The sequence below is a fragment of the Tamandua tetradactyla genome, chromosome 17, assembly GCF_023851605.1.
Source record: "Tamandua tetradactyla isolate mTamTet1 chromosome 17, mTamTet1.pri, whole genome shotgun sequence".
NCBI classification, from domain to species: Eukaryota; Metazoa; Chordata; class Mammalia; order Pilosa; family Myrmecophagidae; genus Tamandua; species Tamandua tetradactyla.
In genome coordinates, this window is record NC_135343.1 from 71,635,822 (window position 1) to 71,707,910 (window position 72,089).

The window sequence follows — 72,089 nt, forward strand, 5'->3', positions numbered from 1 at the left end:
GCAACCGCTTGCAATCTGAGACTAAAAGTGGACCATTCTGAGTTCCCAGTGGAAACATGTTAATGAATAGGGTACGTCTAATCCAAAGAAGCATGAACACTAACCTCAGCTAATTCAAACCAGGACTGCCAAATAAGGTCGGTGGACTCCTTTATCAAAAGATGAGAACAGCTGAAATTTCCATTCCCTCCATTGGTTGCCAAGACTATATATATATACACACACTGATACATACATATGCATATTATGGGGGTTTATGTGTGTGAGCATGCAAGCCAAGTGTAGGAAGAGATGAATGAGATTCAGGAGGAATGACGGAAGCTGATATGTGTTTCCTTTAAAACAAAATTGCATGTGTGTTTATTTTATCTGCCATGTATAGTGAAATAGAGCAAAGGTTAGAATTTTGAAGTTAAAAGACAGAGGTTTTAATCTCAACTCGATCATTCCTAGTCATGCATTCACTGGTAAGTTGCTTAAAAGTTCTTATTTCAATTTGCTTTTTTTTGTAAGTTGGATTTATTAATGATAACATCACACACCATTTTTAAGGATTAAATATACCTAGTCCAATGTTTGCCCCACAATAGATATGCACTCGAGTTCAACTACTGTCGCTAGCAATTTTATTTGATGGTAGGCAAATACATTTCATAATTTACTTCAAAATGTTCTCATTACTATGCTTTTATATTGGTGAAAATTCACATATTAGAAAGCACAGGTAGCAAATGTTTATTTCCATATTATCAAAGAGTGTATTAACAAACCACCTGATACACATATACTCCACATTATTTTCTATTCTTCCTGTAAACCTCAACAATGTGATAACTTCTTTTCCATTTAATTGAGAAAAGTCAACATCCTTGAAGACAGTTTGGGGATAGGAAGCCTCCATCCCATAATCTAACCTTCCATTTGGTTTCATCTAGCCTATATAGCTAAGGGATCAGTAAACAGGTTGTATTTCTCTTTTGACATTCCAAGAAGTAAACTCAGCTAAATTAAGGTATTTTTTTTCGGGGGGGGGGGTGATGTTTTTAATAAGCATTTATTGCATGCCTGTGATGTAAATTTCTATCCCGCAGTGGCCTTGTTCCTCCAGGTGTTTGTTTTTGTACACAACCTGTTGTACAAAGCACCTGTTTTTGCAGCTGATGCAAATATGTCCTTGTCTCTTGGCATGCCATTTGATACCATTAGCCAAGTGGGGCATTTAGTTGAACAAACAGGACCACCATTATCATGCTGGCATTTGTGATTTTAGCAAAGAAAACATTCTGAAAAAATTCTCCCGAATGATTCAATGATTTGATTTAATAGTAAGCTTCATTTCATTGAAACAAGATATAATTGCCTAAATAATACAATTTAGAAATATATAGCATGTGTTGAGCATTATAAAATGCTTTTTATATGCAGTCATTTTCTTTTCTAACCCCACGCAATTCTATCTTTTTGTTCGGCAAGGGAGGGAAAAGTCAAATCTTGCTTCACACTGGCTATCCTAAACTTCAATGGTCATATAGTTTACTGCCTTCATTTCTTTTCCCAAAAAATAAGTTATACATTTCTTTATTTTAAAGACATTAGGATTGGATTTTCTAATCCCACCATACATATTTTTCACTTCCTCCCTCCCGACCCTCTGAAAGCCTCCAAAAACTTAATTTAAAAAAGAAGGATTAGTTGTCTTAGTTGACAAAGGAAGTATTTTGGCTAAAGATTTATCTGAGGCTGGACCAATCTCAATTTTAATATCACTGATTGAATTACCCAATAAAGTGCAAATTCTGAAACATCAAACTCCTCCTATGTCTGAAAATACAATAAAAAGTATACACCAATTCTACCTCTACACTAAAAGACAGGCAAGGCCACAACCTTATTCAATTTTACTAGTGTTCACGATATCAGGTATTGGATATGTAGATATATATTTACACACATCATTGGTGAAGCACAAATGAAGATTAATATCTCTAGTGAAGAAAGAACAATTTGAACATGGATTAGATTTCAATTTAGAAACTCGTGGCAAAGTATCTGTCTTTCTTATAGCCATGAGTAATTAAGTTTATTTATTATTCTGCAACTGTGTTTGGATTGCAAGAGTCTTATGTTTTATACTGCAAACCCAGGCTTAGAAAATCTATTTTGATTTGACAATAATTATTTTTAATAGCATATACCTTTATATTAAGTGATTAGGCTTGAAAATGGAAACTAACAACAAAAAAAGCAACCCAGTAGCCCAAAATGTTGTTATGTGATTTTCCTTATTGTAAGAAGTAATACAGGACAGAGAAGTTTAGTGCAAGGCCTAAATACTTTTGGTAGAATGTACCTGTGTGGGTGGGTGGGAATTTTTAGAATTAAATGAGATAGCACACAGTGTCTAGGGCTGTTGACAAGGAAGGAAGGAGAGAGAAGAGATGAGGCTGGAAAGGAGGCAGATTCTGGGACAGGCAAGGTCACTGAGGCCATATAGGGAACTTGGTCTCTGTGGAGCACAGTGAAACCATTGCAGGATTTTTGGAAGAGAAGTGACATGATCCGATAAGACTAGTTTCTTTGCGATGTTGAGTATAAGTCGGAAGGGAGAAAAACCAAGGAGATCAGTTAGGAGGCTACAAGGAGTGGAGAAGCAGTGAAGGCATGTGATGAGAGGTAGTTATGTGGTAGACCCTGTGAATTGATTAGCTTATGTGGGATGAAGGAGAAGGAAAAGTTGTTTCTTGGCTTACTCAACTTGGTCAATCCTGATACCAGTCGCAAAGATAGGCAACATCAAAATAGCATCAACTTAGGATGACCTGCAGTGACTCACAAGCTCAATCTAATTGTGTTGAGTTTAGAGTAAGGAGGTTTTGTGAGACATCCAAGCAGAGATGCAGCATGAGACAGATGGGGGAACCGACATGGGGTGAGTTTAACTCACTCAAGGAACATGATGAATTTAGAACATGAGGCTGGTTCTCTCTAACTTCAAAGCCTGAGTCTCTCTGTGAATGAGATAATACCTTTCACCTTTTGGTATTATCATGAAAGGAGAATTGTACTTGAAACTCAAGATTCTTTGATTTGAATCCAGGTTTGTTTTTTCCACTTGCAAAACTCGTTAGGGGTTCTAAAGCAAGCCACAGCTTTTACATCCTGTTTCCTTACTTGTGATTTGGGACTATGTTATTTGTCCTACTTGCTTCCATGCCTTTACCATGGAAGAAGCGGAAAACCGTGGGCCTGGGTTCAAGAACTGGCTTTTCTCCTCACTAGCTTTGTGACCTCTGGTAAGTGACTTAAACTCTCAGAATCTGCTTTTTCGCATCTGTAAAACATAGATAACAATAATTATGACGAATGAATACCTGTATGGTTGTGAGGTCAATTTATATAATGACTAAGGAAGTGATTTAAAAACTCTGGCATGAAATATAATCATCATAGTATAATTTTTTACTTATTTTTTCATGGCTAAGGAAAATGATGAATGATTCATAATTTTTTAAATTTAGGCCCTCCAATGGACAGTAACCAAGATTTGGAAGTCAAATGGTGGGGATATGGTCATTCTATTTAGAGTAATGCAAAAGACTTTCCTAGACTAAACCCATGAAGACATGAAGACATAACTTTTGCTTCATTCGTATAATTCTTTAATAGGATAAATTGTTAGATTTTTAACAGTAACATCATGTATTTATAACATATAAATATATCCTAATATATAAATAGCGTGGTTTTAAAAAAAGACAGATTTTCTAGGTGAGATTGTGTTGATATGAGGTATTTTTATCCTGTTTGCTTTTTTATTTTGATATATACAGATTTGAAATCTAGGTAAATGAAATTATTATGATATATGTACATATACACTCCTTTTAATATATTGCACCGAGAAGTACTTTTTAGTTTGAGTTTACTTCAAATTTCAGAAGGTTTACTGCTTAGCTATTACCCTATTTCTTTCATTTTTTCCTCAGTTTTCAATTACATGAGGGTTTTCATCTTGTGTAAGGCAATTGGAATGAAATGTTAGAGGACTTGCTGTATATCTCCAGATGAGTGAGTATGCCTTGAAATTAATCAGAAAACAGTAATCTATTTATAGCTAACGGCAGTTAATCATGGGTGCTACAGCATTTGGGAGAAGTAGCATTACAGTTTTATTTCCTTGTTTCTTTGTTTGTGTTTCCCCCTCTCCTCCTTTACATAGCTCACCAAAGCCACCTTCTCTCCTTCTTATTAGTTTATTAAAATTTACATCAGAAGTTTTTTGTGCTTTGTTTATTTTTTTGTCTATGTTACTCACCCCTAAAGTGGTAATAACGTTCTTATTACCAGGGCATTAATTGTCAGTGACATTGGAGACTCAGTATAAGGCACTGTTTAAAAGTGTTGGCTTTGGAATCAGGTAGCATTATCTCCACCAATTACTAGCTGTGTGATCTGAGCAGGTAAATTTACCTGCCTGTCAGAAATAGCACTTATTTCCACACGCCCTAGCAGCCTTGCAAATGATGGCTTTGTAAGCTTGTCCTAGACACAGGATATTAAAGTAAGTGCTAAGTGCTGCAACAGTTCAACCTGCAAACCACATGGGTTAACAAAGCAGAATTTATTTCTCACTCATGTAAAGTGCAATGGGTGGATTAGGCTGTGCTCGAGAGGCATTCAGGGAGCCACGGTGACAGACACTCTGCCATCTTCAACAGGCCCTGTCACCACCTGCTGCCAGCCAGAAGACAAGAGAGAGAGAGGAAGATCGTTTGAGAGAGTTTTTTAAGACAGGGCTGAAAGTGTCATATACCACTTTCATTCACTTCTCATTGGCCATTAGTCCATTGACTGTTTAGGATACTGCAAGGAAGACTGGGAAAGCTAGTTTAGCTGTGTACTCAAGAGAAAATGAAATAGATTTGTTGAACAACCATCAGTCTTTGCCTTAGTGGGTTTTCCAGTTTGCTGGCTGCTGGAATGCAATATAAAAGGAATGGAATGGCTTTTAAAACAGGGAATTTAATAAGCTGCTGGTTTACAGTTCTAAGGCCAAGAAAATGTCCCAATTAAAGCAAGTCTATAAATGTCCAAATTAAGACACTAACGAGAGGTTACCATCACTCAAGAAAGTCTGATGAAATTTAGGGTTTCTCTCTCAAGTGGAAAGGCACATAGAGCACTTGGTGGACATGGCGATGTCTGCTAGCTTCCTCTCTAGGCCTCTGGTTTCATGAAGTACCCCAGGGGTGTTCTCCTTCTTCATCTCCAAAGGCCGCTGGCTGGTGGACTCTGGTTCTCTCGTCATTCTGAAGCTTTCTCCAAAATGTTTCCTCTTTTAAAGGATCCCAGCAAACCAATCAAGACCCACCTGGAATGGGTAGAGTTGCATCTCCATCTAATCAAGTTTAATACCCACAATTGATCGAGTCACATCTCCTTGGAGATAATCTAATCAAATTTCCAATCTATAGTACTAAATAAGGACCAGAAGAAACGGGTGCTCTTACAAGATTGATTAAGATTAAAACATGGCTTTTCTAGGGTACATAAATCCTTTGAAATGGTCGCAGTGGGTGACATGAGAAAAATAGATATAAGATATTTGCCTCAAATTATAGTCTCTCAGAAGATGCAAGGATGCATATGAGGCCATCGAAGAATACTATATGCCAAGTGTTATGGCATAGATTCTAGGTACTAGGGGAGATGTGAGCAAAGAGATTTTGGTGACAGATTAATTAGGGAAGAGCTTTCTGGAGAAGGTAGGATTTGATGTCTGATGGGAAGTTTGAGTTTGTCCTTAGACCAGTTAGACTTAGACATGTGGAGAGAAGGGGAGGGTGTTTAGATTCATTTGCTAGGACAAGATAAAACTTAATCTAATGATTTCATTACTTTATTATATGTGTACATTATGTAGATAAGGAGGTGAGAAAACAATAAAACACTAGTAGTCAGGCAATTATTTTCCTAAGCTGGTCTAAGAAAGTGCAATCTAAGTCCTTCACCTCTACTAGAGATACAGTCCCATGGCGAGCATTGCTTCACGAGCTCAAATCAGTGTCCACAAAACATAGACACTGAAACTCTAATCCGGTCACCTCCTAAAGATATCATGAATTGAGCAGACTGATCTTTCAAAGATGTGTGACCCTATAAGGGTACGCTACCACTTATCTGACATCTCCACTTGGGTGTCTGATGGACCTCTCTATTTTAACATGCTCAAAAACAGAACCCTTGATTTTCCCCAACACCCAAACCTGTTCCTCATCTAGTAAAAAACACTGCCAGGCACCCAATGGCTCCAGTCAAAAACCTGGATTCCTTTCTTTCTCTCATGCTTGACATGCAATTAATCATTGAGTTCTTCCAATTGTACCTCAAAATGCATTCTGGATCCAATTATATGTCACCTTCCTTATATAACTAAAAATGTAGTCTGTGACATCAGTAGGTATTCCTGGATCCATTCTTTTCCTGGGGCACACAAAAAAATTCATTTTAAAACTTATATTAGAACATTTTATTCCCCTGTTCAAAAATGCTTCAATGGTTTCCTATAAGGTTCAAAATAAAATCCAGCGTTCTTACCTACAAAGGACTGGTAGCCTATGCCATTTTCCCTCTTGATCAATTTGGTCCTTGTACATATAAAGCTGGTTCCCTCCTTGGGGCTTTTGCACTTGTGGTTTTTCCTGAATGGAACTGTCTTCCCCCAGACATTTACAGTGCTTACTTCCTCATTTCATTTAAAGCATCACCTCCTGAAATAGGCCACCTATCACCGTCTGTCTAAAACACCCCAAATGATACTCTCTAAACCTCACAGTTCTTTACATCACTTGATAAACATTATCTCTGCATGAACTATTTTACTTGTCTATTTTTATCTACCCCAATAGTCCATGAAGGTAGAGACTTTGCCCGTCTCATTCATCTCTGCATGCTCAGCACTGAGAACAGTGTCTGGCATAGAGCAGATTCTCAATAAGCATTTCTTCAGTAAATAAATAAATGAATGAAGTACTTTTGGAGGAATGCTGAATGATTTTAGTCCAACATTTGAAGACTAGATTGTATCACTAATCTCTTTCTAGAACCACATCTAAGACTTGTGAAAAGTTTTATGGCCTCAGAAATGCTTAAATGTACACAAAGAAATAAGGCAATCTTGGCGATGTGAGCATAGTTCAGTGGTAGAATTCTCTCCTGCCATGTGGGAGACCCAGGTTCAATTCCTGGCCCATGCACTTCCCCCCAAAACAAACCAACAAAAGCAAACAAAAATTCAACAAATGGTGGTACAATAAAGGGATACTTACGTAGAAAAATAATGAAATGTGACCTCCACCATTCAGCATACAAAAAAAAGAAAACAGACATAAGCCAATCAATCTTAAGTATTGTAAGAATATCCTATATAGAATATCCTACATCCTATACAGAAGAGCCTCTGTTGACTTTTGTCATGCCAGGCATTCCGTGGTTCAGAGAGCACTGCACAGGGAGTCAGGAGGCCTGTGTTATTGGCCCAGCTTTGCCTCCAGCTGTATCTTCATTACCAAGTCTCCTTTCTTCATGCTTAAAATGAGGGACACTGATACTCATGAACTTTTCGAAGATTCCTATCAAACCTATAAAATGTCTTTTAAAAAGACACAGATGTAACATACTATAAAAGTAGCTAATGAATTGTTTATCAGTCAGCATTCAATAAAAGAAGGAAAATCACTCAAAGGTATATAAATACATAATAAGGGATTTGTTATGGGGATTTCACCTAAAGCAGTTATGGGAGCTGACTAGCAGTCTCTGTAAGCCTCTTGCCTTTGTAGTCGGTGCCAGACTTTGAAGTCCACAGGGCAGGCAGATGGGAAGGGAAAATGGGTGGAAAGTAGGAGAGAACAAGGACAAGCTGGGACTCATGAGTGTGAGCTAGAACACACATGGATGGACTGAAACCCCTGTCGTTCTCATTGCTTCTGAGCTTGAAGACATGGACGTCCTGTGGAACAGTTGGCACTTCCTGGCAGGGAGCTAAATGCATACCAGACCCAGGAGTTGGAGAAACTAAAGGAAGATTGGGGTGGGGGGGCGGTGGAGCAGTTTCAGGTTCATTGCTGCCCCATGCCGATAAGGTGAGTCAGTAGATAAAAAGCATTGTGTGTGAGCCTCCAAGTGGCTTCTGCTTCATTTCCACCCTCCAGATTTTGCACCAGGTGGTCTCTTGTGATCCACCCTAACCTGACATTTATAGGAGAGGGAACTCTGGGAATTCAGCCTAGCCAAACTGATGCTGGAAAAAGCCTCCACAAAGCAGATCTGTGCTTTTATGAAATGATAGTTTTAAAACTATTTGTGGGGGGAGGGAAGAGAGAGAGAGAGAAGGAAAAGGAGGAAGGAAGGAGGAAAGGAAGGAAGGAAGAGAGAGAAAGAAAGCAGTGAAAATTTTCTTTTATTTATCTTCATATATAAGATCATGACTAATTTTTTTTAAATATTGAAAATAAACAAAAACCTCTAGAAGTACAAAAAGGGATAAACTAGCGGTTTTATACCATTTAGTTATGTTTTCATTAAAAAAGGAAAAAATTTAGTGCCCAGCCATCGGCCTGTTACAAAAATGAGTAATGAAATTTCAGTTGCTGTTTACAATTTTAAAAAGAGGTTTAGAACTTGGATAGGAAGGAAAAGTCTCTCCCTTTCCATGGGTCTTTGAGTTTTGGTGATCTCTTTGGACCTATGAATGTTGTAATAATGAAACGCATGCATGGGTAGAGAGAAGTGGGCATAATTCCATCTTCTCTTCATTCTTTGGAAAGATGCCAGAGGGTCACAGTATATTGGATCCAGAAGAGGCCAAGAGATTATCTATTCCAACCTCTCCATTTTATTGATGACATATCTGAGGCCTGGTTAAGTTACATACCTTGTCCAAGGTTGCAGTCTCGGATGTTTGCTTCTCTGGGACTAGAACTCGGAAATCTTGACTACTATATGAGTCAGGGTTCTCCAGAGAAACAGAACCAGTAGAATGTTTCTGTGTGTATGCATAAAAAGAGATTTATTTTAAGGAATTGAATCAAGTTATTGTGGGGATGGCAAGTCTGAAATTTGTAGGGCAGGCCGACACTGGAAACCCAGACAGGAGTTGGCGTTGCAATCTTGAAGCAGAATTTTCCTCCTCCTGGAAATCTCAGTTGTTGCCCTTAAGTTGTTGAACTGATTGGAAGAGGTCCCATCCACGTTATCGAGGACACTCTCCCTTATTTAGAGCCAATTGATTGTAGATGCTCATCTACAAAATACTTACACAGCAATCTCCAGACTAGTGTTTGACCAAACAGCTGGGCACTAGAGCCTGGCAGAACTGATACACGCAACTAACTGTCATAACTACCCGTCCGGTATTCTTCATATTCTTTCAGTCCTATCCTCCGGGAACATAAGATGGGTTGTATCCTCTGCTAGAAAATGGGATGAAGCTGGCTATACCTTACATATGTAAAGATCCAGCAACTTAAAGGGTCCATGGCAAAGGAAACATTGACTATGGGAGATAGTTGGCAACAATCCCTTAGCCAGGCTTTCCACTTGCCGGGTCCTGCTTGTCAGGTTTGAGACAGTAGCTGACTGAGAAATCAGAGAAACTGAGTCCGAGTTTAAAATTTTATTGTCCCTGGGCGAGGTTCCCGGGTCCGGGTGCTCAGGGTGCAGGCCGGGGAAGTCGTGCCCCCCTAGGAGCGGCGGGGTTAGATATAGGCTAGCCAGTGGGGGTGCTGACGATGCCCACAGGCCCTCCTGCGGTAGGAGTTTTGCGTGTTTAGGGCCGGGGGCATAGCTACGGGCCGTGTGCAGTGAGCATAACTACGGGCCGTGTGCACTGGGGTCCGTTGTTTGTCAGGGCAGATCCTGATTGGCTGAGTTTGCACAGCTGTGTGCCTGGATGTTCATGGGTTTTAGTTCGGGTGGGGGCCTTCCAGCCAGAGGCTACCAGCCTTACACTGCTGAGCCGTAGAACTAGGTGCTCCTGGAAATTTCAAGAGAGATGAGTGATGAGGTGACCCTGTGAAGAGGACCAGGAATCACCCGTTTGTGTTATCTGTACCAGACTTATGGAAGACAGATTCTACCTGCGTCCATGGAATTTTGGTCCTAAATTGTAAGTTAAAAGAGGGTGGTGGGTTTTCTGGGGACAGATTCAGACTTACCAGTTAGTAGCATCTATCAGCAAAATAAAACTGTTCTGTGTATACTGCAGCAAGTCAAGACTCCTTCAACAAATAGTTAATATGGAAAGGTTTTCTAATTTTAATTCATAAAGAGAATCTCCACAGAGTAAGTGCTGATTAGTTTGTCCAAGTGTGATATTTTAGTTTTATTGCTATCTAACATGATTACTGACTTGACTTTTATAACTGTGGTCTTTTCCAATTACCTCAGTACGTAAGTACATAAGCTAAAACATTAGCTGAAATTCACAGATTATAAAATGGCATGGAGGGCGGTGCAACAGTGGCTCAGCAGGCAGAAGTCTTGCCTGCCATGTCGGAGAACTGGATTCAATTCCTGGAGCTTGCCCATGCCAAAAGAAGAAAAGCATGGAATGGGTGGAAATTGCTTGGGCTGGGCCGGCTTCAGAGGCCAGGCCTCCCATTCCAACCCGAAGCTCTGAAAGTCTGCCCAGCCGAGGGAGGTGGACTTCCAGCACGGGGGAAACACACTGTCATCGCGTCCTCTGCCTCCAGCGTGGGATTTGGGAGTGCTGAGCTGATCTAGTTACTGATCTGAACTGTCATAAAGAGTTTTAGAAAGCGCTGAGCATGCCAGAAATTTCAGAAAATGCAAAGGGACACCATTTTTCAAAAGGTATTCCCCTTATAAGCAAATTCTTGAGCAGAAAATAGCCAGTTAATTGAGGCGGAAATAAAAACATCAGACTGATAAAGGCAGGGTTTACTTTTTCTATTACTTGTGTTCTGCAAGTGGTCGTTTCCTAGAGTCTTGCTGATGTAGAAAACCAAACCAAACCAAACCCAAACAACTGCTTACAAACCTGTCCATTGGCACAGGATGGAAACAGCTCACGATTAACTTCGTGCTGCCTTTTCATTTCGGATGTTGGGCACCTTTTTGATGACTCACATCTATTTACTCAATCCCAGTTATAACCAAGAGTATACCTTGAAAGGTTATGCCACTGTTACTGGGCTCTGTTGAAGATTCTAGTTCTAGGCAGGGGTATCTATGAGATTGCCCTCCCCTGGGTCACATGCCCTCTCCTAGTTCAGGTAAGCACAGTTCACCTTAATTAACTGATGACTAACGGCAAGAGAGGGCCATGTGTGCAGTTATATAGGCTGAGCATTGTACAGCTTCTGGCACTGCTATTCCCATGTGCTGGAAGGAAGAGCTGGTTCCCAAAAGCAAAATAAGAGTTGGGAGATGAAAACAACAGGTATAGAGTCATCGTTTGTCAGGAAGGTTGTGGAAGGTTTCTAAAGTGGGGTGGTTTATTTAGATGGTCTTTCAGCCTTAAAAGATTCTTCTAGGTGTGGTTCTTTGGTCTTATGCTAGTGTTGAACATGGCATAAGATCATTTTTTTTTCATTTGTTTGTTTACAAATGAGGTTGAAGGTAGAAATATAAATCTTCATGTGTTAAGACCAATCTAAGGTCCTCAGCAATTCCTTTATCCTATTTTCGCATTACAAAAGACTTTCCAAATTACTACCCTTATCTCTTCCACCTTTGGCTCCTGTAGATCTTTGATTCTTTTTCATTCATTTGGAGATGACACAATTACGTTACACAATTAAAAAGGCTAACTGTCCTTCCAGGCAACACTCAATTTATTCTATTTTTGCACAAATATAAATAAATCTCTATACATTTATACATTTGAAATATCTCAGATTGTTTTTCTATGGTTTAAACTGTGCTGTCAAGTAGCTTTACTGCAGTTTAGTTATTTTCTATCTCTGGGCTGATACTACTTTTTAGTACCTCTTAAATTCCTGCTAAGTAGGACATCAAAGAAGTAGGACACGATGGTGAGCTAGCAGAGACGGACATGCTCTCCAGTCTCACACAGGAGCTGGGCAATATTTCCCCCTACAACACTCAGCAGCCCCATTTTACAATCAAGCCCAACTCCTGCCTTGAACATAGGCCAAAAAATATATAGTTCTACAAAATCATTTGATGGTTTTTCTTTCTTGCTTTTCAATTTTGTTAGTAAGAGGTTGAAATATTGTCAGATATGTAATTATGGCATTATATGTTTTGGAACCAAAAAACTACTTTTTTCCCCTAAGAGATTTATTGAGATAAAATTTGCAAACCATAAAATTCAATAAAACATCCGGTGATTTTTTTTTTCTTTTGTAAATTTTCAGAATTGTTCAACCAACATCACAATCCAGGTCAACAGTTTCTTAATTCCTGCCAATTAAGAAATGCAATGACTTGGAATGTCTTCATTGTGCCACATGACAGAGTTCAAATATCAAAACATAAGATACTAAAAACCCTCTTCTTCAATTAAATTCTATCCCAGGGCTCAAACAATTTTAATATACTTTATATATATATATATATAATTTTAATATGTCCTGCAAAGACCTAGCAGCCCTTCAGATTGATCTGTTATTCTCAGGATTCGTATCAAATTCTTGCAGCTTCATTCTTTTCCACTTAAGCTTGGCCTGCCTCTGAAAGAAACATCTATGGTGACATTCGAAGACCCCAGAACAATATTCTCTGTACACTAACACATGCAGAGCTCATACAGTGTCTATCAGACACCCTAGAGTTCCTATTTAAGACCTTTGCCCAGGGTACATAAATAAAAGGAACTGTCAGGCAACCGGCATTTTGCCTCTTAATCCAAGCAAGGTTGTAGCCAATTTACAGATCAAAGGAAGAGAAGAAAGAAAACAGGCTAGGGTTCCCTTTTGAACTACCCAACTCTGAGCAATACCGACTTCTCCTGAAGATCACTGACTTTCTGTGAAAGGATTTAAAAGAGAAAATTAAAACGAACTAGGCAATCCTTTAGCATGGCACAGTTTGATTCCCCCTGGTCTTAGGTATATTGTACCCTTATCATCGACAAGCATTTTCATCCATGTTGAACTGCACTGGGTCATTTAAAAACAGATTGGAAAAAATAAAAACCGTACTCTAGGGTCCATTTGTTTGTACTGAAAAGTTAACTGGTTGTCTATCATTTATCTATCTATCTACCTACCTACTATCTACTTATCTCTTTATCTATATCTAACCTATGTATATTTTTATTTATCCATACATACATACTTATATACATATATACTCCAGATATGGGTTTGCCTTCCTGCATGCAATGTTTCTTCTGCCACAACTACCACCCTTGAACTTACGGAATGCCTTATCCACTGTCATGGCATTCCACACAGCATTGCTTCTGATCAAGGCACATGCTCATGGGATTCTCTGGTCTTAACATGTTCCCCATCATCCTGAGGCAGCTGGATTGATAGAATGGTGGAATAGCCTTTTGAAGGTTCAATTGTGGTACCAACTAGATGGCAATATCTTGTAGGGTTGGGGCAATGTTCTCCAACATTGTATTGTATGCTCTTTATCAGCATCTACTCTATGGTGCTATTTCTCCCACAGTCAGGACTCATGGACCCAGGAATCAAGGGGTGGAAATGGGCGTGGCACCACTCACAATTACCCCTAGAGATGCACTTGGAGAATTTTTCCTTCCTGTCCATACACCCTTGAGTTCTGCTGGTCTACAGGTTTTAGTTCCAGAAGGAAAAGTACTTCCACCAGGAGACACAACAACTATTCCATTGAAATGGAAGTTAAGACTGCACATGGTCACTTTGGGCTTCTCATACTCCCATATATACATCCATTAACATGCAAGCATACACATACATGTGAAATACTATTAGCACAAAAAGAAAGATATGGTAATTGCAAAATTTAGGACAGTGGGGAGGCAGGGAGAAGAAATAGAGAGATCACAATATTAGATGCAATGATATAATTAATTATTGAGATGTAGGGTTTTTAAAATTTTTGTTGTAGCATCATACAAGCAGCTCAAACTTCCTTATTTTAACCATTTTCAAGTATACAAAACAGTAGTATTCATTACATTCACAATACTGTGCTCTACCATCACCAATATCCATAACCCCCAATTTTTCATCACCTCAACCAGACACCTATTAAGCATTAACTCTCCCCTCAACCCCCATCCCTACTGGCCTATAATCTACTATCAGTCTCTATGAAAGTTGCATCTTCCAGGTATTTCATATATACAAGACCACACAACATTTGTTTTCTTATGTCTGGCTTGTTCCACTCTACGTAATGTCTTCAAAGTTCGTCCATGTTGTAGCATGTGTCAGAATTTCATTCTTTTTCACAGCTTAATAATATTCCATTGTGTGCATAATGCCACATTTTGTTTTTCTGTTGATGGACACTTGGGTTGCTTCCACCTTTTAGCTATTGTGAAAAAATGTGGATATGAACACTGATGAACAAACAACTGTTGATGTACCCATTTTTAGTTCTTCTGGATATATACTGAGAAGTGGGATTTCCAGGTCATATGGTAATTCCATTTTCAACTTTCTGTGCAATTGCCAAACTGATTTCCACCGTGACTACGCCCTTTTACAATACCACCAGCAGTGTACAGGGTTCCTATTTCTCTCCATCCACCCCAACTCCTATATTCTGTTGTTTTTTATCATAGCTGTCCTCGTGGATGTGAAGTATTACTTCACTGTGGTTTTTATTTGAATTCCCTTGATGACCAGTGACATTGAGCATCTTTTCACATACCTCTTTCCATTTGTGTATTTCCTTTGGAGAAACATCTTTTCAAGTCCTTTGCCCATTTTTAAAAATTGGGTTACATGTCTTTAGTTGTTGAGTTATAACAGTTCCTTACATGTTCTGGTTTAAACCTCTATCAGATACATGGTTAGCAGCCTTCCATTCTGTAGGTTGTCTTTTCACTTTCCTGATGATGCCCTTTGATGTACAAAAGGTTTTAGTTTTGATGAAGTCCATTTCATCTATTTTTTCTTTGGTTGTTCATGCTTTTGGCTCATATCTAACAAGGATATATGGCTTTTTTATTAATCATTTTACTATAATGCTTCATACTCTAGCTGTATGTTTTATATAGAGTTATATACATATATTTATCTGCCCATATATATCTGCTACTGCTATTACTATTTTTTGAAAATGAATAATACTTTGTGACCAGCTAGAGTTTATCCAAGGAATGCATGACAGTTTATTATTAAGTCAACTATTTATGTAAATCACTACATAAATTCTTAAAGGGTAGAAACGTGATTCTCAGTTGATGCCAAAATAATTGATCAAATTCTACATTTCTGATAAAAATATGTAGGAAATTTCTTTAAAACTTTATGAGGACTGTCTATCAGAAAATTATAGGAAACATAGTATTGAAAGGGAAAAATGAATCATTTTTACTAGTGCCTATAATAAGAAAAGTTTCTACTATTATTGCTTTAATGGAAGGCATAATAAAAAAAAGAAAAATAAATGAGGTATAATAATTTTGGAAAAAGGAAAAACTGGCATCATTTGCTGATAGTATATTATCTATCTAGAAATCAGTAAGAAAAAAAGAAATAATTCAGCGTGTTAGCTAGATCTAAAATATATATAAAAATTAATTGTTTTTCTATGCTGTTAATGAAAAATTTTAAATATGATAGAAAGCACACCACATTCACACAGAAAGATGAGAAATACATATAAAAACCTGAAAAACTTTGTTGAAAGACCAACATGAAGGTGACTAAATTTAGAGATATAGTATGCTTTTATTTATTAAGTTTTTTATTTGTTCATTCAACAAATATTGGTTAAGCCCTGAGTATTTACCACGTTCTTTTCTATATGCTTCAGATAGAGCAGAAACAAAATTCCTGCAATCAGGTGAATGACAAACATTAAACAAAGAATTGAAAATAAATAGTAGGTCATGTGATGAGACATGTTAAGGAAGAAAAATAAGACAGGGAGAAAGAATTAGTAGAGCTGGAGAGGTAGAATGGGTGGTGCTTTTTAAATAGGATGGTCACAAAAATTCTCATTGTAGAAGTCATATTTTAGCAGAAACTTGCAAAAGTCTGACAGGAAGAGGAAGGAACAACCTCCAGAGCCTTGGGCGGGCAGTACAACTGGTGTGCTGGAGAGATGAAGTGTGATGAACTGAGGAGGAATGAATTTTAGTAAATGGAGCAGATGAGGACAGGGCCCGGTTAAGTTAGGGCCCCATAGGCTGATGTAAGGATTTGGCTTTCATTTCGAGAGGAATGGAAAGACATAGAAGCATATGAGTAGAGGAGTGACGTGACCTAACTTGTGTTTTCCGAGAACCACTCTGGCCACAAGGTTGAGAAATGACTCAACAAAAGCAGCCAATGGTGGAAGCAGTGAAGCTAGTTAGAAAACCATTGAAATAATCCAGGGTGAAATGCAAACTTGCTGAGAAGTTGTCAGAGGGCCAAAAGAAGTTCCTGATGATATGGATTTTGGTTATGCAAAAAAGAGAGTAAGAGTTAGGGATGAATCCTTAGCAAACCGATAGTGAAGTTGCCGGTTACTGATGACAAGACTAAGGGAGGGGAGAGGAAGGTTTGGCAAATTGTCTAAAAATGGCAAATCTTTCTAAAATAATATTTAAATGCAGTGAACCACCAACTCTAACTGCAATGGAATCTTTTCATCGAATCTATTAAGTGACACTAATTTAGCTGGAAAATAAAATAAGTTAGGTTACTATCTCACAGCACATGTATGTGAATTAAAGAGGCGATTGTAAAAACAAAAGTAAAATCAAATATGAAAAAAATCTTGCTTTAGAGACAAATTTATTAAGCAAGATTGAGAAGAGATTAAGAAAAATGAATTCAGTAAAGTTTAAAAACATGTATCAGAGTGGAAGAAATTATTTGCAATACATATAAAATGTAAAAGACTAGGATTCTTCAGAGAAACAGAACTGATTAAATTTTTCTATAAGACATTTATGATGAAGAATTAGCTCATGGACCACGTGGGATAGCAAGTCCAAATTCTGTAGGGCAGGCCGCAAGCTGAATGTTGTGGCCTGCCCTGCAATTGAAAGTTGATTCTGAAGTCTGGCAAATCTGTACACCCCAGGGAAGCTGCCTGACTGAACTTAAGACAGAAATTTTTCTTTCTGATTTCTGAAACCCTTAGATCTGACTTTTAACACTTCCTTCTGATTGAATAAAGAGACTCTCCATATTGCTGAGGCCAATCTCCTTTGATTGTAAATGCAATAGCTATAGATGCAATCAACTGATTGTAGATGAAAATCAATCTAAGAAATACCCCTACAGTATCAAGTGCAGTGCTTGCTTGACCAAACAAATGGACATCATAATCTAGCCAAGTTGACCCATGAAATTAACTATCATGAAGACTAATATCCATAACATATGAATAGCACATACACATCAACATATAACACAAGCGGGCTCATTCATACAACATATTTTCATATAGCCTAAAAATATGAAAAAGTAATTCACCAAAAAAAGAGAAATTCTAGGGCGGGCCGCGGTGGCTCAGCGGGCAAAGTGCTTGCCTGCTATGCCGGAGGACCTCGGTTCGATTCCCGGCCCCAGCCCATGTAACGAAAACGGAGAAACAAAATACAATAAAAAACAAGAAAATGTTTAAAAGATGTTTCCCTTTCTTCCTCTCTTCCTTCCTTCTATCCTTCCTTCCTTCTCTCTGTCTTTCCTTTAAAAAAAAAAAAGAGAAATTCTAATAATAAAGAAACATGAAAAAAGTCATTTTTTTTAATTTTACTTTTTAATTGTTTGTTTGGTTTTTGTTTTGTTTTGGTGAGGATGTAGCGATCAAATTTACAAAATAAAGAATGGATATTATTTGGTGTTGGCAATAGCATGGAAAAATAGACCATTTGATAGATGTTCTGGTGATTGATTAATATGAAACAGCTCTTTTTGTTAGTATTTATCAATATTTAAAATGTACTTATCCTTGGCCAAGTAATTCCATTTATAGGAAATATATTCTTAAGACATACTCAAGTATATTCATTAATATTCCATGTTTTAGTTAGTAAGCTGCCAGAATGCGATACACCAGAACAGGGACAGCTTTTAAAAAGGGGAATTTGATAAGCTACAAGTTCACAGTTCTAAGGCTATGAAAATGTCCAAATTAAGGTACCAGCAAGAGGTTACCTTCACTGAACAAAGACCGATGACATTCAGGGTTTCTCTCTTAGCTGGACAGGTACATGACAACGTTTACTAGCTTTCTCTCCAGGCTTCTTCAAAAGCTTCCCTGAGGTTCTGTCTATTCTGTTGGCTCTGTCGATTCTGATGGCTCTGAAACTTTTTCCAAAATGGTTACCTCTTAAAGGTTTTCAGTAAACAACCCACCTCGAATAGGTAGAGACACATCTCCATGGAAATCACCTAATCAAAAGCTACCACCCACAGGTTGGTGGATCACATCGCCATGGAAACAATCCAAAAAGATTCCACCCAGCAATAATGAGGGTTAAAGCACTTGGCTTTTCTGGGGTACATAATAGCTTCAAACTGTCTCCTTCCTGTATAAGGATGTATAAGGAAAAAATAGAAAACAAAGTCCCATCTATAGGGAAAATTGTAGTTTAAAAAACATAGGAGGAGAGCATTCAGTGGTAGAAGGCTTGCCTGCCATATGGGAGACCTTGGTTTGATTCCCTGCCCATGTACCAGAAACAAACAAACAAACAAACAAAACACTGAAAGCAACAACATAGGGGCTATATGGAACAAGCTTCATAACTTTTTATTAAGTAAAAAAGAACAAGTTGCAGAATACTTTGTTTAGTAGTTTCTATTTATGTAAAATGAATCCAAACTATATATACCTAAGTATACATAGGTTTACATATATATTTGCAAATGTATAGATAAAACTCTTTAAACACCAAAAAGATAGTGCAATTATCTCTTGAAAGAAGACAAGAAATTTCTACTGGAGTGGTGGGCACTGGGGGGCCGCCACTGTTTTTGTTGGCAATAATGGAAATACATATAGTTGTAATTAAAAGTACTAGTGGATCAAGATATATATATCAAAATGTTAATTGCTACATTGAAATAAACCTCTAAAATAATACAACAGTAAATAACCTAGATGCCATCAAATACTAAAATAATCAAATGCATTATGGTGTATACCTTTCGTATAATGTTATGCAACTATTTTTTTAAAGTGACAAAATGATACTTAGAAAGTTATTTATGATATATTTGTTATATGAAAATGGATATTGGAGAATTATGTATATTGTATAATTCATTTATTAAATTAAAATCCATATGAATAAATAAAAAAATAAATTTAGTGCCTTCAATTTACATAATTATTTCTTTAAATCTTGCTTTGAAAAGCTTAAATTTGCAACTTGGTGGTTATATTATTTAGTAAACCCTTTTAGCTTAATAACAGTGCTTCATTCTTATATGAAAGTTTAATATACTATGTGACCTTATGTTCTGTGAGTTATTCATGCCTGAGGAATTCCTAGGAACCATTTGGCATTACCACTAGCAAAATTACAAATCAGCAGAAGAAGAATGAAATTTAAAAATTTTAGGAAATAAGCTTGGTTCTATTATTTTATAGTAATTGGGTCAGTAGATCAATGATAACTAACAGTGTGTGCATTTGCAGGGCTGAGCACATATATGCAGAGGAAAAAGGGAAATGTGTAAGTGGGAAATCCTTGTTGAAACTTTAATTTGTGTGAAAAAAATCATGTTGTTTAGGAAAATAAACAACAGAATTGAAAGATATAATCATTTAAAATTGTGAAACTTAGAGCACAGAAATAATTTTAAGATGCAGTGACAGCCTTTTAAAGGAATATTCTTGCTTATCTTTCACAAAATAAACATTTAATGAATACCTATCATGTGCATATAAAGTCTGCAAATTCAATTTTATGTGCTTAGAGGAAAAATGACACATGGTGCATATCATAAAGGTGAAAACTGATGCATTTGACCGTATCACAATTTTTAAAAATCTGTACAACAAGCACAAACATACAATAAAGTTTAAAGACAAGGGCTAGAATGGAAGAAGATATTCACATTGTATGTATCAGTCAAAAGATTTATTTTGAGAATTGTAAGTAACTATTAAAAATAAAAAAATAGAAAAATGAATAAAACAGTCAAAAGACATAGATAATTCACAGGGGAGAAATCTAGAAGACAAAAACACGAATAGATGTTCAACATTCATAACAATCAATTTTTTTCAGAATTTGACAAACCAAGGGAAAAACTACACAAGGATATAGAATACTAAAGCAATGCATTCAAAATGTTCAATCATATACATATAAATGTTATAGTCTATATACAGGATATAGCAGCTATATTCATTTGTCTCTTAGGCAAATACTTAGCCATAAAAGAGACTTCAGTGCAGAACTTCTCAGCAGTGTTCAGTAATGGCTGAGAGATCTGCTGAGATAGCGTCTCGTTAGTCATTCAGGAAGTTAGGCAACACCTGGGGTTGTCAGAGCCCAAACCCATGGGCAAGCTCAGCCAGTTATCCAGTGTGCCATACAATTATTTATGATTTCCATGTATTCCAAAAGGCAAAAATTGTTGGGAAGTATTGCTTTAATAACTTTTAAAAAGCCGACTTTTTTTTATGATTATATTTCATGATCATAAAATTAGAATTCAACAGAAAATTTATGGTAAAAGTGAAAGAAAAACAGAAACAAAGCAAAACACACTCCATTTCTAAAACAAATAAAAACCACCACCAACCACGAAACTTAACTGCTTGGAAATTAAGAAACACCTTTCAAAATAGCCTATGCATTAAAGAAGTACTAAGAACTGAACAGGCAAAGCATCTGAAAAAAGACTACTTCATATAGACACTTTGTGAATCCATCCCAAGCTCAACTCGGGGAAAGTTACCTAGTCCTAGGAGCTTTTATTACACAGCAGCTGTTCCTCCAATCCTTAAAGACGGGTTGGTTAGTCAGGAATCAATTCAGGGGGAATCGCTAAGTGCCAAGCACAATATATGAAACAGACTCACAAGAAAGCTCATCATCTTAAAATTTCACATTCACCAGGAAGAGAAAAGATTCTGAACACTTTCAGTAATTTAGGGAAAAAAAGAATCAAAATATTCCTCAAAAGCAACACTAAATTGAGGACTTCCTTTAAATGATGAAACACTGATTCACACCCCCCCCGCCCATAATTTGATGATTAACTTAACAATCAATCAATTGAAAAGGCAGTTTAAAGATTACTTTTTAGAAATTCAAGGGCTCAGAGTTTATCTCCCCTGTATCCTTTCTTAGCAAGCTACTAGAAGATTCTTTCCAAGCTAAAAAAAATATTTAGTAAAACAAAGAAAACAAAGGATCTAAGAAACTGTGGCTCTGAACAGGAAGTATTGGAGAGAAATCACTGGACTGCAACAGATGTAGACAGCAACTAGCCCAGCTCCTATCAGGAGAAAGGGGCCCAGGAGAAGATCTCCAGGATAATTTCATCATTATAGATTAGATGACATGATAGATATGATGGAACATCTACTAAGAAAAAAGTGGATTAATGGAAACGTACAAATGAAAAAGATCCAACTATCAACCGAAGGTAAAGACAAATATCTAAATTGGACTGGGTTCTACCATGGATGATACTTACATCATGGTAAGGGGTGTGAAATTCGTTTGCTGATTTAACTAAAAACTAAAATTTAACTAAAAATTTTGTTTATTGGTTGAACTAAAAGTGGGGATTAACTATGTTGAAGGGATAAAGAAGGGTGTGTTGAGGGTTATGTAAGTAAAATCCTTATCACTGTTTGAACTCGATAAAAAAGTTCTTAAAAAAAGAACAAACCTAAACTAGCACAATAAATGCAATGTTTAAAATAAGGGTACAATAAAAAATAATTTAAAAAATCGAAACAGTAGGAAAAAACCTGGACGCAACCACCAGAGTAAGTAGCTCAATGGTTCCGTGATTGATAATGTAGATTAGTTCTCTGAGCTAGAAAGCGCATGGGCAGCACATTCCTCTTCCCTTTTGGTATTATTTGGTTTTCTAAACTTAGAAGACTTATTTCATGGAATATTATTACATAAAAAAGGTAATTCACTAATTTATATTTTGTTTCTCCCCTCAAAGCATTTGAGATAATAATTGAACTAACTTGTAAAATGTGTTACCTTAGGCTTTTGATTCCCAACAATTGTATTGTCGACCCCCGATGACATTTTGCAAATTTCAGATGAAATTTAAAATTTTTGCAATGATTGAGGGAGTGCTATTGTCATTCAGTGTGTGTTTGGGAAGGGGAGAGGGAACTAGGTAAGAAAGATGTTCAGCAATGTTTCAACTTTCAAATGTTCCATCAGACATTGATGCTGGTGTGAAACTTGCATATATGTACTGTATATAAATACACCAATCATTTCGCATGATTCTAATGTATTCTGAATTTACTCGAAATGTATCTACCATGTACATCAAGGAATGCAAATATTTTGCTGTTCATTACTTTAGGAAACTTACACCCACTGACAGCACAACCTCCTGTATAGATGAACTGCAAATCTAAGCACAAATGTTAATCTGTTGAAGGTGCAGGACCTGACTTTTATATTTTCTGGTGCAGTTTTGTCTGTAAGAATGTGTATTTCAAACTACTGTTTATTTATTATGAAAGGACTTAAGAGTTGGACTGTAATCTTTCCTCCAGCATCAGGATGCTTAAGGAAAATTTCTTCCTTAGTGGACATTTTGCAATATCAACTCAAGGAATGTGTTCACTTGAGATAAATGAGTGGGTCAGGCTGGGGTTGCATACTACTGATTACTTGTCTAAGAATGTTTCTAAGCTTGCCGTTCCTGGTTGTCACGATTGCTTGTTATGCAACCAGTAGTTTATTGCCAGCTGTATTACGTAATGGAAGTTGGGCACTCGCCTCTCCAGGTGCTACACAATTAACAAGATATTTAAGATGCCCTAGGGACCTGGGCTGAGGTGAAGTGCAGTTGTGTCCGCACCCATTGCTCAATATCAGCATACTTATTGGATGGTGAGTGAGACATTGGATAACATGTCTGGATGTTTGACGGCTGCATAACACTTTTTTGTGTGCAGACTGTTGAGTCCCCCACTCTATTTTCTTTTCTAAAGCTAAGCATAGTTGGTGTTGGATAAACCTATGGTGCCATATGGAAATTTAATTGCAATCCAACCTGAAATCCACTAAGGCTGTCTTTCAGGGCATTATATTAGATCTTCTGAAAGTATGTATTAGTATTGGAATAGTGACATAAGCATAAAAAAATATTTGTCATAAAAGGAATATTGAATCTGGAGGGTTGAAATTCACAGCTGTAGGCCACTAGGCATTAATTCCCATGTTGTTTCTTCTAATTTGAAAGATTAGATGAAATAAGCTATGCATAATGAATAGATGTTTTAGGTCTGTGGCATAAAAATATTTAGGTCTAATTTTCAGCCTATGAATTTGGGTCCCAAAGAGTATGGATTACAATTTTATACAGTGAGATTTAAAAACTCAAATTGATATCATCTTTGGGCTTTCACATATAGACTTCTCTTTAAGATAATGAGATTTCAAGATGATAATAGGAATATTAAGTTTATCTGGCTAGAGGGAAGAATTTTAATACATATATAAGGAAGAAGAAGGAAAAGAAGGGGACAGGGAGATAAAAAGTAGAAGCATTATATGGGCTTTTTGGAAAGCCCCACAAAAGGAAATAATTCAAACTGGAGAAAGACTCCTTTTCCTATCGCTCTCTCCATTTCCTCATTTTTATGTCTGGAAAGAGGATTATTGTGATATTGTGGCCTTGAGGATGGGTACAGTGTGCCAGCAGTGTGCCAGCAGAGAGATAAAAGCAGCCCGAGTAACTGATGAATTTTTGAACTTCCTGCCAGCCCTGTAGTGTCAGCCTTGAATTTATTTTGCATGAGAAGAGAAAAAAAAACCAAAAAAAATGTATTTGCTTAAGCCATTGTTATTTTGGATTTTCCGTTATGCACAGCTTAACTGGATCCTAATTATTCTATCATTTTCCTCCCTTCCTCTATCCAGTCTCCCTCTCTTTCTTCCTTCCTGCCTTTCCTTTCCTTATAAAAAACATAAACTCACTTACTAATTACATGGAATAAGTAAAAGGGATAAAATCAGAAATTACTAAGATCCTAGGAAAAAGGCTGTAAACGAAAAACAACATGGTTAGTTAAAAAAAAAAAAGTATTTGCTACCAAAGGGAATAAAATCTAGGATTAAGAAGTATATTCATAAGTGTGTGAAATCGTAATGTGTGTCAAGCATTTTTGGTGATGGTTGATCTAATATAGCTTGAGTTCCCACCGATTGTTTTGATTAACCTCATATTTCCAGCATCTGCTTCTATTAATTTTTATTAATTAAGATGAAATTTATATTTCCATTCTACATAAAAAGAAACCTTTCATTGGCATGTACTTGTTTGGTGATTTTTAAACCTTATTGACCTCCTTACCGCTCTTCCTGATGGAGTTTTCATGTACTAGGAAGGAAGCTGGTAAGTCCAGTTTCACTGCTTTAAAAACATTTTAAGCCATGAGGATAAATGATAATAATATTTAAACAATACTGAAAGTTAAGAAATGAAATGAAAAACTTTCCAGCTTAATCCCAGAACTGTGATTCCACTCCCCATGATAGCCAAATTCATTGATTTTTATTTGTTTTAAAGTTGTTAGTAATTACCATATTTCAAAATAATACATCTGTGTTCCTGATTCTTGACTTGTCAACTTGAGATAGTATTTATTTTCTCTCCACTGTAATAGTTGAAGAATTTTGCCTTAAAATTTATTCTTTTGCAAGCACTATTTTTTTTTTTTTTTTTGCCTTATGATTTGTGCTCTTGGAGCTTTTAGTTTAAGTCCTTCCCCTTCCCTAACTCACAATGGTATTCTCTGATATTTTCTTCTATTAATTTTATAAGTTTATGCTTTATGTTTAGTTAGTTCACTTGGGACTGGCATTATGTTGGATATCTTGGATGGAGTTAAAGTATTCTTTTTCTGTATATACTTTTCCATTAACATCTGCTGAATAGTTACTTTTCTCCTATTATTGTTATATTGCCATTTAAATAATATATTTATTAGGTTTATTATTATATTAATAAATATCATGTATTTATTAATCATATATAAAGGTATACGTAAGTACATGCTTATGGGTTTGCTCCTGAGGCAATAGACTCTGCTTTACTGGTCTCTTCTCTTCCATTGGTCTAACTGTCTGTCTTTGTGCCAGAACCATGCTTTTATTATATCTTTTGTTACCCTGGCTTCATATTACGTCTTAATAGTTGGAAAGAGGAAGATCACTTCTTTGTTCTTTTTCAAAGTTGAATGAGCCATTTTGCCATATAAATCTAAGAATAATTTTATTAGTACTAAAATATTCCAGCTGAAATTTTTATTAGGATTTACAATGATTTTATATGCAAATGATGGTATCTGACATCTTGTCATTATGTCTAACAGCGTGGAATAGATTTTCCTCTATATCATCTAATAGACCTTAAAATGTTTCCCTATAGAACTTTGGACCTTGTCATTTTAAAATTGAATTCCTAGGTACTTTATAATTTTGTGGGAGTTATCACTGAGATCGTATTTTTCTACTTTTTATAGAACAATTGATTTTTAGCAATTGATGTATTATCTGATGACTTGCTGAAATCTCTTATTTCTAAAAGTTTAATTTCCTTCCATTCCATAAAATGATAAACTTATCTGTTCTCTTCCTCTGTTTCCACTTATTATTTCTTATTTTTTCTTACAACATTGGCTAAGCCCACCTATTCTAAACCTTATTGGTAATGGCAAGAAAATATTTAAATTCAAAGGATATTAAAAGATATGTGTCTAAAATTTCTTCATTAATTGTGATAGTTATTGTAGGTGATGGTATGGAATATTTATAGGATTAAAGAAGTTTTGTCCTAGTGATAATTGGTAAGATTTCTTGTTTTAAATCACAATAAGAGTTTAATTTTCTTCATGGTTAGTTACATACTTAATAGATAGTCTCTATTGTTGTCCCAAAATGAAATGATGGAAATATCAGTCTTTTACTGCCCTCGACTTCATCTACTTTCCTTTTAGCTCTATCATATTTAAGCTACTTTTTTATTGTAAAAGTGGAAAGAGCACTGAAGCAGAAGTCAGTCTATCTAGATTCTAGGCTTGGGGTCACCAGCCTTGCTAGATGACAAGATCCAAGTCAGCTAATGGTCCCTGAACTTTTTTTGTGTCTCTGCCATCTTTGAAAACCCAATGAAATCTGTAGATCTTCATCCAAAATTGGGACTATGTGCAAAGAGAAATATTGTACGGTATTTCAGACAATTATACAAGTCTTGAAGCAATCCATGTACCTCTATCCTACCCTGCCAGAGATTCTTGCTTAATCTATTCTAGGAAAAAAATTCCAGTATAAACCTGGAGTTCTCTAATTGTGGTTCCTGGGCCAGCAGTGGCAGCTTCACTCTGGAACTTGTAGGAAGGCAGGATCTTGGCTTCACTCCAAGCCTACTGAATCTGAATTGCCTGCTGTGCCTCAAAGCCATGATTCTGTTGCTCCCTGAAGCTGGGCATCTAGAATGCTCAAAAAAGTCTAAATCTAGATGATTTTCAACATCCCTTAGGCTTTGAGAATTTTGCAATGGCCATTATATTTATTTACGATCTGTATGATATTTTATTGAAGACCTGTTATGAACGAACTTTGTGGGAAATACAAAAAAATTTAAGTTGTGCTTCCTGCCTTTGCCTAAAAAATTTATTTGGGTCAACAGGACACACTTGGAAGTTAAATATAGCTTAGGTGCAGTATGGTGAAACATAATGATTCAACTCTAAATGAGTGACTTGCGCTATCACTATGTATTACTTTATACTACAATAGGAGGGCAAGATCATGTCATGGAGTGGGTTGAACTTGAGCCAGGCTTGAAAGGAAAGGCACCAGGTTTGGGAAGTTAAATGAATAGGGTCAGGACAGGAGGGAAGAGGATGGAATGCCAAGCTCCCCAGGATAGTGAATTCCCCACAGGTGGATTAGGGGACTGATATTAGAAAATGATGTCATAGTGAGAGAAATAGACACCAAGATTGGAACCAGGCTGTAGCAAGCATTCAATATATATATATATATTTTTTTTTTCTTTCATACTTCAAGTAATTTTTGTATAACTATAAATATCTCTATTTTATTTTTGCTTCCAAAATATAGGTTTGTTGCTAAAACTCATGCAATACAGAACTATATAAATCGAAGATAAAATTCTGTATGAATCAATCAGAAGGTAAGGTTTCATACGCACCCATTCCCTAGAGACAAACTGTGTGACAGCCTGGTTTATATACAAAAACTAGTGAAGCTGGGGTATCCTTTTGGTCAGCATTTTCAAATGTGCCTTTTGAAGCTTTGGAATTTCTTTATCTCAGAGGTTCTTTGACCGCGAGCTCTACACATGAACACAGCCGCATCGCACCCTCCTTTGCCTCCTAGTAAGAGGGGTGCTGTTTTACCTATTTGGATTGTATTGTGCTTTTCTGAAGTATTTTGTTTGAACGCCGCGTTTCCCAGGTTCTCCCCCTAATCTTATAATCTGCCCTCAACACAGCAGCCTGTGCCGCTCTCACGTCCAAGCCTGCCCAGTGTCTTTCGTCTCACTCGCAGCTCCGTAATGGCCCATGGCTTGGGCCCCCACACGCTTTGATCTGGTCCCCTACGCCCCTCTCTCCCTTCCTTATTCCAGCCCGGCATTTCCGGCTGCCTTGCCCGGCCGCAACCCCCTGACTCCAGGTTTGGCCCTGCACTTTGGTGTTCCTCCTGCCTGGACCTGCCAGCTTTCCAGCCTTGGTTAACTGCCATCATATCAGGGAGGCATCCAGGATAGCTTCAGCGGGACAAGCTCTCCCGGATTTTCGGGAATGCGGGACTCTCATCTCTAAAGCCCTGAGGGAAACCTGTGCCCTGATCCTGGGGGATTTTTCTCTATCATACTGATATGCAAACTGTATTTTAACTTGTTTACTTATTACCTGTCTCCCTCCACCAGAATTATAAGCTCTGTGATAGAACCGTTTATTTATTTCATCTACTATTGCATGCCTAGAATTTAGAACAGAACCTGGCACAAATATAAATATTTGTTGAATGAATGATTTAAAAGAATCAAAGGATTTTCAAAAAAGTTTAAAAAAAACTGTTATAGGCAATGACAAGCTATTAAAATTTGGGGGTCTTTTTAAACGTATGAGAGGTCGTCTTTCTAATATATCTTTGTGTAGGGTGTTATGGATAGAGAGATTTACAAAGCCCATTCTGTCCTTCAATTTGGCCACACTCTTCCTTTCTTTCTCTCACTTTTAATTTAATTTAATTTTAAACATTAAATAAATGCATTTGTGTGTGTGCGAAAAAGAGAAACAGGAAATGGAGATTTAAAGATATGGAGAGTCGCCTGCTGTGCACCAGAAGTGGGGGAGCCTTCTGTAGGGAATTTTGTGTGGCTTATGGACAAGATCATGCCACCTCAGAATGCTGGAAGGTCACATCCCACGACACAAGGTGCTTTAGTTTGTTAAGCTGCCGGAATGCAATATACTGGAAATGGAAGGGCTTTAAAAATGGAATTTATTAAGTTGCAAGTTTGCAGTTTTAAGGCCATGAAAATGTCCAAATTAAAGCACTATAGGAAAGATACCTTAACTCCAAGGAAAGGTCTGATGAAGTTTGGGGTTTCTCTCTCAGCTTGGAGGGCAATGGTGACATCTGCTAGCTTTCTCTCCTTATTTCATAAGGTTTCATGGGGGCGTTTTCCATCTGCATCTTCAAAGGTCTCTGGCTGTGTGGGCTCTGTTGGCTCTGGTTGTTCTAAAACTTTTTCCAAAATGGTTCCCTCTTAAAGGGCTCCGGTTAACGACCCCACCTTGAATGGGTGGAGATGCATCTCCATGGAAACCATCTAATCAAAAGTTACCACCCACGATTGTAGGGGTCACATCTCCTTGGAAACAATCAGAAAGATCCCACCTAGCAATATAGAATGAGAACAGAAGGGGTACACAACAGATTCAAACCATCACACAAGCTCCCGGAGCAGAGGGCCGTAGGAAAATGCAATTACAAGATACCTAATGAGAAAATACCCCTACATTGCTGTATGGGGTTGCACATAACAAGCCACTTTGAAATATCTATTTCTTTCTTTCTCTCTTTCTTTCATTCATTCCCTCTCTCTCTTTTCTCCTATGAGTCTTTTCTTCCTAACTTTAACTCATCTCCATTTTTCTGCTACCCTATACATGAAATAAAAAAAAATCTTAGAAAACAGTTTGCGCATTTTTATAAAAATAACCTTTGTTTTTGATGCTGATGTTCTCGTTAATCTTCCTAACTTGTTAACAGAAATGATAGTAGGAGACAGATTAATCATGCCAGGGTAATTAGCTTGATGAATTCAGATGGAATAAATCCTCCACTTACATTTCCCCATTCCTTCCCCCACAGCAGGGAGAGCTCTGCTGAAAAGACACATTTAAATTGTGAAGTATCTACATTTAAAAAGAAACCCTGCTTTTAAAAGAAATGTGGAGATGCATATGTAACTGCCACTATGCAAACCATCTTATCTGGAGGGTCTGAAGTCAGGGTATTCTGTGAAATGAAAGAGGTCTTCATCCTTCCTTTCATTTACAAGCTCCCTCACTTTCATAGCCCAGGAGGAGAGAGTGTGTATTGCGTGTATTTAATGAGCACTTGCTCACTCAGCCATGCAGAGCAGAGGAGGAAAGAGTTTCCTTTCTAAATCAAACATCGATTATTAAAAAAAACGTGACATGGAAGTCTTGAAATGAGAAGGTTTGTCATCTTCATTATTTCTTACTGCCAAAAGGAACCCATTGCCCTTTCTCCAACTTAATAGCATTTCACTAGCAGCCACAATAGTAAAACATGTGTGGCTGAGACATAAGAAAAAACCAGGAGTGGATACAGCTGGTTGTATTTATGTCAGGTTTTGAGAATAATCAATATGCCCTTGCTTTATTATTTATGTCTGGCCTAGCACATGCACACCTAAGACTTAATATGTTTCTTAGCTTGTTTTATTCCTTGAGCTCCTGGAACTATGTGCAAATGCCTTCCTAAAGAAGAGACAAGGTTTTCAAAATGCTCAGTGCTATTAAGCAAATCACCAAAGCTTAGACAGATGGAAAACTGTCTTCTGGAACCAGTTTCTTTTTCCTTCTTAATGTAATTTTCCATTCCTCGTTCGGTTATTTGGCAGTCATGTTAACATTGAATTAATTTCCCACACCAAGAATTGCGCCCCCTAATACACCAAGCCCCTTGGTAGGAAATGATTGTTCACTCTCTTTGGTGAGAAGTATGTGGAGAAATTATTAACTCTGTCATCTACTTACTCCACCCCCACCCCTAGTGGCCATGAGGCCTCCAATGAGGTGAAACTGTTCCTGTTACCCACAGAGGGGACCGATGTCTCCCAGAGAGATTTCAAAGGGGTGGTTTGCTTCATCGTCTCCCATGCGTCTTAGTAACAAAAGTTGACACCCATATCTGGTGGAGGCTGCTCCCTGGTGGTGGGGGCTCCCCTCAGTGATCTTACCTCCCTCCCTTCCCATAGTGTTGCTTCCCATGCACTGAGCCCTCCCTGGACGGTGATGTTTGCTTTTGGATTCTGGTCTCTCTTTTGGTGGCCAGCATAGCTTCTAGCACCTTCTCCTGTCCATGGCTCAAACCAGCTGAGTCAGGCAGCTCAGTGTTACTGTGTCAGTGGACAAAATGATAAAGGAAGCAAGAATTTATCCCTGATTTTTTGGCTTTGGAGAATGGACAAATGGTGCTGACCCAAACCATGCTTGGGTGAAGTCGAGAATAGCAGATGTGGGAGTGAATCATTTGGCCCATGCCTTCTTCAGCCTTTTAAAAAAATTACATTTTTTTTAAAGCTCTCTTTCTAACCACTTTCATTTTTGCAATTCAGAAATATTAATTGCAATCGCAATGTTGTGCTTCCATCACCCCCATCCTTTGCCAAGTCTTTTCCATCACCCCACACAGAAACCCTGTACCCTTAAGCAATGACTTCCCATCCCCCCACCTTTGGTAACCTGTATTCTACTTTCTGCACAGGTTTCTCTAGCTCTAAGGTTAGAGAGTAGAACACCACTCTGAAGAAGGCAGGGGTGTGGTTGAGTTTTATAGTTGGGGTAGGGGCGATGGGAAAGCGCCAGCAGACATCTGGGAATGCAGGGAATGGAGGACAGGAACAAGGTTGATAATATGGAATAGCTACTGTCTGAAGTTGTCCCCCCACCTCCAGCCTTTTGTTTTTCTCTGAAGTTCCCACAGATGCAAAGTTAGTTTCAAGGTCATTAGGACAGGAGCTGGTAAGAGCATGGCCGACAGCTCAGTCAAGAGGAAGAAAAATAATCAGGTCACATTCTTTTCATCCCTCCATGATGGACATGGGTTTTGTTTCCATCTTTGTCTATGGTGAAAAATGCTGCTATGGTGTACAAGTACCTGTCTTCAGTTCTTTATTTTACATACCTAAAAGTGGGATTGCTGGATCCTTGGCTATTCTGTTTAAGTTTCTGGGTAACCTCCAGACTGTTTTCCCCAGTGACTACACCATTTTATATTCCCGCCAATAATGTACGAGGGTTTCTATTTTTCTGCATCCTTGCCAGCATTTCTTTTCTTTTCTTTCTTTCTTTTTTTTAATAGCCTTCTCACTGTGATTTTGATTTGCATTTCAAGTCAAGATGCAAGTCATTTTGTATTGGCTAATGACTGAGTATCTTTTCATGTACTCATTGGTCATTTGTGTATCTTCTTTGGAAAACTGTTCAAGTCCTTTGCCTGTTTTTTTTTGTTATTGTAATTTTATTGAGATATATTCATACACTATACAATCCATATCAAGTATGCAGTCAATGCTCACAGTATCATCAACTTAGCCCATTTTTTAATTGGATTTGTTTACCTTTTTGTTGTTTATATATCTAGATATTAAACCCTTCCTTGTCAGAAATATCACTAGCAAGTATTTTCTCCCATTCTGTAGGTGTTCTTTTCACTTCTTTGACCATGTCTTTTGATGCACAAAAGGTTTTAATTTTGATGAATGCCAGGGTCTGAACTTGGTTTCAGCCTAGGTGATTGCTGAAGATAATAATACCAATGAGAGCTATTTTTTATTGAGCAATTGCTAACTATTCATCCCTCTTCTAGAAACATCACATATAGTATCTCATTTAATCTTCACAACAACAACCCTAGGAGGTAGGCACTTTTATTACATTTGTTTTACAGAGGATGAAACAAAGGCCAGAGAGGTCAAGCAACTTGTTGAAGACCACCCAAATGTCAGTGGCATGGGTGGGATTTGATACCAGGCAGCCTGGTTCTAGGGCTTGCTACTGAGTCACTACACCAGTAGGAGTTAGCATTGGGCTCAGGACACAATGAATTCCATTTCCAGGGGAGTCTCCACAGTTCAGATGCTTTTGCTCAAGTCTTGTGGAATTACAACACCTGCATCCCAGCCCTTCTATGAAACCTGCGTGGATGGAGTCATGCAAAGAAATCCCCTGTAGTATTTCTTCTCCCTTTATGACTGGCTTCTGATTTTCTGCTGCATCTTTCTTTCTTCCTATGGGAAATCAATAACTGTTTCTGATATCTATCCTGTGTTCTTCTTTATGGACATTGAGAAAAAATATTTCAGGGAATTTGTTGTTTCTCTATAAGTTTCTATCCTGAAAAACTATACTTTTCACATTAAAACTGGGATACACTTTTATTTGCCCATGGCATTTCTGGGCATTTTAGTATTGCCTTATAATTTTCCTTATTTTGTGAATCACATATTTATTTCTATTTCTACTCTAGGAAGTATTAAGTTAATTCATTAGAGATATTGTAAGAAAAATAAAATAAAATAAGTAAAGGTCTCCTGTGATTTGCATAATTTACAAAAAAACACATGATATGTAAAGTAGCCTGATAAAGAACCTCTTGGTAAATCTGACTGAAGTAGCTTATGTGACATTTAAATTTGCTTATTAAAATTAATTGCATGGTATTTTGTGGTTCTTTGAAATTTGACCTAAACACATTTTAATAGATTTTTTTTAACTTCAATCCTCACACAGAAATGCTTATCTAGATTTTAATTAGTTTCAACTAAAGAGCAGACTGCCTATTTAATTGCAGTCTCCCCTTTATCTATTCCATTTCTCCAACTTGTTATTAAAATACCCAATTTCAGAGACCTGAATTTCCCTAATAAGAGAAATCTGTGCACTTTTCTGTTTCAATGTTATACTTCAATAAACAGGGAGATTTAAAAAAAAGAGAGAGAGACATGAGAAAAGTAGTATCAACCAACCTTAACATGCAGACTCCAAATGTATTTCCCAGAAAAGGATTGAGAGTGTTGTGTCTTACTCAGTAAAAATGTCCAAATATCTATTTCCATAAATATCTGGCAAAAAGCCTTCTCCTGTTGTTCCTTACCTCTCATTCTGCAAGACCCATCATGACCCAAGACCATATACGCTAACTCCAATTCTGAGCATGCTGAGCCTAAAATGAACTAAAACCTAATCCGTTTAAACTATGGTTTTCTTTTCAAGCTAGAACTCGAATTTGCAACCTTTAAAAGGGCAAAGTACAATTGTGCATGTGTCATTTTAAAGCCATAATCTTTTTTTAGGAAGCCTGTTCGAGAATCAAAAATAAGTGTCCAAACACAATTTTGAGGTTTCTATCACTGCTTGTGAGATATAATAATGAAGTTAACTTAAGCTGAGAAGGTTATGCTTTTTCAAGTTTTATCCCAGAAATGTTTCATTTTTGAATGAGTACCAATGGCTTCGGGCAAACAGAGAATGGCTGGATTCCTGAGCTTTTATTAAAAGAAAACAAACAAAAAAAAGGCAAAAGCAAGTCTAGGGAGCTGCTCTCATAGGATCTTTGATAAAAAGTAATAATAAAAAAAAGATATGAAACTTGGCATTCAAAGAAATAAACATCATAATCTCAACAGATCTGAGATAAGAAATAGGCATTTTCTTCTTTGGCTTTGGGCAGAGTTAAGTTGAAAGGGGAAAACTGTAATGGATCTTTTGATCCTTTGTTCTTCTCTTTTCCTCTTTCATGTCATTCTATTTTTTTTTTTTTTTAATTTTGCTCTCCCTGTTCTTCCACTTTCCAAAAAAGACTATTGCAACTTTGAAACTTTCATATGAGTTAATACCTGAGGTGGATTCATAAGCTGTTTACTAGATTTGCCCTGTCTGATGAGAACTGCTTTGTTTTGACAAGTAAGTTAGGGGGTATTTCCTAAAGCAGTGAAAACGAGAAATTAATTGGCAAGGTCTGAGGGTGTCACCAGACTGTGCAAGCCACCTGGGAGAACTTCTAATTTTGTAAATGTATGGTGTTCCTTTACCTAGCAAGTGTCTTGCCCTTACGCTTTCTGATTCACATCATAGATTATAGGGATTTTTCTCTTCCACACTGACATCTCATGCCTCTCCCCTTCCCAAAAGCACATTACAAAAACCAAATTACAGCTTGATTCGAATTTATGAGCGTATTCAGAATTCAGACTGCAATTTGAAATATGTCTATTTGGGGAACTTTCTGCCTGAATGGTGAAACAGAGAATTCTCTATCATGTCTGAGGTTGACGCTTATTTTCTTAATAGACCTTCTGAAAGGAAATATTGCATCATGATTAGGAGCTGTGACTACGGAATCCACCTTAGCTCAGTGACCTCTGAAAGCTGGCTCAACATTCCAAGATTCGATTTGCTCATTTGCCAAAAATAGAGATAAATATGAGTGTTTCTTTCACAGGGCTGTTGTGAGACTTGAGTGAGAGAACATATATAAAATGCTTACTGCAGAGCCTGGCCACATCATCAGTTCTCAGTATATTTGCTGTTATGATCAGGAAGTTGTACCTTGTTTCAAACTTAGACCATGAATCCCTTTAAGTGCTGGTAATGAACAGGAATTGAACTCACAATGCCATGTATTTCCGGTTTCTATGTATTGATATATTCTGTTCTAATATACATTTTGCTTATGTGTATGCCTCACCTCCTTCAATTCTTTTATCAAATGTCACCTTCAGAGTGAGGCCTATCCTATCTAATTTAAAACTGTAAATCCTGCTCTCTCATCCACCCCATTCTTGTCTACTCCCTGCCACAAATTCAGGCATTTATTATTTGAGAACATCATGTGTATTAGTCAGGATTCTCCAGAGAAACAGAATATATATATATATAATTTTATATACACATATAATTTATATATTATTATATTTTTATATACATATATAATTTATATTTATATACATATATCCACATGTTATATATATGCAAAGAAAGTTATTAAAAAGAATTGGCTCACACAACCATGGGGCTGGCAAGTCCAAATTCCTTAAGACAGGTTGTAAGCTAGAAACTCCAGGAAAGATGATGCCAAACTCTTTAGTCTGAGTTCCTCAGAGTTACCTGGCTTGAAATTCCAGCAAGAACAAATGCTGATGTTGAATCCAAATTCCTCTTATGACCTCTGAAATCCTCAGCTCTGATTTTAACACTTCCAACTGATTGGACGAAAAACTTGCCACGTTCTTGTGGGCAGTCACCTTTGTTCAACATAGATGCAGGTAACTGATAATAGATGCAAATCCCATCTCTAAACACTCCCATATTAACAAGGAGGCCAGTGCTTTCATGGAACCAAACAAATGGACATCAAAACCTAGCCAAGTTGACAAATGAAATTAATCATCATAGTCCACCCCTTGTCAACTTGGTACCCATACACATCTCTTTAAACTATACTTAATCCCCAAATAAAGACAATAACATATATTTCCACCCATATGATGCAACTGTCCTGTGTACAACCAAAAATGCACTAACCCTTTCCTCGGAAGAGGATGCTAGTCCTTGGGTGATATTTCTTCTTTTTTTTTTTTTTTTTTTAAATATTTTCATTGAATATGTTCACACACATACAGTCCATACATGGTGTACAATCAATGGCTCACAATATCATCACATAGTTGTGTATTCATTACCATGATCATTTTTAGAACATTTGCTTCACTCCAGAAGAAGAAATAAAAAGAAAAAAAGAAAAAAATTCATACATCCCATACCCCTTACCTCTCCTCATTGACCGCTAGTATTTCAAGCTAACCAATTTTTAACCCTTATACCCCTTATTATTTATTTATTTTTATCCATATATATATATATATATACATTTTTTTTTATTGGCATGGGCAGGTTCTGGGAATTGAGCCAAGGTCTCTGGCATGGCAGGCAAGAATTCTGCCACTGATTCACCATTGCCTGCCCTATCCCTATATTTTTACTCATCTGTCCATACCCTGGATAAAAGAAGCCTCAGACACAAGATTTATACAATCACAAAGTCATATTATAAAAGCTATATCATAATACAGTCATCTTCAAGAATCAAAGCTACTGGAACACAGCTCAATAGTTTCAGGTACTTCCTCCCAGCCACTCCAATACACCATAAACTAAAAAGGGATATATATATATATATTGCATAAGAATAACCTACAGGATAACCTCTCAACTCTGAAATCTCTCAGCCACTGAAAGTTTATTTTGTCTCATCTCTCTCTTCCCCCTTCCGTTTTGGTCAAGGAGGCTTTCTTGGTTCCATGATGCCAGGTCCTGGCTCATCCTAAGAGTTTTGACCCACGTTGCCAGGGAGATTCACAACCTTGGGAGTCATGTCCCACATAGGGGGTAGGGCAGTGAGTTCACCTGCCAAGTTGGCTTATGGAGAGGCCACATCTGAGCAACAAAAGAGGTTCTCTAGGGGTGACTCAGGCATAATTCTGAGTAGGCTTAGCCTATCCTTTGCAGAAATGTTTCATAAGGATGAACCTCAAGATTGAGGGCCCAGCCTATTGATTTGGTTATCCCCACTGCTTGAGAGAATATCAGGAATTCTCCTGATGGGGAAGTTGACTATTTCCTTCTTTCTCCCCAATCCCACAAGGGAACTTTGCAAATACTTCTTTATTCAATGCCCAAAATACTCTGAGAGATATCAGGCATCACACTAACCTGGACAAATGACCAAGATCTCATGCCCTATTGAAGGCTCCATGTACTCAACTAAATTGGCCATGTGAGTTAAATTAGGTAATGTGCTACCCAAAATATAAATTTTGCACCAAATAAGCATTTCTTCCTTTGGTCTCATACAAAAGTTGAAGTTTTAAAATATGGACGATATCATCCTTTATCCTGTATTCTGGTCTACCTTAGTCCTATCCAGATCAGCTTCATTCATATCTCTAGTCAAAATCTGATCCTTTTTTCAACTTTTTAAAAAGTTCCTATATGGGGTAGTGACCGACTTTCAAACCTTCAGAGTTCTAACTCTGAGTCTTAGGTGTCACTTAAATACTCGAAGTTTCTGGGAATGATCAGGTTATTTACAAACAGTTCAGTATTTCAGAACTTATTTCTAACAGTCACAACTCCTGATTATATGTGACTGCTGTAAGAGCTTACTACAATCTAGGACTATTTACAATGGGCTCCAACCTAATAACTCACACTCTCGACTTCAATTCACTGTGTTTTTATATTAGAGTTAGTCCATATGAGTGAGGCATGATAATATTTGTCCTTTTGTTTCTGACATTTCATTCAACATAGTGTCCTTAAAGTTCATTGACCTAGTTGTGTGCATCACAATTTTGCTCCTTCTTGCAGCCACTTAGCAGTCCATTGAATGCATTCACTACAGTTCTCCCTTCCATTCCTCAGTCATTGTACCCTTAAACCACCTCCACACATTGTGGATCATAAACACTGCTACCAGAAACACCAGTGTGCAAATGTTCATTCATGTCCCCACATTCAGTTCCTCCAGGTATATACTGAGCAACAGGGTTTCAGGATCATATAACAAACTCACCCCAGCCTCTTATGGAACCACCACACTGCCTTCCAAGGTGCTGCATCTCTCAGTTTACCTACCAACAGTGAATAAGTACATCTCTTTCTCCACAGTTTCTCTAGTATTTGTTTCTTTCTGTTCATTTTAAAACAGTTTCCTTTGCACATCATACAATCTACCCTAAGTAAATAGAAATGACTTCACCGCCATATTCTATATCTCTCAATCATACTCACATTCAGCTTCATTCAATGTACTTACATTATTGTGCTACAGTCATGTAGTGTTGTGCTATCCATTTCTGAATTTTTACAATCAATTCTGTTGTACAATCTGTATTCCTTCAGCATCAATTATCCAATCTCTACCCTATTTCTATCTCCTGATAACCTGTGTTCTTAACTTCAACTCTCAAAGTTCACTCATTAATATTAGTTCATATTAGTGAGACCACAGGGTATTTCTTGGAGAGCTGGTCTCTTAGTCACAAATTCTCTCAGCAATTGTTGTCTGAAAGAATTTTAATCTCCCCTTCATTTTTGAAGGACAGTTGTGCTGGGTATAGAACTCTTGGTTGGCAGTTTTTCTCTTTTAGAATCTTAAATATATCATACCGCTACCTTTGTGCCTCCATGGTTTCTACTAAGAAATCCACACCACAGTCTTATTGAACTTCCCTTCTATGTGATGGTTTGCTTTTCCCTTACTGCTTTCAAAATTCTCTCTTTGTCTTTGACATTTCACATTCTAATTAGTAAGTGTCTTGGAGTTTGTCTATTTGGATCTATTCTGTTTAGGGTATGCTGCACTTCTTGGAGCTGTAATTTTATGTATTTCATAAGAGCTGGGAAATTTTTAGTGATTATTTCTTGCACTAGTCTTTCTCCTTCTTTTCCCTCTCTTCTTGGGAGACCCATGTATATTCGTGCACTTCATGTTGTCATTCAATTCCCTGAGATCCTGCTTCTATATATCCATTCTTTTATTTATACTTTCTTTTGTGTATCAGATTTCAGATGTGCAGTCTTCTAATTCACTAATCCCTCCTTCCGCCTCTTCAAATCTATTGTTGTAGGTTTCCATTGTTTTTTGTTTTTTTTTAATCTCTTCTATAATGCCTTTCTTTCCCCTAAGTTCTGTGTTTTTACAAGCTTTGGAGTCCTTTTTGTTCACCCAATGTCTTCTTTGTATCGTCCTTCAACTCAATGATTTGATTTTTGATGAGATTTTTCATGTCTGTTCAAACATCCTGAATTATTTGTTTCAATTCCTGTATCTCATTTGAAGTATTGGTTTGTTCCTCTGCTGAGTCATATCTTCCATTTTCCTAGTATGACTCATTGTTTTTTGCTGGCATCTAGCATTTGATTTCCTTAATTAGTTTATTCTAGTGGTTGTTTTCACTCTTTTCCCTAGGGTTTCCTTGCTGGATGGCTTTGTTCTCTATCTGTTCTTTGACATTCAGTTCAACTTATTCCAGACCTCTAGCATAGGTTCTGTTTGACTGACCAGAATTTTTTTGTTCTTGTTTTTCTGTTTCTTACTCTGCCTATATGGAGTCTTTTTTTTGAGGAGGAGGAGGAGGGTGTCAGATTTTCCACAATGAGACAGGCCACATCTCATGAGGAAATTGTAGCCAGCATCGTTTTCCCTGAGGGTGAGACCCAGCAGGTTGTCTGATTTTCCTATGAAGTTTCTAGATTCTGCGCTTTTTGTGTCCTGCCCAGCCAGCATGTGGCACTCACCTGCCTAAGGCTTCCCACCAGCATAAAGTGATATAGTGCCTTCAGTTTCAGCAGACTGTCCCTGCCAGGGGTGGTTGGGATGGGGGGATGGGATGAATACAGTGAGGGGTTTGAGACCGAGGTGAGGTAGTAGGATGGCTTTGATTGCTTCTGTTAAGCCTCTGGGGCATGAATTCCCTGAAGGAGGGATTCCACTTGAGCGGGGCCTGCCCCTCTTTTTTTGGTGAAGATACCCCTTTAGCGAATTAATCCTTTTCACCTGACTAGTTACTTTCTTTCTCAGACAAGCTTTACTTTTGCCATTGCCTAGGGAAGTGCTGGAGCAGGTGAAAGCTTGTACTTCTGTCTAATGAGCTATTTAAGGAGTTAAAAAAAAGCCAAAAAGCCTTTTCATAGCTGGGCCCTCACTCCTCAGGTTTGTCAATCAAGAGCTTGATTTGGTATGTGGCTCTATGTATCTCCAGGCTCTCTGTGCCCCCTTTTCTTGGTGTCCAGCACTTTTCCAATATTTTGTGCTGTGCAATTCAAAAAGCCCCTGTTTTCTTTCTTTCTTTTCCCATCAGCCCTGTCCCCTTTTCGCTGGAGCAAAGACTCTTATTTCATTTAGTGCCTGTTGCAGGTTTATCTTTGCTGGGGGCCTGTTTCCAGTAGTCAGAATTTGTTAATTAATTCCACAATTGGAGCTTGGTTGAGCTAAGTCCTAGCTGCCCATAAAGTCTGTTTCCTTTCCTCTCAGGGAATATAGCCTGCCAGGCCCGTGGGGGAGTGGCACCAGCCTTTGTGGCTTGAGGGACTTACAGCTCTGTGGGGGTCTCAGCCACTTCACCTGGTCCAGGCTGGTGTACACTGTGTGTCCAGTCACTGATGTTCCCCCGGCAGTTGTTCTGTACCATTCCTGGGTATTTACTTGCTGCTCTGGAGAACAAACTAAATTCCACACCTCACTATGCCACTGTTCTGCCCCACCTGCTTCTCATTCTTATTCTTGATATTCTGTAACTTAAATACTTTATATAAAGTTAATACAACTCATGTTATATGATAAGGGTATAAGAGAGGGAAAAATAGATACTTGACTCACAAACACATATACACAAGAACATGTTCATAACAAAATAAGGAATATACATTCATAACTATTACAGTCCTCATTTCTTCAACTGGTCCTGTGATCATAGCTGGAATTTATATATACCTTCTCTACTATCCATTCCATAGCCCCTTTATCTCCAGTAAGAAATCAGTTGGGCCATTAGCAGCCTGGCCTGGACTTCTGGGAAGTTTCTCCTTGACTTTAACCATACAGCATGGCAGTAAAATAGATACCCCAAGGGATCTCCTGTACTTCAGATGTCCTCTTCTTTACTTCCAGCATGTAGTAGCAGCCCTGTTTCCCTTGATAATCAGGATCAATCACTCCAGCCAGTACAGTAACTCTCTCCTTTGCCTGTTGGTTCAGAGGCGTAAGGGGTCACATGAAATAAAACTGGTGGTGGGATAAATGGCCCCCCAAAAGATCTCCATACCCTAATCTCTAGACCCTTACATGGTTACATCACATGGCAAAAGGGACCCTGAAGATGTAATGAAGTTTATGGACCTTAAAAAGGAAGATCAAACTGGTTTATCTAACTGGTCTAATCTAATGACATGAACGGTTAAAGGAAGAGAACTCTGACTGGAATCAGAGAGATATGGCAAAAGGGGAAGCCAGAAAGATTCAAAGTGTGAGAGGGACTCAATCTGCTGCTGCAAAGAAATGGGAACCTCAGTACTACAACCGCAAGAAACTGCATCTGACCAACAACTTGAATGAGCCTGGAAGCCCATTCTTCCCTAGAGCCTGCAGCAATGAATGCAGCCCTGCTGACACCTTGATTTTAGCCTTGTGGGATCCTAGGTGGAGGACCCAGCTGAACCCACCAGGCATGGTCTACAGAAACTGGGAAATAATAAGTTTGTGTTATTTTAGGCTGCTAATTTTATGGTAATTTGTTACGGCAGGGATAAAATCTTGTTAGAAAACCCAACGTAGTACACTTCAGTGAGTTTTATGATATGTAAATTACACCTCAAAAGCCTCTTAAAAATAAACCTATACAACAAAAATGTAAGATGTTAGTAAACTACAGTAGGTAATAAGAATGTTAGAAGGTGAACAATTCTATCCCCCCCAAAATGATTTTATAGTTACTGTGCTGGTTTGAAAGGATTTATGTACCCTAGAAAAGCCATGTTTCAGTCCTAATTCATCTTGTGGAAGCAACTGTTTTTCCTAATCTCTATTCAGTACGATGGGTTGGAAATTCGATTACGTGATATCCATGGAGACATGACTCAATCAGTTGTGGATGTTAAAGTGTTGGAGACATGCCTCCACCCATTCTATGTGGGTCTTGACTTGTTGACTAGAACCCTACAAAAGAGGAGACATTTTGGAGAGAGCTCCTTTTGAGGATGAAGAGAGAGCCACAGAACCACGACAGAAGGACAAGAGAATCACAGAGTCCACCAGCCAGTGACCTTTGGAGATGAAGAGGGAGAACGCCACTGAAGAGCTTCATAAAGTGAGAGACCAGGAGAGAAAGCTCGCAGGTTGTCACCATGTTTGCCGTGTGCCTTACCAGTTGGGAGAGAAATGCTGAACTCATAGAACTTTCTTGAGTGAAGGTAATCTCTTGATAGTGCTTGGTTTGGACATTTTTATAGACTTGCTTTAATTTGGAGATTTCCACAGCCTTAGAACTGTAAATTGTAACTTAATAAATCCCCCCCCCCAACTTTTTTTTTGTTTTGCATGGGCAGGCACCAGGAAACGAACCCGGGTCTCCAGCATGGCAGGCGAGAACTTTGTCTGCCGAGCCACCATGGCTTGCCCTAAATTCCCCTTTTTAAAAGCCATTCCATTTCTGGTATATTGCATTCTGGCAGCTAGCAAATTAGAGCAGTTATGAAGAGAGGCTGAAATGGATTATTTAAATTCTAATATCTCTCTCAGAATTTCATGGCTAAACATATGCAGACATTCGGATTGGACATATTTGGAGAAAATGCATGGGGAGAAAACAAAATTCTTTATGTGATAATATGGAAGCACTGGCTAAATTTTATCAGCCAAGGTTTAAAAACTTAAGATTGTTGAAGAGAAAAAGATTCAAAAAAATCATAAGAAATTTTGGCTTCTGAAAAGAATATATGAAAAGTCATTAAATTGTTCTGCGGCATTAGAAGTACTTATCTGAGCTGGAGACTTTAAAAGGGTTACATTTAGCCTGACTGTCAAGAGCAGAGTTTTCTTTAGGCAATTACCAGAGTCACTGGTCTTATGTTATTTTGAATGTAAGATCTGGGAAGACACATGCTTGTATTTTGAAAATATAGGCTTTTACAGTAATGCAATGAAAGATGTAACTGCTCTGGGGGAGAACCCACGCTATTCCCTTAGCTCCTCTAATCTGCAGATTTTCATGTTTTTTAATTCAGAAGGGGTCAGCAACTAAATTAGACATTTTGTGTATATTATTTTAGCTAAAGTCAAAGAGCTAGTTTTGTTTCAGCAGAGACTCCACTGTTTTACTCTCCACATAACTCACCATTTTTATTTTCTGGTCATATCAAAATGCTTTGGCATTGAGTTTTGCTTGGAATAATTTACTAATCACCTTGTTTTTGAAATATTTTTCTAAATACAAATGTAAAGTATAGCAATTTGTTTCATTAGAATATATGGCTTTCATTCAAGCATGAACATTGACATCAAACAACCCAATGGCACAAACAAAATGCTTGAAATCATTTCTCTATCATCTGTGTTCTAGCAGTGATGTAACAGAGATGTTACTTCTTTGGCTTTGTCTTTTACTGCAAAGATTGCAGGCTTTAGAGAGGCACAGGTATGGATTAGAATTCTGGCTCTGCCACTTATTAACTGGGAATGCTTTGGCAAGATAATTATTTTTTCCAAGCCTAGGTTTCTTGAGCTGCACCTTGAAGGATTTGTGTGAGAGCAAATGGCATTATGCCTGAAGTGCCTAACATTTCTCTTTGCCATTCCCATCTCATTGCCATTCAAGTTCCATTATCATCTAGCACAAAATATTTAAATTTAAATTGAATTGCCTATCATCATTTCATTCTCTTATTCTTTGCCCTTGAAACAGTTTTTGGGGAATTCTATTTTACTTAAAAAATTATATGTTATAAAATTAACTTTTGTGATGGACAGTTTTAATACATGGACAGATTTTATGGTCTTTATTGTAGTCATGACAGCATCTTGCAGAAGTTCCCATCATCACAAATTATTGCTATTGTAGGAAAAGGGCTCCTAGTCCAGATAAGTCCTGAAATGAAGACTTGTAGGAACATTTGGCAATATATCTATTATGGCAAAGCTGATAGGCCTGACGGATTGTTCTCACTGGGCACAAGGACAAGGCTTGGTGAGGAAAATGTATCCCATAAGGGATTACTGGACAGCGTCTGGAATTTGTGCCCTAGCATCTTTAGTGGTCAAGCAGGAGGTGAACAAGTGATCCACAGGTAATGGTCAGTTTTTAAAGTTTTCTTACACTTCCTGCTGAATTTTGGATGTGTGTTCAGGTTTATTTTAGAGGGCCTTGATAAAACAGCATGTTCATATGTAACATATATTTAGTAGTACCCTTCCCAAATTTTCTAAACGAATTTAGAAGTGCACCAATATTCCAAATTAGCCTGATTGTTCTATAGCTAGAAAACAGCAGCTTCTGTCTTACTTAACTTCATGACTAGCTTATCCATTCATCCGTCCGTCTGTCCATCCGTCCGTCCATCCATCCATCCATCATGCTGCCTCATTGCAATTTTTTGTTGTTTAATACTATTTTTTAATTTTTTAAATTTATTTTCAATCATACAGGTGTGCATTTATCATCACATTGACTTTTTTTTGTGAAAAATAGTATATATACAAAAAAGCAATACATTTCAAAACACTGTTGTAGAATAGATTTCAGTGTTTACTATGGGTTGCAATTCCACATTTTTAGATTTTTATTGCTAGCTGATCCCACACATTGAAGAATAAAAGAAATATTAATATAATGATTCAGCATTCATATTCATTTGTTAAACCCACATTCCCTGTATAACTCCACCATCACCTTTGAACTTTCTTCCACTCTTTAGGGGTATTTGGACTATGCCCAGTCTAAATTTTTCATGTTGGAAAGGGCTGATGATAATATGGGATGGGGGTGGAATTAATTGGTGTTATGGAAATGCTGGTCCCTCTTCATTTCAGGACTTATCTGGACTAGGGGCCCATCAAGAGGTTGTAGGTTTCTGGAGAGTTACCCTAGTGCATGGAAACATTTGTAGAATCTTATATAGTGCCCTAGGTGTTCCTTAGGATTGGCACAAATGGTTTTGATTGGGGTTTGGCAAGCTATGATAGGTAGCAGTATCAAACCAAAGCTTGCAAAAGAGTGACCCCCAGATTAGCATCTCGACTCCATTTGAATTCTCTCAGACACTGATACCGTATTTGTTACACTTCTTTTCCCCCTTTTGAAAGGATGGCATTGTTGATTCCATGGTGCCAGCGCCAGGCTCATCCCTGGGAGTCATCTCCTATTCTGCCAGAGAGATGTTCATCCCAGTCCTGGAAATCATGTCCCTGTAGGGAGGTGGGCAATGGTTTCACTTGCAAAGTTCCGCTTAGAGAGAGAGAGCGGCCATATCTGAGCAGCAAAAGATGTCCTCTGAAGGGAACTCTTAGGCTACCTATAGGTAGGCTAAGCTTCTCCACTACATGCATAAGCTTCACAAGAGCAAGCCTCATGATCAAGGAGTTGGCTTATTGATTTGGGTGTCCCTAATGTTTGCCACAGTATAAGGGGTTTCCCCAGTGATAAAGTTTAATAGTTCCATTTTTTTCTCCCATCCCTTAAGGAACTTTGCTGATACTTTTTAAATTATCTGCTTAATATACTCTGGGGTTTATCCAGGCATTACATTAAGCTACAGAGGATCAAAGGCCCTCATTCTTAATCTGGGCTTCCTGTGTTTGGATTATTTAAACGATCTATCCAGGCATGTTGAGTTAGATTATACGCTACAAAAAGTTTAGGTTCTGGCCAAGATAAACCTTTCTTCCTTTGGTCTTAAAGAATAGGTGAAGTTCTAAAATACAATGTCTTCCTTACCCTTGTGTGTTAGTAAGATTCAGTTGTCAACTTTGGCCAGGTGAGCATACCTAGTCTTGTTGCTGCGGCCATAAGCCAATGGTATGTGAACCTCATCTGTTGCCAATTACATCTGCAGTCGGCTAGGAGGTGTGTCTGCTGCAATGAGTGACGTTTGACTTAATTGGTTGGTGCTTAAATGAGAGAGCTCAATGTAGCACAGCCTAAGCAGCTCAGCATTCCTCATCTCAGCACTTGCAGCTCAGCCCAGGCCTTTGGAGATGCAGAAAGAAGTCACCCTGGGGAAAGTTGTTGGAACCCAGGGGTCTGGAGAGAAGACCAGCAGAGACCATCCTGTGCCTTCCATGTAAGAAAGAACCTCAGTGGAAAGTTAGCTGCCTTTCCTCTGAAGAACCAACAAAATCAATCCCCTTTTATTAAAAGCCAATCCGTCTCTGGTGTGTTGCATTCTGGCAGCTAGCAAACTAGAACACCTTGTATTCTGAATTACCTTAATCCTGACCTGATTGGCTTCATTCTTATCTCTGAGTACCGGGTTATATCTATAAAATGGCCTCTCAAAATCCAGAAATAACAGTTACTGCTCCAGACTAAATTTGACTGCTATATGAACTTACAATCTATGTCTCAATTTTCTAAGTATTTTCCAAATGAGACCATATAATATTTGTTCTTTTGTTCCTGACTTACTTTGCCTCACCAAATGTCCCACAGGTTCATTCACAATGTTGCATGTGTCACAGCTTTGTTCCTTTCTGCAGCAGCACAATATTCGATCATACGTATACACTGTTGTTTGTCAATCTACTTCTCAGTCAGTGTGTCTTTCAGCAAGCTCCATCTATTGGGTCTCATGTATAACATCCAAAATCAATAGTCCATCAACGCTATCAGTTTTATATGATTTTATTGTTCCCCAAAGAAAGATGACAAATAAACACACCATCACTGTGCTGGTTTGAACCTGTTGTGCACCCCAGAAAAGCCATGTCCTTTAATCCTCATTCAATACTGCTGGGTAGTATCCTTTTTGTTGTTTCAGTGGAGATGTGACACACCCAATTGTGGGTGGTAACCTTTGATTAGATGGTTTCCATGAAGATGTATCTCCACCCCTTCAAGGTGGGGTTGCTTACTGGAGCCGTTTAAGAGGGAACCATTTTGAAAACAGCTTTAGAGCCACAAGAAAAACCAGAACAGATAGAGTCAACAGAACGAACAGAGCCTCAGAGAAGCTGGTGAAGAGAAAGCTAGCAGATCTTGCCTTGTGCCTTTCTAGCTGAGAGAGAAATTCTGAATACCATTGACTTCTTGGACAAAGGTATCATTCCCTGGATACCTATTCCCTGAAATAGCAGTTTTCCCCTATAGTCCGAAATTATACACTCTTTGTAGAAGATTCATACCTTTGTAGTAGTTGATGCAGGAACTTATTTATATATGTAGTGTTAATTGGTGGAACACATGAGTCTATACAACCCCTTTCAATCATGTTCAACTTCAATATGTTAATAGTACTTATAGGTCCACTAGTGAATTGCCATCACTTTTATCTATTCCCTTACAATTAAATTCAACCTCGTTAGGTAACTGTTCACCCATCTCTAGCTGTCACGAATCTCTAGGTCCCCTATATTCTGTATTATAAGCCTCTGATTTTACCTTTACCATGGTCATAAAAGTGAAATCATACAATATCTGTCCTTTTGTGTCTTGCTTATTTCACTTAGCATTATGTCCTCAAGGCTCATCCAACTTGTCACGTGCTTCAGGATGTCATTTTGTCTTATTATTGCATAATATTCCATCATAAGTTTATACCACATTTTGTTAATCCACTCATCTGTTGATGGGCACTTGAATTGCTTACATCTTTTGGTGATTGTGAATAATGCTGCTATGAATATAGGTGTACAAATGCCTGCTTGTGTCAATGCTTTTAGCTCTTCTGGTTATATACTGAGTAGTAGTATTGCCGGTCATAGGGCAACTTGATACTTAGTTTACTGGGGAACCATCAGACTGTCTCCCATAGTGGCTGTATCATTATGCATTCCTATCAGCAGTACATAAATGTTCCAATATCTCTACATCATCTCCAATGTTTGTAGTTTCCTGTTTGCTTAACAGCAGCCATTCTTATAGGTATGAGGTGGCATCTCATTGTAGTCTTGATCTGCATTTTCCTTATGGCTAATGAGAATAAGCATCTCTTCATATGCTTTTTAGATATCTGTATTTGCTCTTCAGAAGAATGCTTATTCATATCTTTAGCTCATTTTATAATTGGGTTGTTTGTTCTTTTGTTGTTGATTGTATGATTTCTTTATGTATATAGAATTTCAAACCTTTCTCCAATGTATGATTTCCAAATATTTTCTCCCATTGAGTTGGCTATCTCTTTACCTTTTTGACAAAGTCTCCTGAGACACAGAAGCATTTGATTTTGAGGAGTTCCCATTTATCTATTTTTTTCTTTTGTTGCTTGTCCTTTGGGTAAGTTTAAGAAGCAACTTACTATTACATATCTTGAAGATGTTGCCCTACATATTCTTCTAGGAGCTTTATGGTACTCATTCTTACATTTAGGTGTTTGATACACTTTAAGTTAATTTTTGTATAGGGTATAAGGTAAGGGTCCCCTTTCATTTTTCTGGCTTTTGATATCCAGTTCTCCCTTGCCCATTTATCGATAAGACTGTTTTGTCCCAGTTCAGTGGATTTGGGTGCCTTGTCAAAAACCAGCTGGCCACACATTTGGTGGTCTATTTTTTATTTGATTCTATTGGTCAATACTTCTATCTTTCTGCCAGTACCATGCTTTTTTTGACCACTGTAACTGTATAATATGTTTTAAAAATCAGAAGGTGTTAATCCTCACTTTGTCCTTATTTTTATGATACTTTTAGCTATTTGAGGTCTCTACCTTCCAGATGAATTTGGTAACTAACTTTCCCAAGTCTTCAAAGTAGGTTGTTGGAATTTTGATTGGTTACTATATTGAATCTGTAGACAAATTTGGGTAGAATTGACATCTTAACTACATTTAACCTTCCTATCCATGAGCAGGGAATGTCTTCCCACCTATTTAAATCCTATTTGATTTTTTTTAGCAATGTCATATCATTTCCTGTGTAGAAGCCTTTTATAGCCCTAGTTAAGTTCATTCCTAGATACTTGATTTCTTTTAGTTTCTGTTTCTTTTTTTTTATGCTATATGGTAGGTTTACATTTCATTCATTTTCCATGTGAATATCCCATAATTGTAGCACCATTTGTTAAATGTTTGTTACTGTTGTTGGTTTATTTGTTTTTGGGCAGGTGCATGGGCCAGGAGTCGAACCTGGGTCTCCCACATAGCAGGCAAAAATTTATCAGTGAACTACCATCGCACCCCCCTTTAGTTGCTTTTTGAATGAAGTTTTTTCCTTAAGTGACTCCTCCCTCAAGTCATTGCTTGTTATAGAAACATTACTGATTTTTGCACATTAATTTTATATCCTGTCACCTTGCTGAATTTGTTTATAAGTTCAAGTACCTTTGTTATAGATTTCTCAGGATTTTTCAAGTGTAATCCCATGTCATCTGCAAACAACAAAAGTTTTACTTCTTATTTTCCAATTGAGACACCTTTCGTTTATTTTTCCTGCCTGATTGCTCTAGCTAGAACTTCTACACAATGTTGAATAATAGTGGTGACAGAGGCATCCTTTTCTCATTCCCCTTAGGGAAAGCGCTTTCAGTTGCTCAACATTGAGTACAGTGCTGGCTATGAGCTTTTCATATATGCTTTTTATCATATTGAGGAAGTTACCTTTGATTTATATCTTTTGACATGTTTTTATCACAAAGGGACATTGATCTGTGTTTAATGCTTTTTCAGGATCAATTGAAATGATAATATAATTTTTCTCTTTTGATTTGTTAATGTGCCGTACTATATATAACTGAGTTCCCTGTGTTGAACCATCCTTGCATTCCTGGTGTAAACCTCACTTGGTCGTGGTTTATAATACTTTTAATATGTTGTTGGATTTGATTTGCTAATATTTTGTTAAGAATTTTTGCATCTCCATTCACTAGGAAAATTGGCCTGTAGTTTTCCTTTCTCATAGCATCTTTACCTGGTATAGTTTTAAAGTGATGTTAGCTTCAGAAAAAAGAGTTAGGTAGTGTTTCTCTTCCTCAATGATTTGGAAAAGCTTGAGCAGGATTAGTGTTAGCTCTTTTTTGGAATGTTTCATAAAATTCTCCTGTGAAGCCTTCTGTCCCTGGGTTTTTATTGGTAGGAAGATTTTTGATGACTGATTGAATCTCTTTACTTGTGATTGGTTTGTTGAGATATTCTATTTCTTCTTGAGTCAGTGTAGGTTGTTCACATATTTCTAGAAATTTGTCCATTTCATCTAAATTGTCTAGTTTGTTGGTGTGCAGTTGTTCATAGTATCCTTTTATGATTTCTTTTATTTCTTCGGGGTCTGTGGTAACACACCCCTTCTCATATCTGATTTTGTTTATTTGAATCCTCTCTCTTTTTTCCTTTGTCAGTCTTAGTAGTGGCCCATCAATTTTATAGATTTTCTCAAAGAACCAATTTTGGTTTTATTGATTCTTTCTATTGTTCTTTTGTTATCCCATTCATTTAACTCTGCTTTAATCTTTTTTATTTATTGTCTTCTATTTGCTTTGGGGTTAATTACTGTTCTTTCTCAAGTTCTTTCAGGTGAGAATTAGGTCTGTGAGTTTTGTTTTTTCTTTTTTTTTTTTTTAATATAGGCATTTAGGACAATAAATTTCCCTTGCTGTACAGCCTTTTCCACATCCCTTAAGTTCTGATATATTGTATTCTCATTTTCATTTGAGAGCTACCAATTTCTCTAGCAATTTTTCTTTGACCCACTGGTTCTTTGAGTGTGTAATTAAATCTCCATGTATTTGTGAGAGTTCTCACTCTTTTTGGTAGTTATTGATTTCCAGCTTCATTCCATTGTGATCAGAGAAAGTGCTTTGAATAATTTCAATGTTTTTAAATTTATAAAGACCTGTTTTGTACCACAGCATATGATCTATCCTGGAGAATGTTCCATGAGCACAGGAGAAGAATGTATATCCTGGTCTATTGGGTTATAATGACCTATATATGTCTGTTAGGTCTAATTCATTTCTCAAATTAAGTTCTCTATTTCCTTATTGATCTTCTGTCTGGTTGTTCTGTCTATAGAGGAAAATGGTGTATTGAAGTCTCCTACTATTAATGTTGAAACGTCTATCATTCCCTTCAGTTTTGCCAAGGTTTGTCTCATTTAATTTAGAGCTCATTGATTGGGAGCATAAACATTCATGACTGTTATTTCCTCTTGGTTAATTGTCCTTTTATTAATATATAGTATTCATCTTTGTCACTTATGATGTCTTTATCTTAAAAGTCTATTTTGTCTATTATTAATATAGCTACCCCTGCTTTCTTTTGGTTACAGCTTGCATGGATATTTTTTTTCTCATTCTTTCGCTTTCAATCTACTTGTATCCTTGTATCTAAGATGAGTCACTTGTAAACAACATAAAGCTGGATTATATTTCTTAATCCATTCTGCTAATCTGTATCTTTTAATTGGTGGGCTTAGTCCCTCAACACGCAAAGTTTACTGTAAAGGCTTTTCCTGATTTCACCACCTTATCCTTTGGATTTTATTTGTCGGATCTATACATTCTTTTCCCTCTTTCTCTTTTTATTCTTTAAATTACTCTTACTGATACTCTTCAATTCTGTGCCCTCCTCCAAATTTCCCTCTCCTGTCTTTTTTTTTTTTTTTTGGCCCACAAAACTCCCTTTAGTATTTCTTGTAGGGCCTGCCTCTTGTTGACAAATTCTTTCAGCATTTGTTTGTCTTTGAAATTTTTAATCTGTGCCTCACTTTTGAAAATAATGTGGCTACATACATAATTTTTGGTTGGAAGCCTTTCAGATTCAGGATCTTAGACTTATCATACCATTGCCTTCTCACCTCCATAGTGCCAGTTGCGTAGGCCAAACTCAGTTTTATGTGGTTTCCCTTGTATGTAGTAGACTGTTTTTTTCTTGCCACTGGCAGAATTTTCTGCTTCTGTTAAACATTTGACAGATTGATTTGAATGTGTTTTGGGGAAGGCCTATTTGGATTTATTCCATTTGAAGTTCATTGGGTTTCTTTGATTTGTGTATTTCATAAGGGCTGGAATGTTCTCCCCCATTATATCCTCAACTAATCTTCCTAACCCTTTACTCTTCTCTTCTTCTGGATGCCAATCATTCTTATATTTGTGTGCTTTGTTTTATCCATCATTTCCCTAAGATCTAATTCAAATTTTTCCATCTTTTTTGTTATTTGCTCTTTTATGTATTTGAAATTAGTTGCCCTGTCCTCTAGTTCCTTTATTCTTTCTTCTGCCTCTGCAAATCTGCTATTTTTAATTTGATCTAAAACATCTTTAATCTCTGTAATTTATGCTATTTTTCTATTTATTCTTTTAATTTCCACTTTATGCTCTTCTAGTACCTTCTTGATCTCCTTTATGGCATTTTCCATCCCGCTGATTTTATTTAGTAGAGTTATATGAACGTCTTTGATTAGTTGTTCCAAAGTCTGTCTCTTCTGGTGTGTTAATTTGGTCATTAAGCAGGGCTATATCTGTCTGCATCTTCATATGTTTATTGATCTTCTGTTGCCTTCATGGCATGTAAATATCTTGATAGGGTGACTCTGGAAGCTGGTTATGTTTAGTAGTCTACAGCTTTGTATTTGTGGAACTGGTGTGGAACAGAATGCGGGGCATGGGGCAGGGCACAACAGTGCAATGTTGGGTTGCAGCGCAGGTATAGGCAGAGGTTGTGGACTCTATACTGGTACTTGTGAGTATGGGGTACATGGCACAGGTTTGGGAGGTGCAATGTGGGGGAATGAGGCGCAGCTCAGGCAGGCCTTGGAGCACAGGAGCAGGGTATAGCATGAGGGGCACAGAGGCAGTGCCCAGCAGGAGGCAGATGGGGAGGTTTTGAAGATGTGCAGGGGCAGGTGGAGTGTGGGGGTTGTGGGCACCAGGGTGTGGGAAACAGAACACAAGGATGGCAGGGCGTGGGTATGTCTTTGCATGGGGGGAAGGGTCCTGGGGGCTGGGAGGTGGATGTGCAAGTGTGCAATGGCAGGGCATAGGTCACAGGATTGTGGGATGTGGGTCCAGGTCAGGTGATGTTGGGTGAGTGGAACCTTGGCTCAGGTGCACAGGTGTGAAATTGGGTGGGGCAGGGGTGCACACATGTGCAGGGTGGGGGCTTGATGACACAGATGTACACATGAGCAGCTGCCAGGTGTGGGAGGAGGGCACTTATGCCGTGGGGTGGGGTAGAGTGTGCATGTGTGCAGGGCAGGGGTTGAGGTGCAGGGGTCGAGAGGTCAGTGCACAGATACATGGGTGCCTGTCAGGGAGGATGTGACAATGTGCTTGTGCAGGTCTTGGGGGTGGTCCCTAGTGTGCACGTGGGCAGAGCTTGGGGTTTGAGGGGTGCGGGTTGGGGTTGTGGAGTGGGGTGCGTGGGGTAGGGTTGCTTGACTATTTGGGCTGGGGGCAGGTGAGGCCTGGATATGAAGGTGTGTTCTGCAGCCTGGATGCTAGGTGAGTACCTGCAGGGGGCAAGGAGAGGGTGGTGAGGGTCAAGGGGCTGGGCATAGTGTGCTGGTCTCAAGTGGACTGGGGAAGACAGTGTGCTTGTGTGGGTCTAGTTGAGACAGGCAAACATGCACATGTGGGATGGAGTTGTGGGGTGGGGATGTGCAGGGAGGGGTGTTGTGATGAGGGTGCTTGGAACATGTGGTGGGTGACAGGGTTCTGGTGTGTGGGGTATTGGGCAGGGCCAGAGCATGTGAGGGTAGCACGTTCAAGGAGCTGCTTGACTTACTTCCTAGTCCCCGTCTCCCCATCCGTGTCCTCCTGAGGGCTCCAGGCTTCTGTTTGGAAAGGGGCATGCCAGACTGTTTGCACCAGCCTCTGGGTCTCTGGTTCTCTGCTTCTCAATTCTTCAGCTTTTGCAATCAGGTCCTCCCTAGTGTATAGAGCACCCTCCCAGGTCACTTACACCCTGAAATCACTGTCCCAGTTGCCTTCCTGTCCCTTCTCTAGCTGTTCCTTGGAGCAGGGGTGAACTTGACCCATCCTATTCCACCATCTTTCTGGAACCTCCTGCCTCATTGCACTTTATGAGATAATATATTATATATTATAAAACAACATATAATAATAAATTTAGTGAGAGATTTCAATGTTCAAAAAACCAGGCACTTAAATCATGATCATCAATTCTGATCTGGAAATTTTGTGTTGTGATCATGAACAGCTAATCACACGTTTTTCTGCTTGATATCTACATGTAGGCTTTTTTTATCCTGCAGTAATTGCCTCTGTCCCCTCAAATACTCACTTATATATTCCACATCGTCATACAAGTGTTTGACGTTTCCAGGTTTTTCATGGTTTAGCAAGTATGTTTATCCTGTTAACACTTTTTAAAAACTAATCCTTGCATCTTTATTTTCCATGGTGCTTGCAGAGTTACAGACCCTCAAAGCTGTTGAAAGTTATGAGGAAATAAATGAGCATTTTTTAGCACCTAATATGTGCCAGACAATGAGACAGATAGTACCATGTCTGCTATCTCTTCCACCCCACAATGAATCTTTCAGGAAAATATATGTGCTTCTGTTTTTACAGATGAGGAGACAGATGTTCAGAGAAGTTAATTCTCATGGCTGATAATTACAAAATCAGAATTTGGATCCAGATCTGTTTGTCTACAACTTCGTGTCTCTTTCTTTGGCAAGAGCCTGTCGGTTATGACAAACATGCTGTACAGAAGGATTATATGGAAATTCACCAACATTTGGTCTTCAGCACAAGATATTCCCCTTTTTTTCATAATACATATGGGAGCAGTGCATCTGGCAGGGGAATCTGCCTTTTAAATCGCAATTCATTCCTCACAGGTGATTGATTCCTCCTAAGTTCATGTACATAACTCATTCTCTTTAACCTGAATTGGTATTCTAGGTTTTGAATTTCTGTACATGGTTTCATTTGTTTTTCTTAAAGTCGTTTGTAATGCAAATCACAGAGCCAGAAGATAGCATGTAGAATTTGTTCCAGATCTTCATCTGACACTGGCCCAATGAGGGGAAGAGCTGGGCTGGCCCAGGTATTAGAGGGCTCCAAGGCAGAGAAAAAACTCAGATTCATTTCCCTGTGCTATGAGATACGTGCTCCGTTTGCTGCCTTATTATGTATTGACTATCAATGGGCTTACAATGGGTGGGGAAAAGAGAGAGAAAATAATTGGGAGGAAATTTATTAATGATGATCATGCTTAAATTCTTCCATCAATTAACCATTTCTTGTATCAACCCATTTAGTTTGCTGCCTGGCAGTAACAGCAGACTTTGCTTGGAAGCATGCATACTTAATTTCTTAAGAACTTAATTTCTTATCAGGGGCCAAATCTCAGAAAAAAGTTTCTCCATGACTTGTCAGTTCTTGGCAAGTTACGGAGTCTAGTTTAGTTTAGTCATTAAAAAAGAGTTTCATTCCTAATATTATTTAAAACATGGTTTATGTGGCTATTCATTGAAACTTGACCTTAGCCAATATATATTTTAGGAACACCACATATGCCCCATACTTGAAGGTCCTCATTACACATTAAAGTCTTTGAGAAGACCTGCAATAAAGAAACTTGATTAGCTTCCTCAACAGCACTTTCCAAAATTTATTTTAACATGTATTTTTTTTTTGCAAGAATGTCCCATTGACATCTTAAAAGAATACTGTGGATCAGAGTTTGAAAAACACAGCTTGTGAGTCAAGAAAGTCTTTGTTGATTTTATGTGGACCAGGCAAATTTTTCAGGGGTGGGGAGTGGGGGCATGACAGAGCAGAGAGAGAGATTTTATGTCTTCAGAGTCTGTAATAACTGGCTGAGGGTCCAGGATTTCCTATAAAGTAAGAAAACCAACACAAAATCAGCACTGTATTCTTTTCCAACTTAAACACTCAAATTATTCTTCATATTGATAAATGTATAAGATGTTGGAAGAGATTGCCATCAACTCCAAATCCTAAAATCAAGAAAGGTGTTGGACATCTGGATGGAGAAAGAGACTCAGGAAATACATACTTCCTAATGGGTATATTATCTGCATTCACAATATCCAAAAACTTTACAAAGATTGCAAGAAATTAATCGGGATAAATGCAAAATGTGTTAAGTAGAAAATACATATCCCTGCATTACCTTTAACTTTTATGTTCCTGTAAAAATTTGCATAAAGAGCTTTTACAGGTTGACGTGTGATTTCTGTCTTTTGAACTTTTTTTTTCCCCTAGAAAGTTAAATCAAACTTTCCAGTCACAGGTGTTTTCATTAACTGTATTCTGGAAACACAGGAATTACTACTTCTCTGTGTCTACTTCCTTAGGTAATCACTTGGCTGAAGAACCTCATGGAGCAGAGTGGTGAGAGGCAACTGTCCGTGTCTCTGACATAGGTTATGCAGCAGACCAAGCACACTGCACAGGGGTCCACTATCCCCAATTATAACCCTTCTGCTTTGCACAGTGATACCTCATGCAGAGCCACAGGTGGGGAATTTGTGATCATTTAGCCTCCTTGGACTCAAGTTTTCTCTTCTTAAACCTGGGTACAATCTTATTGAATACATTAATTCAGTGGGGGCAGATTGAAGGGAAGATGTTCAAATTAACTAGAGAATAATTTTTTTCAAAGGTATTAGACTCTCCTTATATAAGTGTAGGTTTCTTCTCATTGAAACTCAAACAAGAAAATGCCAAAGCCAAGGCATTGATGGACTTCTTAAGCTGAGCTACGCGTATCACTCTGGTGTTGTAGCAGAAAGGAACGGTAACAATCTAATATGATATTAAGCAATTTAAAACATTTTTTTTCAAAATTGAAATATGCATGGATATATTATTGGGTAGAGTGAAAAGTCAGGATCCATTACCCTAAAAACACAAAGACATACAGATTTTTATTCCCTGCATTTCTTTGGCCTAAGCTCCAGGGCAAAATTCACTCTTCTGGCCTCTTCATGACAGATGCCGCTGGGCTTATGAGCACCAGAAGAGAAGAAGAGATAAGGGAACATGGATGCTCTTATTTTCTCCTCTTGGCCTTCCTCCTTTCTCTCTATTCCCTCTTCTCTCAGCCTGGGCAGGGCAGGGATTGGAAGCCAGGGGGGTGATGTAAATGGTATGAAGCAGAGGCGTCTGCAAGACTGATGACACTGAGGAGGCTGGAATTCATAGACTTCAAACCCATTTTGGCTATGGCCACGCATGGCCAATGCCAGGCAAGTAAAATGATGGTCATTCTCATGTGTGTTTCTTTTGTTCCATCTGTGATTCTATTGCTATTTCCAGTCTCCAGGAACTGTCCTTCCCCTGCGGTCACTGTCATATATCACTTTCAGATCTTCAACTCATTCCATCCCTGTCTAGTCCCCAGTCCAACTGTAAAATTTCCCCACTTTTCCAAACATCTTTCCCCAAGTTTTCAGTGGCCTCTGGTTCAGCATTTAAGTCTTTGACTGGTATAATCTCTCCTTGAGTTACATCTATAAATTAAAAGGAGCTTTATGAATTGAAACTAATCTTTATTAAGTAAAAATGTGTTACATTTTTGAACAGATGTGGCTTCCAATAGTCTGATAAGAACTTTTTGGTACAACCCAACCCCACCTTTCGAAGACTGCCAGGAATTAAAATACTTCCTAGTGTAAAGTACTTTGAAGTGCAGTAAAACACTTAAAAAATCAAATAATTAATTTTGCTGTGACAGAATAAATGGGTGGACTGTATGCCTATGGCCCAATCTGCCCATAAATGTAAATCTCTTCTTCTCCTTTCCAATAAATATGTTCATTCATTCACTCATTCATTCATTTGCTGAATCTGAAACATTGCAGTAACATAGTAAGGTTTCAGACATTGGAAACTCCAAGGGAAATAAGACCCTGGCCTTGTTCTTGAGAAGCCCATAGTCTGCAAAGAGGGAAAATTTTAACTTTATTCTGCAAAGAGGGAAAATTTTAACTTTATACCTGTCTTAGTCCTTGCAAAACTGTGTGTGGACTAGTTCAAGCAGTCCCCCTGACTTAAAGCAACCAGGGAAGTTGTTTAGTGTTTTACAAGGGAAATGTCATGGTGTGTCCCTGACCAATAGGTGAACTACTTTAAGGGCTGCCCCCAATCAGGGAGTTATTCTTGTAAAAAGCAAAGTAGATGAGTCCCTGCTCATTCCACCACATGTGAGAAGGCATCAGGTTGACCCAGCAAACAGCAAAGGTGTGATTATAAAGCACATAGAACAGAGCAGGTTTATAGAAGGCTGTGTCAGTGTTATTATTATTATTGAACCATTTAGGTATTTCACTAGTTACTTGGTGGAATTTGCCACAAAACCCAGTGAATATCATTTATAGTTTCTGATGTATAATTATACTTAAGTTAAGCATATTTTATATGGTATAGAGTTCTCTTTCCATTATTGTATAGTAACTAAAAACTATTGATTTCTTACTCAAAATAGTCTTTTAAAAAGTTTCATAAATCCCAAATTGTCAGAGGCAGATAGTGACATCAATAGCTTGACTATTTTCAAAGTGGGGATAATCAAGTGAGATTGTTGTAGAAAGTATAGATCACATGTTGGTGGGGATTGAATCAGGCCCTGTTTTGGTTCATTAAAGCTGCTGAAATGCAATATACCAAAAATGGTATGGTTTTTAAAAAGGGAATTTATTAGATTGCAAGTTTACAGTTCTAAGGCCATGAAAATGTCCAAACTAAGGCATCCTGGGCAAGATACCTTGACTCAAGAAAAGCTGATGGGCCTGGAACACCTCTGTCAGCTGGGAAGGCACATGGCTGGAATCTGTTGGGGTCTCAGACTTCTCGTTTCAAACCCGGGAGGGTTTTCTCTCTTCCGCTCCAAACATCTGGGTCTCATCAGCTCTGGAGCTTTTTTCCAAAATGTTTCCCTCTTCATGGGCTCCAGTAAGCAATGCCTCCTCGAATGGGTGGAGACACATCTCCATGGAAACCACCTAATCAAATGGTCCTACCATAATTGGGTAGGTCACATCTCCATGGAAATAATAAAAAAGATCCCACCCAGCAATATTGAATGAGGACTGAGATTGAATGGGGTACACAACAGTTTCACACCGGCACATTACTGCTATGAAGCCATGTTCAAGTTTTAATTCACGCTCCTGTGGAGGTGATCCCGTTCAGAGAGAGTTGAAGATGTCATCATTAGTTAAGGTGTGTCCAATCAAATCAGGGTGGGTCTTAGTCAGTGTGGCCAGAAATCTTATAAAGAGAGGAAATTCAGGCACAGTGAGAAGTAGTGGCAGTTAGTGGAAACTAGAGGAGCAGACCTAAGGAAAGAGAGAGAGAGATGGCCCTGTGAGGCCTGCGTCTCCAAAATGCTACCCACCTGGGTAGCCAAAACCTTGATTTTTGGACTTGTAGCCTCCATCATTATGAGACAATAAATGTGTGTGGCTTGAGCTAACTCATTGTGTGATATTTTCCATAACAAATCTGGAAAGCTAAGACAGATGAGCTTCAGGTTACACCGAAGTAGAAGGCCTTGTTTAGAGAGAACAGAGGAGAGAGTGACTAGCTTTGCCTGGGGAAGTTCTGAAAAGATATAAGTGAGGAAGAGATACTTTAACTGAGCACAGAAGCATGAGTAGGCATTTTCTGTTTGCAGGGAGCTGGGGCCAGGCAGAACTGGAGTTGTCTTGGCTTTGCTGCTTCTGATGTGAATGTGACCTTTGTCTGATTATTAGCTTCTTAGAAGATCAGTTTCCTCTCCTCCATATAGACAATTGCATCTACTTCACAGGATAGATGTGCAGATTAAATAATAAAATACACTTGAAGGCTTCTCGGCACATGGTGAAGACTCCCTAAAAATTATCTACTATTAACGAAAGAGAGGGAGGTCATGTCACCAGCAGGAACAGCCCATTTGGAGACTGTGGTAAATAAGGATGTAGTGACAGGGAATGGAGTTATAGAGGAAGCTATCAAGAGGTGCTGTGGAAATGCAGGCAGGCACCAGACTGAACCACTTTGGAGACCACTAGACGAGAGAGCATAGGCTGGAGGAACACTGGAAAGCTCCATGTATTTTGACAGTTTAATATGAACAGAAACGAGTAAGTAGAGAGAAATTTTATTTATTTATTAAATAGGCTCAGTAGGACTGCTGCTTGACAGTGCATTATTAGAAGCTAGCTGAAATTCTCTATGTATCTTAAAGCCATGAAGCTCAAGTTCTTTTAAAATACTCAATGATTTGGATTTTGTGTTGTTTTCCCTCAATTAAGTCTAATTAGTGTTTCTTTGCTGTGTCAAAAAAAGTATCCTTTTAATGAATTAAAGTTTTCTACTAAGGGCAATAATCGAAACAAACTATTAGAGAAGCTTTGCCATGGGTATAATCCCCAGGGTTTTCATGTGTAATGGACATTGGCTCTTTTGAATGGTTTGGTGATTTTCTTTTAACTCTTTATTTTGAGATAATTTCAAATTTATCTATATAAGACATTTATCTTTCTATTTTCTAAACATTTGAGAGTATGTTGCATAATATCATGTTCCTTTAAAACTTACAACCTCTGTGTATGCTTCCTAAAAACAAGAATATTCACTTACATCACCACGCTAAGTACTGCTCTCAAGTTTAATAAATTTAACATTAATATAAAGTTTGCAATTTATATCCAGTTTTTTCAATTTTCTTGATAATGTCTTTTTGGACATTTTCACCTCCATTGCATTTAAATGTCATTGTCTGTTTAGTCTCCTTGTCTTCTTTTTGAATTGTGGAGCAAATATACAATATCAAATTTCCCATCTCAACCATTTTCAAGCATACTATTCAGTGGGGTCAATCATACTCATAATATTCAGGTATCCTCACCACCATCCATTACCAAAGCTTTTCCATTAGCCCCAACAGAATTCCTGCAGCCATTAGGCACTAACTACCTCTCTGCCCCTCCCTGGAAACCTGAGCTCTACCTGCAGACTCCATGAATTTGCTCACAATATCTATCATATTGCACCTGACATTTCACTCAGCATGCTGTTTTCCAGGCTCATCCATGCTATAGCATGTTTCAGAACTTCATTGCTTTTTACAATGGAATCATATTACATTGTACACATTTACTACATTCTTTTGGAGTGTATTTTCTGACAACTGCACTACGAAATTAATACAAGCACTTTAAAAGGCTTACAAGAATTTTCAGTGTTGAATTAGAGGTTAATTTACATTTAAAAATTTGCAGTTAAAAATGTAAAATTTACTATACCGTATCTAGAAACCCTGGAAAAAAAAACTAAAATAAAAGAAACACTAAGGAAGGATTTGAGCAGAATGAAAAGCTATTAAGTGGCAGAGGAACTGAGAGTATTGGAGAAACAGAAGAATGGCTGGAAATGGGAAGAACAAATTCTCCAGACCTTGTCTGATAGAGAAAAAACTGTTCATGAATAATTAGCATACTGTAACCAACCTGTAAGCTCCGAACAGAGGAAATATTCTTTACAGCCACAAGCACTACAATGTTAAGATGTTAGAGACAGAGTTAAATGCACTGAGTTCATAAGTTTTTATTGATAAATATTAAGAACTGTTAGAACTGCATCTGTCAGCCTCCCCTAGTTATAGTCCATTAGAAAATTTCTTTCCAGTCTTTTTTTATGAATCATTTTAGATAGTCAATTCCATACTGTTTATACAATTTTGTAACTGGATTTCTTTACTTGACATTATATATACATATAATATATATATATTATATAATATATATATATAAACTCTTTTTTATTGTATACTATAACATATATATACAAAACAAGGAAATAAAAAATCAGTAGTTTTCAAAGCACTCTTCAACAAGAAGTTACAGGACAGATCCCAGAGTTTGCAGGGGCTACCATACGATCTTCTCAGATTTTTCCATTTAGCTGCTCCAGAATATAGGAGGCTAGAAGGAATAAATATCTTTTTATCACCACAATAGATTTTTTCTTTTTTCTGAAAAATTATATATATACAAAAAAGCGATGTATTTCAAAGCACAGCACCACAATTAGTTGTAGAACATATTTCAGAGTTTGGCATTGGTTACAATTTCAGGTTTTTACTTCTAGCTACTCTAAGACACTGCAGATTAAAAGATATATCAGTTTAATGATTCAGCATTCATATTCATTTGTTAAATGCTATCTTCACTGTATAAGTCCACCATCACCTTTGATCTTTCCATCCTTCTCTTTAGGGGTGTTTGGGCTATGTCAATTCTAAACTTTTCATTTTTAATGGGTCTTTCACTAATATGGGGTAGGGAGATGGAACTAGCTGATGTTCTGGGGAGGCTAGGCCCTCTAGGTTTCAGAACTTATTGGTACCAGGGACCCATCTGAAGGTTGTAGGTTTCTGGAAAGTTACTCTAGTGCAACTTAACATTATATTATATATCATTTCTTTTACATAGTCATCCTGAGTAATGATTGTGAGTAAAATTTTCACACAATGTGTATATGAATATTATTATTCCTCTGTGGTTAGGCAGTTTTTGCATTCCTAATTTCCACTGTTTGAAATATAATTGCAATGAATATTATTGTAGACAAAATATACATACACATCTGATGATTTCTTGAGAAGAGTTTGAAAATGTGAGGCGTCTAAATCAAAGGGTACAAACCTTTTTTGATGGTCAATTTTCTTTCCAGAAATATTATAGTAATTCGAACCCCTTCAAGTGTCAAATAGCACATTCTTTTTGAAAGGTGATGCGAAATTCAGTTTTTGAAGTCATGAGATGGGCCGGTGAAGTCATCAGCCTTGTGTGGATACAGTGAGAATTCTAAAAGGGAGGGAGCAAAAGTTACAAGCAAACAAATTGGGGAAGAAATGTCTGGGCTATTCTGTGATGACTGAGTGACCACCGCCATTTCATAGGGGTTCTTAGGAGTGGAACTTTGGTTCGGGGTCAGGGAAGGAAGAGGATTTGTCTTAAAGTACTATTTATAGAGTTGCAAAGAGATTTCACAGACATTGAATGTAAGAGATCAATGAAAATTGTCATGTTTCCTAGTGATTCATACTTTCCATTAGGTCCTTCTCTATTTATTATTTCCATCTGCGAAGGCGTGGGAGGGTGCTGATGGCTCTCCAGCCTCCTGGGTGCTGCCACTGCAATGGGCCACCATTGCTGAACCCCTCTGCTGCAGGGACAGGGCAGACTACAGAACATCATGATAAGGGGACACACAGCAAAGTAGTTATGAATAATTGTCAAGGTGCAAAGTCATGAAAAAGAAAACTGGGTGCTATGGTTATGATACTGGGGGATTTAACTTACTGTGGGGAGAGATCTGTCAGGAAATGTTCAATTAGGTATAGGAAAGACGAATCATATGATAAAGTGAGTCGGGAGAGAGAGTATTAGTTTCAGATAAAGAGTAACATTTGTAAACGTCCAGAGAGTTATGGAAATGCTCTTTGAAGACTCCCTAAGTGTGTAGGTATAGAAAAGAATTAAAAAGCGTGGGCTTTGAAGGTAGCAAGTGAATATGAGAAAACTAAGGCATTCAAACAAATTTATTAGAGACATAAATACATCTAGATGGGAAATGTGTGTTTTATAAGTAATGGACTTCTTTTATTTTCTTTTCGACTTATCTCTTATCATATAGCACACACACAAACAAAAACAAATGGTAACATTCATTTTTGTAAAAAGGTCCTGGGAAGATTAGCGGTGGCATGGGCATATTTGCTGAAATTAAGAAATCTAGAATGCATATTCTATCTTCATATAGTGACCTCACATCTCAATAGCCTCAGAATATTACAATAAAAGAATTCTAATAAAATAGTAAAGGTAGGAGAGCAAAAAGTGACTGGTACAAAAGCAAAAAATCCAACTAAAGCATAATTTGTCATAATATCTGGTAATAAGGGGGAATTGGTTTTTATTCCAAATACTATTTTAGGCTACAATACTATTTATACCCCTCATTAAAACTTCTCCACTGTTTAAAATTTTGCAGGAAGGATTGAGAAATCCAGGCATTGAGTTTAAACATTATTAAGATGAAATGGATGCTAAACACTTGTGGTGTTGGAGTAAGAATCTGTGGGTTCAATAACATTCTTTTTTATACAAAATTTATATGTAAAGGAAGACTCAGAATTTTCTTGATTTTTGAGTCACATATCAAAAGAAATGTCATTCACAAAGAAGAAAATGACAGAGTTTTTGTACATCCTTCTCTATATCTATTTAGTTGCTATGGAGAGACTTGCCCCAAATATTTCATAAACAGGAGGAATAATTTAGCTAACATTGAATTACAGAACCAAACAAAAACGTACTCAGGAATGTTAAAGTGAATGGTCTAATCACTTATTAAAGATTCTTGAGATGTAAGTTTGTGCTATGATATACTGGTGTTGAAAGTCTAAATTATATATTTATATGTAGCTTGTTCTGAGTCACAAATGAAGAACCTCTTCTAACAGAGTTAAAATGTCATTTGGAAAGTATCATTTTTATTGAAAAAAGAAAGAAAAAGCATTAAACAAAGGTATTAAATTATGCACATTAAAATATATGACTTTTAAATATATTTATATAGCTGTAACTTAGATTGAATTACTACTTAATCAAACTATTGTGGCTAGTGGCAAAGCAATAAAAAATTGCTTAATGATATCTAATAAGACATGCGTATGAATTACCTAGAGTTCATTTCATAACTTCCAAGATATTAAAGTAATTAATTGTTGTTCATAATACCTATTTTATTTTATAAGCATTTTCCTGTTGTTAGTTAACCTGTTTAAATTAACCATGTTTATTGTATCATTTCTTTGAGTTCAGAGCTTCCTTGGCAACAGAATGAATTATTATATGGACAACTGTATTCTAACTGATTAAAAGTAAAGCAATGAATAATTTAAGTCTGAAATTTCTACAGGCTGATTATGGCTTTATACCACTTATTTCTGATGGCTTTGGCTGGGGATGGATATGTTTGGACAAGCTAACTTTGAATAAAGATCTAGTGGTTTGTTTTATCTCTGTCTCTAATAGCATGATCACGTTAGAATTGGAGGGATTAAGTTTTACAAGGACACAAAACTGAGGACAACATATTCCAAAGGTGGATAAAAACATATTGAATTGTACTGAATTTCAAAAAAAACAAATGTTAATGATTTTATATATTCAAATACAAAATGAGTGACTTTATATTTTTGGTATAGATTTAAAAGCTTCATGGATTGCCTTATGTTTCTGGAATAAAAAAGGATTATTATTTGTATAGAATGTATAGTTCACGCAGTAAAACTGTGATGAAAGCAGCATTTTTCTTCATTTACAGAGATCAGAATGGTTTATAACTTCCCAGATGGTAAATTGAGTTATATATTCAAACTCCCTCATACCATATGTCAAGAAACTTGTGTTTTTTCCTACTATGCTACACTACTTGATAATACTAAGGTAATTTTGTATGCATATAGTAATTTTATTAAAAAAAAAACTACTAGCTTTTCTATCTCATCAAACAATGTAAGTGCAAACTCTTGATATAATTAACAGTAAAACAAAGTCACATATAGGTTTTGCTTCTGCCAATTTTGGACTAGAAACTTTTTGACCAAACTTTCAGGTGAAAGTATTGCATGGCCAGGGTTCAGAAGATGAGGAAACAACAAAGGGCCGAGTTCTGTATTCAGCATCTCTTTTCCCTTCAATTTGGGTGTTAATTCTGAAAGCCATGGCTGAGTGGCTAAAATATTTAGAAGTGATAAAGCAGATGTGACAACAATTGTATCTCAGGGTTCATGAAGAAGAAATAACTCTCACAAACAACTCAGAGTACTGGAATAATGAAAAGTTTAAAAAATGTATTTATTGAAATGTGTGACATACAGGTAAAGCAACAAATTAGAAGAAAATCTGTAGCCTTAAATGCATATATTAAAAAAGAAGAAAACCCGAGAATAATGACATTAATATCCACTTTAAAAAGAAGCAAAAGAACAACAGATTAAACCCAAAGCATATGAAAAGAAGAGATAAAGAACAGATATTAATGAAATAAAAAGCATACATACAATAAAGGGTGTCAACATTTCCAAAAGTTAGTTCTTTGAAGGAACTAATAAAATGGAAAAATGCCTGGCAAAACTAAGACTGTAAGAAAAAAGACATAAAAACCAATATAGGAATGAAAAATGAAACATCATTACAGAACCAACAGATGTTATAAATATCATAAGAAGATATCATGCATAAGAATATTCTAACACATTTGAAAATTTAGATGGCCCAAGGAAAAATAGAGAATTTGAATATTCATTAAAATTAAATTCATAAAATCCTTTCCATGAAGAAAAGTATAGCTTTCACTAGTTTGTACAAATATTGAAATAAGAAATAGCTCCAGTAATTCACAAAATCTTCCCTAGAATAGAAATATTCATAATAATGAGTTCCCAACTCATTTTATAAGACCAACAAATCCTAGCCTACAAAATCTAACAAAGACATACAAAGAAAAGGAAATCAAAGGCCAATTTCATGAATATAGATGCAAAAATACTAAGGTAATAGCCGATAAAATCCATCAATATGCATAAGATAACACATCATAATCCACTTGTGTTTATCCTGGTAATGCAAGTTTAGCTTAACGTTCATAAATAAATTGATGTAATTCACCACATCAGCAGAGGATAGGAGAAAACATAACTGATTGTTTCAATAAAAGCATAAAAGTATTAGACAAAATTGAACATCATAATTTTAAAAATAACTCAAAAAAGTGGGGATAAAAGATAATTTTCTTGATCTATAATGTGAGTATGTACATAAAACCTACAGCAAATGTCACACTTAATGGTGAAATGTTGACAGCTTTTATTCTGTGATCAGGAATGTATTCAAGACATCCTCTACTTCTACATCTATTCAGTATTCTAACAGAAACCATAGCCAGTACAATATGGTAAGAAAAAGAAATAAACAGTGTAAGGGTTAGAAAAGAAAAAATAAAGCCATCATTATTTGCTGATAATAGAATTGTCTAAGTAGAAAATCCAGAATAATGAACTGAGGCATTCTTAGAATTAACAAATGAATTTAACAAGACTTCTGTGTACTTGGTCACTCCTCAAAAAACAATTGAGCTTTTATATGAGCAACAAACAGCAGACAAAATTTAATGTAAAAGTAGTACTTGCAAAAAGATAAAAAATTCCAAATACTTAGGAGTGAATAGAAAGAAAAAATGTCAGGTCTATATACACAAAACTAAATTGTTTTAAAAACTAAAGAACACCTAAGTAAATGAAGTCATAAACCATGTTTGTTAATTGGATGACAATATTTAAAGATGATAATGCTCCCATACTGATCTACAGATTAAATGTAATTTCAATTTAAGATGACAAGCTTATTCTAAAATTTACATTGAAATGTAAAGGGCCAAGAAAAGCCAAGTCAAAACTTGAAGTGGGAGAACTTACTTTACCATATATAAGGATTTATTATAAAGCCACAGTAATTAATGTGACATGCTTTTGGCCCAAGGATAGATAATTTATCCAGAGAACAACATAAAGCACAGAAACAGACCCTTGTATATATGAACTTGATTCATGACAAAAATGGCACCGCAGTACAGTGGGTAATATATATATAATTGTTTTCAGTAAAATGACAATGAATCAATTGGGTATCCATGTTGAAGAAAATAAATTTTAACTTTTCCTCACATCACATACAAAAATCAATTCCAGGTAGATTGCAGATCTGAATGTGAAAGGTAAAACAATTCAGCTTCTGGGAGACGAAATAGGAAAATATCTTCATGATCGTATAATAAGAGAAAATATTTTTTTAATATTTTGAACACACTAATCATAATGCTAGCCATATAAATAAACTGGAGTACATTAAAATTAAGAAGTTATAACCATAAAAATTCCATTAAGAAGTGAAAAGAAAGCATCAGTTTGGGAAACAACATCTGTAACATATATAATTCATAAAACACTTATATACAAACATATAAAAATAAATCTTTCATATAAATAATAATAAGATATAAAACCTAATAGAAAAATGGGTACTTCATAAAGTAGGATATCCAAATTGCTCACAAATATATCAAAAAGTGCCTAACCTTACTGTTTTTGGGGAATCCCCATATGATTCTACTCCTTACCTTCCACAATTGCTAAAATTAAAAGGGCTGTTAGTTAAGATAAAGAGCAACTAGAACTCTCAAACTTTGCTGTAGGGAGACTAACTTGCTACCATGGCTTTGGAAAACTACTAGGGTCAATTAAAGCTGAATATATGCACAATCTATGAAACGGTAATAAGGTCATTCCTGGGTTTATATTCCACAGAAATGTGCTCATAAAGAAATATGCAAGAGTGTTTATATCACTATATTAGTCCTCTTTTCTTATATAATAAATTATCCCCCAAATTTGACAAGTTAAGTAAACATTTATTGTCTCATAGTTTCTTTGCATCAGGAATCCGAGTGCCTCTAGCTCAGGTCTTTCATGATATTCCAGTTTGGTTGGTGGCCTGGGTTGTGGCCTTACCTGAAGGCTCAACTGTGGAGGATCTTCCAAACTCACACACCTGATTGTTGGCAGGACTCAACTCCTTGTGGGCTATTGGATTGAGGGCCTCACTTCCTCTCTGGCCATTGGCCGAAGGCCACCCTCACTTCCTTGCCCCATGATTCTGTCTACAGGGCAGGCCAAACGTGGCAGCTGGCTCTCCTCAGGAGCAAGCCGACAAGAATGACCAAGAAAATGTCATAGTCTTTTCTTTTAACCTAATCTCATAATTAAGTGATATTCCATCATTTTTGACATATTCTGATTGTTATAAGGCAGCTATTAGGTCCAGCCCACAATCAAGGGCAAAGAATTAGACAAGAGCATGACTATCAAGAGACAAAGATCATCAGGGGCTATCTGAGAGGCTGACATCTCCATCACATATTCAAAATAGCCAAACATTGAAAATAAACCACATGCTCAATGCACCATATTTTGTGCTATTGTCACAGATGGAATACTACACTGCAGTGAAGATGCATTAGTTATTCCTGTGAAAAACAACACAGATAAACGTCACAAAAATGACTTTGAACCAAAGAAAGCAGAGGCAAGCAAGCCATATTAATATCCTTTTCTTTATATAACTGGGAAAACCAGCACAACTGACCTACAGTGTTTATCTTTTGAAAGGGGGATGCGTTTGTGATTGGGAGGATTCATGGAGAGATATATTTGGATTCTGATAATTTTCTATTTCTTAAACAGTGTGGTGGTCACCTGGGTATTTGCTTTGTGATAATTCATTAAGCTGCATGCACATATGGTTTGTGCACTTCTCTCTCTCTCTCTATGTCATACTTCAATAAAATGTTTATTTAAAAATAGATTACATAAAATCAGAGATAATTTGTTGTTTGAGGTCCAAGAAACCACTGCATCTGAAATATTAGTAGTTTAGGCTAGATTTATCATGGGTAACTACACATAATTGGAATTTTGAGATGTATGTCTGAAGTACCTTATCTCCTGGCTCATTATCCTTCCCCACAACCATTCCCCAAAAACTCTGAAACATCAAAATACAGAGTTTTTTGCTTAAAGCTGTCTGGAGACTGGAAAAGTCTAATAAAAAATAAGTTGCTATGTAATTTCTATGCAACTGCTTTCATAAAAAAAAAACAAAAAACAAAACACCTCTAAGAGACAGAGATGCAAGGTTTTATATCCCTAAGGAGAACAGTGGATAGGAAAGGATGGGATGGTAATTCCTTATGGACTTAAACTATAGCCCTGAAAATAATGTAATACCCTAAAGATAATTGAGCCGTTAGAGAAATTAAGGACTCATTTAGAATGGAAAGCACTGAGAGTGAGCTGAGAGATGTAGAGTGAATGAGACATCTAGCATGTCAAAAAACTTTTTTTAAACATTAAAACAGAGATGAGAAAGAAAAAAGAAGAGCTTATGCTATAAATTGACAAAGATATATTGTTGGAAATAAAAATCTCAATTCTATAGAATGTTGAAAGATGCTGAGGAAAGTCTAAGTCAGCTTTGACTTGAACTGATTTCTCAGACAGATAAGACCATGAGCATCCAGGAACAAAGGTCGTGGAAGAAAAAAAGAACTTTGGAGTCTTAGGGATATGGAAGTGATGTGAGTACGAAAGGCCAGTGCCAGAGGAAGAGTAGAACCAAGCAGGTTGATACTTCTTGAGCTTCAGAGCACCATCATGTTGACTGGCTAATATTAAACTTTATGAGCTGCTGCAGGAAGTTACTCAAGCTAGGGTGTGACCATTATCAGGAGAGACTTCTAGTTTGGGGATTTACCCTAGGGCAATGCAGTTTCAGCACTCTATTATGGGGTCAGTTAGAAAGCTATGACCAGAAAAATTCTCAGACATGCTTTGACAACCGGAAATCTGACACAACATCTTAGCAGGGGTTTTGATTTTCATATTCCACATAAACCATTGCATATTGATAGAGTCAATTCTCCTTGCATTTATCCATGTTTCCTATCTGCCTGACTATTTGGTTATAATAGGAAATTTATTCGAGTACCAAGATGCTAATAGTCTTGAAAAGGTATAAATAAATTGAATTAAAAGAATTAGTTATTTATTGAGAAACCTGGATTAAACAAGCAATAGATAGAGCTGTCAAGTCTCCAAGTTGCTAAAAATTTCATGTGCTTATTTCATAAAGGAGAAATATCAGCCAAGCTGATAATGTCTTTGGTGAGAAGTGAAAATTTTTCTGCCATTCTTCCCCAAAACTACTTCTTGAAAGTGCTGCAAAGTACTAGGTTTAATGATGTGCAGAACGAGAATGAAGTGGTTGTATTGAGACTAGTAAATAATGAGCAAGATGTTTCCTACACCTTTAGTTATGGTGGGATTCTGTATTAAGTGCCTATAAAAGCTGTGGTCAAACTTTATTTTATATATGTACCTTAAATAAATAGTTTCTACCAGACAAACTTTTTTTTTTTTTACATATATGTCTTAAATAAATAGTTTCTACCAAACAATGAGTTGGAATCCCCTGGTAGATTACTGTCTTTGCAGACCAACCGTGACCGTGACTCTTGTTTTACTTCTTTTCCTTCTCATCACAGGAGAAGGAAACATCAATGATGACCAGTCCTTTCATGCAGACATTTACACAGATGACTTGATAAAATATGTACATTCACACAGTCTTCTCTTTCTTCAACTCATTTTGCTTTCCCTCTGTTAGATGTTCAAAGAACTCTGAAGGAAGTCTCTTCTTGCTTAGTAAGAGGTTGATATTTCAGTTCCCTTTTTCCTTATAAATGATTCCCTTTTTAGTACTTGAGGTTGGAAGCAAGTGATAGCTCTATCTCTTGAAGTTAAAGTCTGTACTTCCTTCTCCACACCCAGTTTGAGTTTGGTTGATCCTCATGGAAAGTAACTCTCACAAGTAGTAATCTTAGTTCTACCTACAGATGTATGCTGGGTGTCTCATATTCAACATACGAGTGAGACCCATAGGCTTTCCTTACAAAAATGGAACTGAACCTCTAGGAAATCAATATAAACAAAATACCCCTGGCTTTACAAACTTGTGGATCTAAGTGCAGTTGTTTAATTGCTGCACCTTGCTAATTCTGAGCCATCTCTGAAGCTTAACTTGCTCATGCAGAAAGTCTAGT

The 72,089-nt window shown here is 37.3% G+C and overlaps 1 long non-coding RNA gene across 1 annotated transcript; it reads left to right on the top strand.

Moving 5' to 3' along the window:
• The first annotated feature begins 10,008 nt into the window (after window positions 1–10,008).
• Window positions 10,009–56,948, top strand: LOC143661745 (uncharacterized). The gene is made up of 3 exons (XR_013164796.1): window positions 10,009–10,168; window positions 54,912–55,183; window positions 56,669–56,948. It is a non-coding gene; the product is annotated as an uncharacterized LOC143661745 (long non-coding RNA).
• Window positions 56,949–72,089: the final 15,141 nt, after the last annotated feature.